At 38.0% G+C, this 64,300-nt stretch overlaps 1 protein-coding gene across 1 annotated transcript; it reads right to left on the bottom strand.

The window, feature by feature from the left end:
- Nucleotides 1-3,081: 3,081 nt before the first annotated feature.
- On the bottom strand, nucleotides 3,082-58,623 carry Clk (circadian locomoter output cycles kaput protein Clock). Its single transcript, XM_071590741.1, has 18 exons — nucleotides 58,362-58,623; nucleotides 58,062-58,106; nucleotides 57,815-57,963; nucleotides 57,521-57,612; nucleotides 51,741-52,077; nucleotides 45,893-45,988; nucleotides 30,307-30,394; nucleotides 28,158-28,289; nucleotides 24,245-24,351; nucleotides 23,427-23,574; nucleotides 21,681-21,728; nucleotides 21,406-21,602; nucleotides 18,042-18,163; nucleotides 14,914-15,153; nucleotides 11,139-11,345; nucleotides 9,577-10,005; nucleotides 6,940-7,107; nucleotides 3,082-5,552 (listed from the first exon to the last, which is right to left on the bottom strand). The coding sequence occupies exons 1-18, from the start codon at nucleotides 58,397-58,399 to the stop codon at nucleotides 5,148-5,150; spliced, it is 3,048 nt and encodes a 1,015-aa protein (XP_071446842.1). The 5' UTR covers nucleotides 58,400-58,623; the 3' UTR covers nucleotides 3,082-5,147.
- Nucleotides 58,624-64,300: the final 5,677 nt, after the last annotated feature.

The raw sequence follows: 64,300 nt of genomic DNA on the forward strand, positions 1-64,300 counted from the left end.
ATCATTGTTCCCCTCTCATTCACTAGCCCTGAGAATCCCACTATCTCCTTTAAAGACAAGAGTAAATACATAGTTTCACTCTATGCAACAAATGAGTGATTAACCATCTACGCTGCTTTATTTTTATTGGTATCATATGACAAATATGAATCCATATTAGTAATCCTATGCCAAAATATGACATTCGCCATTCATTTGCCTTTTCCTGGCTGCATGATTGGTGTAGTCTTAAGATGAAAATATGTTCTTCTATTCACTTGAAAAAAGTTCTTTGCTCTTATAAAACTATATTTCCACCTTAACAAAAATTGCTAAAACATTAAGAAAATTGTACTTTCCATTGCTCAAAAATTCAAATTAATCACAATGACTGCAGAAGGAGAGTTAAGTCCATATCCACTTATATCACCACCTTCCACATCTTTCAGTTATCTGTTATATATATATATATATATATATATATATATATATATATATATACACATTCAAACACGAAATCCCGCCAAACGGCGAATAAATACTCATATATACAGAAACATATATAAGGAAAAGGGATAGGAACACGTATAAAGGACGAACACAATAGAGGTGGGGAAGGCGGAATCGAACGGATCACAAGAGTAAAAATATTTCCTCAACCGGGACTCGAACACCGGATCTTTCCACTTGCCGGGCGGATGCTCTTAACCACTTGAGCTATTGAGGATATGTAATTTACCCTGAGATCCAAGATCCGGTGTTCGAGTCCCGGTTGAGGAAATATTTTTACTCTTGTGATCCGTTCGATTCCGCCTTCCCCACCTCTATTGTGTTCGTCCTTTATACGTGTTCCTATCCCTTTTCCTTATATATGTTTCTGTATATATGAGTATTTATTTGCCGTTTGGCGGGATTTCGTGTTTGAATGTGTATTTGGCCAATGCGGCTCATCTCTTTCTTCTGGCTATGCGTGCCACGAAACGCACTGTTCTTTTCCTGTATGATGTTGTATGAATTCTAACCACTGACCTTTCCTCTTGTGTATTGTCTATTTCTCCTTTGGTGGGTGAAACAGCCCCCTGACGCCATCTCTTGGCTAAAGAATCGGGGCGCTTGGCGACATATAAGACCCACGGATCTCAGGGTAAATTACATATCCTCGATAGCTCAAGTGGTTAAGAGCATCCGCCCGGCAAGTGGAAAGATCCGGTGTTCGAGTCCCGGTTGAGGAAATATTTTTACTCTTGTGATCCGTTCAATTCCGCCTTCCCCACCTCTATTGTGTTCGTCCTTTATACGTGTTCCTATCCCTTTTCCTTATATATGTTTCTGTATATATGAGTATATATATATATATATATATATATATATATATATATATATATATATATATATATATATACACACACATACATACACACACACACACACATTCAAACACGAAATCCCACCAAACATATATATTCTTTTATATCGATATAAAAGACAAACGCAGGAATGGTGGGTAAGGTGGAATCGAGCAGGTTACAAGTGTAAAAAATTTTCCTTAACCAGGACTTGAACCACAAATCTTTGACTTCCTGGATGCGCTAACCATTGAGCTAACGAGGAAACATAAATTACACTGAACTCTGAGAGATGTTTATGCAACCATTTGCCCTGATTCTTTAGCCATGAGCTGGCGTTAGGGAGCCATTTCATCTGCTCGTGTTTGTCTGTTATATATGTTCCCATCCCTTTTCCTTATATCTGTATCAATGTGAATTAATATGGGTTTGTAATGTGGTGGGCTCTTGTGTTTCAATGAGTGTGTGTGAGGGTGTGTAAATATGTATGACACTTGAGCAGCACAATAGAACACAGAGACATCCATAGAAAACACGTAAAAGGACACTCAAAATTAAGAAAGTTTAAGCTCTTGACCTTCTTCAGGCCAAAAGCTCAAACTATTTTAAATATGGGTGTCCTTTTATGTGTTTTCTATGTATATTTCTGCATTGTATTGTGCTGTCCCAGTGTTATGTTGCTCTTGTGAGTGCTTCTACATCAATGGGTGGCATAAACAAGAAAATAAAAAACAGAGTACACAAGAAAATCGACCATTGAGAATTAGAATTTTCAGAGAAGGCAATGTACCATGGTGGGATGACCTAGTGGAAGAAGGTTTTCAAAGCTACCTTCTTGCAGTAATTACAAGGACTGTACATTTCATCCACGGTCATATGATATTATGAGTCATTTAACATTAAACATAGCATTTGCATAGTTGCAGCAGATGCAAATATAGAAAAATTTTTGGAAAAAAAATAATTAACAAAAAACACCACTTAACATTTTGGTGGTCCCAGCCACCTTCATTCAAGTACGAGGAAGAACTGCATGGATATATACATGTTTGTGAGTGTGTGTAAAATACAGATAACATTAAATAGGGAAGCAAAAGAGTATAAATATTCAGAGGAGTGCCTCACTTTATTTCAGGGGTTTTGCATTTCAAACGATTATAATATTTCCAATTTGGTAACTATGAAGACATAATGGAGAATTAATAATAATCTGAGAATTTGTTAAGCTTGAATCAATTGGAAATACCTCATTCTATCTTCCCAATTATGTTTATCTCACCTGCGAGACCCGATTAATCAGAATGAATGGCAAATCCACTTGAAGACAATAAACATATGAGTTTCCTGCACATGATTTAAAACTTTAAAGGGGAAGGATTACGGTAGGAGGGCGTCAAGAGAGCTTTCATAAAGAGAGAGGAACCTTTTAATCTAAGTGACATAGATTTCAGAAGATTGGCTTTCATAAAGAGAGAGCAACCTTTTAATCTAAGAGTCATAGATTTAAGAAGATTGGCTTACCTCTGTTCTAAAAATTATTTATGCATTAATTGAAGTGAAATTTGAAGGAAAGAAATAAGTTTGATCAATTCCTGAAGTTTTGAGTGCCTCAGGATTTTGCATTCAATCTATAATGAATACCAAAATGCCATTACTTGCCTGATCATATTATCTCTCATGAGTAACTTATAAGTACACTAGAGTAGTAGTATTTATTAGGGAAGGTGACCAACAGCTGAGGTCACTTGCACCATTGAAAATGGATGGGAAAGGAGGAAGGGTGAAGAGAAACCTGGCATTGGCATTAGCCTACTCAATAACGAAAGGCACCAAGGGGTCCGCAACTTAACGTCCCATCCAATTGATGGCGTAGTCACTTAAAGGTCTCTCCACAAAGCAACTCAAATAGGAATCGGGATACCACTGAAAGAAATCTGTCGCCTCCTGGATTCGAACCCAGGCCCTCAGGGTAGGAAGTCAGTACGCTAGCCACCAGAACATCATGACCCCCATGGTAAATTAGAGCATGTATTGATGGTCTAAGATTGAAAATAATACACCTCTTCCATGTAATACAGTTTGTATTTTCATCAATTATGCAGGCTATTATTTTACTGGGCACCCTCAGCCCTTCACCCAAGGGTGATTTTTCGGGAATCAGATCTTCCTGGGAAGGCACAATTGGCAACTGTGGGAACTGGTCCCCCTTACTACCCTGATGTGTGAATCTCACTCGTGGCATACAGGGCTGGGTAATGGGTGACCTCTACCAACACCTATCAAACCAACCTTTCAGTTGATAACTGCAGTTTCATTTGCACAATTATCAATATTTACATTTTCATATGGTTCATCACTGTATTTAAAAATATAATTATTCAAATATCCTAAAATACTTTTTCAATTATAGAAAAAATATATTAAGGAATAAAAAATGCCAAATGGAATGATGCCAACCCGCATATTTATAGATGATGTCAAACGAATCGAATACCAACCAAGTTGGTAACAATGTGGAATCAATCGATCCATTAGTCAAATGAGAGACATGAACATTTCAAATGCACAACTCCCAGAATAGGAAGGAGAGGGCTTTCCGACTAAATTCTCTCCTTACCTCTTCTGCTGAAAAAGACGGCAACACCTCCAAACATTTATACTCGTGTCCCTCCAGACATTTATACTCATGTGAGTTTCCTTTTTTATGTGATCTATATTTTTCAGGAAACATAAAAAAGACACTTTTTAAAATATTCAATGTTCCAGGCCATACTCGTCTGTGTGTGAGGTTTAACTCTGAAGAAGGTAGGAAAGAGCTACACAGACATAGGCATGGATCAATCAAAATTAAAAAAAGGTAATGCTTCATTTCCTTATTTTTTAGTTGGTGAGTCACATTTTTGTGATAAAAACATTGCATATAACCACATTGGGGAACTTTGCTCAATACGCACAAACATATGCCTGTAAGTATTCCCTCAAAAAATGTGGCATTCCAGTAAATGAAACAGGAATCAAAAAAATAACTAACAACATGTTCCAACAAGGAATAAGGATGAACAAGTTGGCCATAAGTATCAGATACAAAGGTCAAAAAACAATAACAACCCTAAGATGACTAATATGGAAGAATGATCACATTTCATAACACACCATAACAATTCATTAATTGACTTGAATTCTTGTAAACAAGAAATGTATAAAAGGAATTATTTCACAATATCTCCTCATATAAGACATTCTAATACCACATTGTAATTCACCATCTAAAATACAATAAAAACTATAGAAGAATGTAGCACAGTATAAAAATAGGACATTATAATTGCCCTGATTTCCGCATTTGGACCGATATATCAGGAAAAAAGAGAAGAGATAATTCAGTGTCACAACCTGCATCTTCCCTTACATTGGAGCTTCAATTGCAGGAAATACAAATGGCACCAGGGCACTGAGATGCCCAAGACACTCGGAGAGAGACATCTGTTCTTAAATATGTAATTATTTCACTAAACTGTCATGGCATCCCCAACCATTTAAATTGCGTGGATAATATAAGATGAGGATGAGGTAAATAAAGACTTCAGTGGAGGCTCGCCAGACATCATCAGGTACAGGGTCAACCTTAAAAAACAGGTCAATTACATATCAATAGAAAAAAATGTTGCAAGAAAAACCAAACCAAAGAGGATTGAGATCAGATCCATTGGTCATGTAGAAACATAGAGAGTTCCCCTAATTCAATAAGCAACCTGGTGGCAAGTGTGTGTATGCATGTTAAGTACAAACAATTATATGAAACACTTTTTTTTCTGCTTCTAGTCATTGGGAGCGATGGGTGGATGAATTGGGTGATGACGATGCACACGCCAGGTTCGTTGAGGGGGTGGGTGCTGGTGAGGAAGGGGGTGGTATGGACGGTACATTCAGAAGTGGCTGGAGGTGGGACCGCGAGGAGGGCACACTGGACAGTGGCACACCTCGACCCATTGTGGCATCCGTGCCAGTCGATGAGGAAGGGGAAGATGGGGAGTAGAAGAGCAGTTGTGCCTGGCGCTGCGACAGCTGGAAAGGAATCAGCTCCTCCTCGTCACCCCCCACATGCCCCTGCCGGACACATCGACTTGTTAGCTGCTGTTCTGCCATCTGGTGGTGCACCATTCCCAGACCTCCAAAGGACCCAATGTGCTGGTGCTGAGTGACGAGGCTGTGCTGGTGGGTGGTCGCCTGTTCAACAAAAGGACGTGGTAAGTGAGGGTAGAGGTGGAATGCTGGCTCAGAATGAACACCAATTTGAAATTTCTCCAACTAAGATCGGGAAAACTTTGAGGAAATATGAAGAAGGGAGTCAGGCCACTTTTGAAATTGCTGTGTCAGAATTCAGAGAATATGCATGCGATATAAAGAGCAGCTAAGAATGGGAGAATGAGAGAATTAAGAAGTCATGGGAGATATGTTTAAGAGGATGGATGAGATAGGAAAATGGAAGAACTTAAACACAGAATTGGGGAATGCAATACCAACATTTTGCTCCATACGTATAAAAAAAATGATGCTGAGATTGTGTCAATTGCAAGTGAAATCAGTTAGGTGTTATCAAGAAAATTTTAAGAAGATTATAAATATATTAGGACTCAATGATAACATTTATATAACCATACAGAAAACATTTACAATAAATACAAGTATCATACAAAATTTCCTTAATGCGACCCCCTGTAGCATATTGCAAAAGGGAATTGCAGATAGAGAAGAGTTAGCAAAATTAGCAAATGCAAGTACATAATCTTTTATTACAGATATCAAATACTTCCACTACGTAAGGCCAGAAACTGCAGAGTAGAAGTAGAGTTGCTAGAGTGATGTTCCGCAACTTCATCTTATGGCACCGAGGAAATGCCCTCAAGATGAAAAAAACAAATAATAATTATATAAAGATATAGAAACCTTCAGTATTGGACTAGTGGGCTATTTAGAAAGATGTGAAGGAAAAGTACAGGAAATAGAAAAAAACACAGATGCTATGAGAAAATAAACAATACTACAGATACTTACAGCAGAAGATTCACATTTTCAGTTTATCATCAAAGCACTCATTCACACAATAATACAACTTGCTTTGTAACAGCTTACATACTTTCATTTTAAAACTGGAGAAATAAATGATTTAATTGATTTTAGAAATTTATTGCAAATTTGGGAAGCAGAATGGCGAGGACCTCACATGAAACAGGTTAGGTTTTGATGAGTCATGTTTTTACTGAAAGAACTATTTATCACGAACAGATGAATATTTTTTACAAAAACAGAGGAAGACACAAAGGACATCGAGGCTGGTTTTTGATGGAAGTACTTGAATTACAGTCACTTAGTTCAAGCATAAACACATTTCCCTTCCTCACCATGAAAGCACATTATCCTTTAGCTTATGTTAGGTTATGTCCTCATGCAACATAACAGTACCTTTATACCTTCTTAATTCATGGCTCACTTATAAATGTCTTGAAACATGTTATGGCATTGCAACAGAACTACTCTGTCACAGTTACAGCATATTAACTCCAAGATTTGGAAGCATGCATAAGGAATGATCAGGTGACTAAGCAAGACTCACTCGAGATGTGTCAAGTAAGATCCTGTGGGATGGAGGCAGGAATGGCAGCTGCATGGCATTGGGCGGGGAGTGGGGTGCTGCCGCAGCTGATGGAGATGTCCCGCCAGATGCGCCAACGGTTGTACTGCTTACAGCACCTGCTGCCATACCACCAGGGCTGTATGGCACCTAAGCAATTCATGGTCATTAGAAAGGGATCTTCAAAAGGAAATAAAACCCTTATGCTACAAATATGACAGAGTATGTTTTTGACAATGTGATAATTTTGGAACTGAAGGCCTGTTGGAAAAGTAACAATATGGTTTCCAGGCTGTCCTCGGTATCCAATTTTGCATATCTCCAAACAATCCTAGTCTATTTTGGGAGTTCTCTCTGGTTTTCATTAGATAATAGCCATTTAAAGAATAATATAAAAAATATTATTCTCAGGTATAAGGATATGAGTATGGCTAAGGTATTATCACTCATAAACCAGGATCAATCATGTAGATTGGATTGAATTTGTTACTATCTCCACGTTAAGTTAGCAATCACATTAAACAACACTTAGATTGAATGAGACATTAAAAAAACTAGGCCTCAGTGACAAACTAACAGCATTGCTGTATCACCAAAGTTAGTGCACTTCCCTTATTCCCACATGGCAACTCATTCTTAAAGCATTTCAGCATTAGCCCTTTCTTTATTTAAACTTAATGCACCCTGTACGTGCAATTAAGGATGGTTTGTTTTTCCATTTTTCTGAAGTACCTCGGTCCACTCATAATGTGGGAGCCAATCGACAACAAAATCACTATGGTGCAAAAAATTTGATGCTAACACAATAATATGAAGGGGTCACTTAAAACCATGTGCAATGAAATACTTTTCATTTAAGACCCCATGGTAGAGTGAGTCCTGGTGGTTGTGCTCATAATGCATGTGATGACAGGAAAATGCTTATTACTACACGTACAACTGCATAAGAATGCTTTTATGTCAACGATGTATTTTATTAAATGACATATACCAGATACATGAACTTGACATTTTCACTGATTTCAGGAGAGAAATCTACCCCCTGGTTTCTTCTGCATTACTATAAAGTGCTTCATTATCTTGCACTAAGATCATTTTCATTTCTTCTCGATGAGCATATTAAAGGGGATTTATATTTATGTGTTTTAATCCATTTGCCATCAAGTTTTTCTATTTTAAATAGTGTTTTTTTATGATAATCCCAGCCATATTTCAAAGCTAAATAAAATTCCTGCCAGCATTCTTAAGCGCAGAGTGTAGGAGCAGAAACACTGGCATGACTTCTTTGATGGAAAACAGCTGGCACACTTAAATGCCAAGATCTTCATTTTCAATTAGTTGAACAATTTTTTGGCATGCTGCTTTCTCACACAATAATAATAATAACTAAAGGAAGCAAATACAATCAAATGCACAACTCTCATGTTTTGTACTCAACTAGGCACCATGTGAAAATGTGTGATTATGGAAAAACAGAGCAAGAGATCTCATACATTCAGTGCTTCTTGAGGCAAGAAATAAACTAATTAAGACAACAAAAATGTGGACCAATCTCCTTGAATGAGTCATCACTCTCAAATCAAAACAGGCTTTTCTACCAATTCCTGCAACTTCTCGTCACTGGATAGTCAGCAGCTTGGCCAGCTGACTATGGCACGCAACTTTGCAGTCATCGAGCTACCTCTAAAACAATATTGTACAAGCTTCATATTTTGCACACAAGATTTCTTTGTCAATTGGTACCATCTTAAATGTAGACGGATATTTTTGAAGCCATTTCGGATAAAAAACCTAAATACATATGCTCTCTAAAACCCGCTTTTTTTGTAAGGAGTGCTGACATTTGTATTTTATATTGCTACAATCCTGTGTGATTTTGAATAATTTATAAAGCATAAAAATAAACCTTAAAAATATTTTCCTCAACTTTACAATTTTTGTGGCTTTGACACTTGGATTTCACTAATTTTTTTACCTATTTCCTTAGAAATATAAATACAAAGCTTTACTTCATTTGATATCTTTCCATTTAAGCCAAAGATTTGTGTTTTTCACCAGGATTTATTGTGTGTTATCATTGGGATTCTGTATACAAAAACTCAACATAAACTTTTATGGTTAATGCTCAATGAAAGGGATGTCCATTTATAACACAAAATAAACAAATATCAATCAATAAATGATAATTCAAAGAACTGTGGGAGATGCCACAACAGTAACTTAAAACGGAGTCGACCGCTAATATGCATTGAAATGCACAAATTTCTAAGTGTAAAAATCATTCACATTGACCGTGATCCAAGTTTGAATCTCGGTCAAGATGAACAATATTTACACTTTGAAACATTGAACAATAAATTTTCACATACTTTTAAATCTAGAGAGTAAAAATTCAAGCTTAATAAATTTCTCTGACATTTCTAGGAAAATATTTGGAGGGCAACACCCTGATTTTTGATAATGGAAAGATTCAACTTGAAATAATTTCAGCAACAATTGCCTTGATTCAATACATTTGAAAATTACATCATAAAATTCCCAGGACGTTAACGCACTTCAAATTATTACTTTCCCGGGGCCACTAATCAACATTTATTATCCCACACATGCGATCACAACCTGCACGGTGTGCATTTGGGAATCCTCGTGGGATGAGATCAAATGGTGTTGTGCTCCAGAGGCAGCGCCATTGCCACCACTGCTACTGTCCCCCATCACCATGCCTGCCTCCATTGGGTACAGGCCATAACGCGCCATCACAAGCTGCTCTGATACCCTCCTCAGCTCCTCCTGTTGCTGCACAATGAGGCGCTGGAGAGCGGCATGCTTGCGCTGGAGTCTATCCTGCATGGCACTCTGCGCACACGTCATCACGAGATGGTGTGAGGGTGGTGCCACTGAGGGTGCCTGCTGCTGCTGGTGGGATGTTGCCGCAGGCTGGACAAGGAACTGCTGTGGTGTGTGCTGCTGCATGTGGTGGGGGCCTGGTGCCTGGAGCACTGGTGCTGAAGAGTGCACTGCCTGGTGAGTGGGCTGATGGTGAAACACCTGTGCAGGGTAACAGAGTAATATGAACACAGAGCGACTACGCAAAGGAAAATTTTCATCTTTCTGAATATAGAAATAGACCATGTGAATTGCAACCTTCATTTCTAAAATCGTAATGTTGAGCACAAAGGACAAGAGGTTATGAGAAGGTTAAGACATGCCAAGTTGTGGAAGAGGCCACAAAATATAAAAAAACAAGTCTTGGTGCTTTTATAATGATAACATTGTTGACAACCGATTGCTGATGAGTACTAGATCAGCCAAGCTCACACCTTGCTCCCGATTTTCCATGACTTTACTTTTAATTTTCATTCTCCTACGACTTTCTTCTCCCAGATTTTTTTTCCGGGTCAATTTTAAAACTATAAATTATTAATAATATATTAGAACACAAGTTAGGAGAAATATATGATCACTAGCAACACTAGGTTGTTAGCAGGATGAGTGCTGGAGACAAACTGCATTAACAGGCAAGCAATGAATTCAGGACTTCCTCTCTCCTCATCACTTGTTAAGCAAAAATTTGCTCATTAAGCAAGTCGTTTTCAGGACCAATATTTTTGCTCATTATGCAAATTACTCACTCTGCAAATTTCTCGTTAAGCAAGGTTCCTCTGTACTTGTTTGACCAAATCCTGGACTTTGTTAAATTTCATAAACAAAGATTTCATTTTATGATTAATGAATTAGAATGGTTTAAACTATTTCCATATGTAACTTAGACTTATCTCCTCTTTTGTTATGATGAAAACATTTGAATTATGATGATGAGACAACAGATATAATTTTTTAGTGATGTACAATGAACAGTTTTTGTCTATATGACACTCGCATTCTGGCTTTGAAGCAAAAAACATTTGTTTTTGAATTTAAGTTTAAATTATAAATCTCTGATATACCAATGAGATGACATAAGCATTTGGATAAGAATAATATGTAGACATCTTAACAATTTATGCTTTACCATATCAATTCACTCTCTATTTGTCTGAATGCCACATGAAGTAAAGTAAGTCCTTAATTCTACAGAAGAGTTGAGGCCCTAGGGAACTTTCCAGGACAGAAGAAGGAAAGAGGCTGATACGATTGAGCAAAGACAAGGGATGAGAGGATTTGCATCTTTGGCCACTCACCTCGACAGTTGACACAGAAGAGGAAGGGTGGAAGGGGGTGCTGGCATGCGTGTGGTAGAGGGGTCCCAGAGGCAGGCCGGTGAGCACGGCTGGGATGGCTGTCAGGTACTGTGGTGGGGGTGGTGGTGGAGGCTGTGTTGATGATGCCACCTTCTCCCTCCCCCCTGATCCTGTGCCCACCACCAGTTGCTGGGGCATCACCGCCATCTGATTGACATGTGAGAGGGAGAACAGGTTAAATAGTGGTCTGCAATCATTTGCTCAATTTTTGCCTCACTTTCCCATGCACGTACACTCATTACTGTATACTAAAGAAAATAAAATGCACAGGAAAACCTGTTTTCAATCACCAAAAAGAACTCAAAATTACAATAGAAATATACAGGTGGTTCATTTAAATTAGTGTCAAACCTAGTGTATCCCCTCCCATCGACTACAACCTTGACGTGGTGGAAGGGCTTGTGCATTCCGATTACCCCTAGAGCTGTGCTGGCAGGAGCAATAATAATTACTCCTGGTAGGTTCACCCATACCAGATAGGGTGAAGGTTAGGAGCCAGACAAAAGGTAGTCTACACAGCGACTGTTCCTCAGGGAGGCGGCTGCAAAGGTGTCTGACCCCAGTGGAATGGCCATTGAGTGATGGTGTCACGTTAAAAACACTATTGAGGAAGGCAATGCGAAACCACATATATATATATATATATATTTTATATATATATATATTTTATATATATATATATATATATATATATATATATAATATATATTTTATATATATATATATATATATATATATATATATATATATATATATATATAATATATATATATATATTATATATATATATATATATATATATATATATATATATATATATATATATATATATATATATATAATATATATATATATATCTATTTTTGAAATATTTTTGTGTTTCTATATTGTGTGTTACTGTGTATTGTACTATTCGGCACTTCCGTGTTACGTCTACGAAAGCATATATACTGTTGCTATGAGCAATCACCCTGTCATCTTCTGTCAACGTGCTGTGTCTACGGTTCCAGTATTGTAAGCTGAAACTACCTTTCTCAGTGTCCTATCCTTCCCTTCACTACTGTTTCTCTATTTTTCCTCTTCCACATAATCACCATCCTAACACCCTTCCTTTATATTTTTGCACCCTTCCCATGATGAACAACTTTGATCTTACATCATCTTGGTTACGCCAGATTCGGAAATTTTCTCTCAAACTCGCCCAATACACCTGCCATTCTGAATTTCTTTCGGCATGCATTGCATTGGGTATCATTCCCAATGGCTTATGCATTAAGTTCCCTATATCAGGCCTACCTTCCGTCCTGCACCCCAGTCTACATGCACTGAAGTTTCAACAGTCCTTTCTTTTTTGCACGTTCATCCGAGATCAATACAATAGCCTCATTCACAAATATCACAATTCCACACATTCCCTCATCAACATTCTTTCTCTCACTTCCCCACATCTCCTCCCGAATGTAAACCGAATCCTTAAATCGGCTCTTTGCTCCATTGAGTTCCGACGCAGAAAAGCCTTAAATAAATTGTCCAATCTTTGCACTTCTTACTTCCGCCAAGGCCTTGCCTTACCTCTCCAACTTGTCAAACCTAGCCCTCCTCCCCCACCCCTTTACCTACAGAAACCGGATTTAGCGACTATTTTCCACCTACCCCCACCTTCCCTACCAACACCAGGAATTCCACCGAGCCGTTGCCACCAACAAAACCCTTCTCAATCCGTCCCTTCCCCGCCGGCCGACCAAACAATAGATACTGCCAAACACGTGCTGAACCTTTCTTGCACCACGCTGAATGAGCACCAAACCTCACTTCTGGGAAAAGGCCTCTCTTTTTCCCCCACCCCCAAGGTTAATCACGTTACCATCCTCACAGACGTCATCAATTTTGCCAGAAATCTTAGATGGCGACATTTCTGGGTGATGCAACCCGCCACTCAATCCCCCGCACACACACACCGTGCCCTCACCAAGTTCCGGCCGCCTTCCCACCTTGAGCCTCCACCGCTCCCTCCAAATCACCCAGTCGAAATCTTTATCAATCTTCTCCTGTCCAAAACATCTAGTCCTTCTTTCCTTAAATCTCTAAACCCAAAAACTAATCTCTCCCCGGCCGAATTAGCTGAGTTAAAAAAACTCACACGCAACCCCAACCTAGTCATCACTTCTGCCGACAAGGGTTCGACAGTTGTAATCCTAAACACTGCAGACTACCTTCAAGAATGCTACAGATTACTCTCCGACACTTCCTCCTATCAACATATTCCTGCTGACCCTAACCCTGCATTCCAAAAAGAAATAATCGCTTTCCTCCGAGACAACGGCCCTAAGGAGAATCTTTCCCCCAGGGACATCTCCCTCCTTTCCCCTTCCCCACCTCTATTGTGTTCGTCCTTTATGTGTGTTCCTATCCCTTTTCCTTATATCTGTTTCTGTATATATGAGTATTTATTCGCCGTTTGGCGGGATTTCGTGTTTGAATGTGTATGTGTGTGTGTGTATATATATATATATATATCTTGTATAACTGCAGTCAAGATATATATATATCTTGACTGCAGGCAAAGATGTCAAATCGAAAATCAAATTTAAGTAACCCACGGATATTTAAATTTGTGATACTTTTCGCCAGACCTCGGGTGTATATATATATATATATACACACGAGCAGTGTGTGTGTGTGTGTATATATATATATATATATATATATATATATATATATATATATATATATATATATATATATATAGTCTTTGTTTAAGTTAATGAATAATGCATAAAATTTAGAGGTTACACTACAACATAAATGTAAGGCATTTACAGGGATCTAAATGCATTTTCTTCCCCATCTTGTTTATATTTTTTATGGAAATTTAGATAAAATATGCTTTTTGATCAACACTAGTTTACTAAGTGTAAGTCTTGAAAAAGTTATATGAAGGTTGATGCTCTACCAGATGCTGCTTTTTGGCCAGGGATTGTAAGTACATGATTACAGGACCAAAGTGCTTTAATCTGTGTTCTTTTAAGATACTAATATGATTCTTTTCAACATCATTCCATACAGCATACCATCTCTTCCCTCCTGAATCAGCACCTCATATTTTCCATCAAATAACATTAAAAATGCCCCACAGGTATCTACTCTTATTTTAGCATCTGCTGCATTAAAATAGTATACATGAACTGAACCTGTTTCCAATATCAAAGCTGCTGATTTATTATCAGGGCCAAATACCTGTGCCACATATCCATTACAAATTAAGCCAATAATGTCACATAAAATTGAATTGTTCACACTAAATTATGCAAATCAACGATATGGTCACTTTTTAATGAACATCCCTGATATAAGCAGCTGGTTTTTTGAAATTATTTGAAGGGTTGTATCCTTGAATGTAAGTTACTTAGATAGTTCCCACAGTTGGTCACTTTTTTGAGACATCTTTTGAGTCTTCTTATGCATACCATATTCCTGATGGCTATAGTCATTCTGAAGTGTAATGATTAAAATATTGTAACTGTTTTCAATTTCTATTATATGAGTGTAAAACTGAATGTGTAAAAATTTCATTTCTACAAAGCATTCATCAACAGCAAAATTCAAAAAAGACTTTTGATCCTCCTCCAGACCTACATTAGTAGGCGTTTTGTGCATGAATGAGTATCCCATCTGCATTCATTAATTTTTATGATAGGGTCATTGGCAAACAAACCTGAGAATGGTGGTGCTCAGTGGAAGATATAGTGGGATTTTCAGCAGCAGAAAGTGCCACTGGGGGCTTTGGTGTGGCGATGCTTGTCACCAATGCCAGCATTTCACCGCTGTTAATGCCAGAACACATGACACTCTCCTCTGTGACCTCCTGGCGTCGTCTACTCTCGCCTCCCGTGCTCTCCACCCCAGAGCATTTGGAACCACCAGACTGGGAGATGTGCGGCAAGCGGGTATGCTTCTGCCAAAAAAGAATAGGAAAAAACCTTGAGTTACACAGGGACTGAATGTTTCCCAAACCAGCAGACAAAGTTGCAGCACATTAGATGGAACTGAACCATGACCATGCCGCCAATTTCTTTTCACAGAAAATGAATGGCAAAATGATGATCGACAATGTTTCTTTTCATTTTGAATGCTGCAACAATTCTTCATACCCATCGCCTTTTGGTAACAAATTATCCAGTGACCATTTTGCTAAAAAGGAAGTTATAAAACAGTCATATTTTATATCCTTACTAAATAAAATATCGACATCATTCATTTAAATATCCCCTGGATCAGGGTCAGCCTTTGGACACCAAGCCTTTCTTCTTTTTTCTGATCCAAGTTAAGGCTGTCCGAACACTTTGTCCATCAAGAGGCCTACTTATATTAGTGATATTCCTGGTACTGAAAATATTTTCCAGCAGCTAATCACCACTCCCAAAATCAATTGAAAACACCACGTCTTGTGAGGCCCAAAATTTCACCCAAATCCATTTACAAGTAAGAATGATCCCAATGACTGAGTGAAACGATGCCCACGGAACACAAATGGATCACAAAATGTGTACTTCACAGTAAATTATGAACAGTAGCCTAAGACTGTAAAAAAGATGAGCACTGGGCTATAAATAAAAGATGCAATTTTATGGATTTACATATTTATGCAGAAGCTGATCCCTTTATAATCACTCAAAATATTGAATGACCAATGGTGTGCCATGTGTAGGTCTCTCTATTACTGATTCATTTTTCTGTGCACTCTGTTTTCCTAGAAGTATCTGGTGCATCCTCTTCTTTGTCTTTTGCAGGCACTTTTGGTTCCCTTTTCAGTACCCACATTCGACACGCAAGCATTATTTTTGTCGTTTTCATTGCAGTGGACAAAAAGTAAATTCAATCTGTAGATACTATGCACGTACATGTCATCCTTCTGTAATTGATTTCCACCAGAGGATAACTCATCACTTGTTAGTGGAGAAAAAGTTGATACCTGTCCGGAAATTTACAATGATCTGCCCCAAAAATAAATAAAATACATATTTGGAAAAAAACAATTATTACAGATTAAATGACCATCAGAAGCACTCCTGATAGCATGTGGAAGTAACGTTTTCCCTCAACATGCATGCCTAGGTTTAAGGTCGTTTCATTCATTCAATGTATGTCAAGAAGCGGAAGTATTACATGTTCTAGTGCTATATCAATACGAGTTAAAAAGCATGCTGTTATTGAGTTTTTAACTGCTGAAAAAGTGACTCCCACTGAGATTCATCATTGTTTAAAGGCTGTTTATGGCGTTGATGCTGTTGATTGGTCTACCGTTTATTGATGGGTGGTAAAATTTCGTAGTTGCGAGCCTAAAATAGCCATAATTGTTGATGAAATATGCAGTGGACATCCGCTCACTGCCACATACAATAAGCATCGCAAACTAGTCCTAGATTTGATTCAAAATCACCGGTGAATCACTCAAAAGCGTATCGCAAACCGTATTGGAATATCCAAGGAAGAAGTTTGTCATGTTAAAGGCAGCCTAATGCCAATAATCTTGCAACATGACAATGCTCATCCACACACCTTGCGTGCAACTGGAGAGGCTCTGGGAAACCTGAAATTCGAACAAATTCCACATCCTCCTTAATCCCCCAATCTTGCGCCTAGCAATTTCTATTTTTTTCCTCAACTCAAAAGAAACCTCAAGGGTAATCATTACACCTCAGACGATGAGGTGAAGGCAGCTGTCAAGTCCCGGATTCGAGAAAAAATGAAAGAGTTTTTCAGTGACAGAATGAAAGACTTGTTACACGTTAGGAGAAATATGTTAGCCTTAATGGTGACTACATTGAAAAATAAATATATGATTAAGAAACTAAAGAATTGTACTATAATGTACTTTTTGCCTGATCTTGCTATTTGTTTTTGTTTGTGCTCTACAAGCATGTGTGCATTACTTTTCCGCCTACCCTTATATGAATTGAAGTTTATAGCATAAGGATTGAAAATTTCTTGTTCATATTAAGAAGTAATAATAAGGTATAAATTTCTGCATTAGCCCATACTGAAATATATGATTTCATTCATATTTTTTTCGATTTCATGGGTGGGATTTAAGTGAAAGTCCTCTGGGCTTAAGAGATTAATTGCTTTAAGTTCAACCATAAGCAAATTAACATTATTTTATTCAATATACCCCAGAGAAAGCTGATTATTTACACACAATATTGTTTAAACAGAATAATCCAAGCTGAGAATATCCATTACAACACCTATGGTAAAATAGTTATTACAAATGGAGATTCGAAGTCTTGATGTGGGCCCAGATGAGTCTGGAGTGAGGCAGCCAGAAGCGCATAGCAAAAAGAATGAAAAGCGGATCAAAGCAGTGTGGATGCTGAATAATAGATATAGGTTACATGCTAAGTGAAGAAACGGTTGGATGACAATGATGGGGAACATTAATTCCCCTAAAAAACAAAGATTACCAGAAATGAACACAGTATGGAATATCAAATACTGGTAAAATGAAAGGAGAAAACAGCAAAAGGAGAGGCATTTTGGCTGAAAGAAAATGGATTTCAGGTAAGTCAGATATATTGAAGGGATGAGAGCGGAATCAGGAAGGATTGGCTGAGTCATGTCTTCTAACCTTTGGCTCAATGATGAAATATAACACTTGGCTTTTTCACATAAAAAAGTTAAAAAAAACTTTATAAAGTGGGATAGCCAAGAGCCTTCTGTGATCATGGAGGATTTCCATCATGCTTTGCCAGAAACGGTGTTATTTCCTTTGGCTCAATGCCAAGCAATCGCAACCTGCTCATAAAAGATTGTTTATCCTTTGGGGAGTTTTGTCCCACTTACCACAGATGACGTCTGTGAAGTGACCTGAGAATAGACTGATATGGAGTCTGAGCCTGCACCTCGAACTTGCTCCCATGAATCCGGTGCATGCACCATCCTTGAACTTGCTCTACCCCTTCCAGCTGAAATGAGAAACAAAATATACAGGACATGGGAGAGGCATGTTATGAGAATAAATATCACAGTGAAGGAATGATATCATTTCATTTCAGTTCTATTAAAATAAAAAGTAAAAAGCTGATTCTTTTAAATGGGGTGCTCCCCATGGGATCTCAGTCAGAAAACATAATATGTACAGGAGAGCCACCATCATTCAAGTGAATAAATATTCAGAATATTTTCAGAACTGGCAATAAAGAAAGATGTTGGATGATTGGATCAGTGAAAGGTGAACTGTGTTTGATAATAATGCCATCATCATAAGTAAAATGCATGTCCAGATCCTCCCCAGCCCTTATCTCCATACTTTAAACTGTTGCTCTCACTCTTATCTTACCTCTCATCATCAATCATCATCATTCTTCTGTACACACACACATACACACACAATCTTTCACTCTCATATACCCATATGTGAAATCTCTTTAAGCCCATTATGTCTGTGGCACTGAAGTGGTTCTCTGCCAATAAAAGTTTTTTGCATCTGAGAAAAATGCATTCCACAACACTAACTCCAACTACATCTGAGAGAGTACAAAGCCACTTAGTTTGAGCCTGACTGCTACTATAATGGTAATCACACATATATTTGAAACTTAGCTTAAAATAAAAAGAAGTTTAGAAAACATACAAGCTCAAAGCAAATCTCCTGAGATAACTTGCAGTCAATTTGTTTTCCTTTTTCCTATTACCATCTGGCACAGAGCCATTGGGTGGACGAAGAAGAAGAAGAAGACGAAGACACACATTTTGCTAGTTAGAGCTTTAAGGATTACCTACAATTTACAGGGAACATTGTACAAAAATCTTAATCAGCTGTGCACTCCTTATGATTGATGGTTCACAATATTTATCCTTAAACATTTAGGGGAACATCTTTTCATGATCATTTACGATTTAAGTACTAAATTTCAATGTTTTTTCTGTGTTCCCAATATTATTGTTCAGTATGCCTGCATGCGGAGCCTACATTAAGTGAGAGGTAGAATAACAATAATAATAATTAGCCTGACTATGGTGCAATTTTTTCCAGAAAACATGCCATTAAAATTTGTATTTGCATTATACTAAAGCACATAATGGAAGTTCATATATTGTATGTCTCAAGATCTGTTAAAGGAGTCTGTTAAGTGACTTTGGACACACATTGAAATGAAACATGATATAGATACACAGGCAAAGCTCCTTTGAAAATAACTGAAAAATCAATCTGTGACAAATTGCAACAATCTTCCCATTGCAATATTTCCCAGCCCATATGACGCACTTTTTTTACTCCAAAATGTGCTCTAAAATAAGCCCTGCCCTGCATCTTATGGGCTGGGGGTATATGGGTATATTTTGAAATATAACCACAAGCTGATTTCCTGAGAAAATACTATTGAGAGTATTCTTTCCTGCATCAGGCATAAAAAATGGTGGTCTTAATTACAAATTTTGATAATATCATCGTTTTGAGTAAGTCGTAAGGAACAGAGTTTTAATATTTCACTGAATGTACTTTTAAATATATTTTCAATCAAACCATAAATTTATACATGCAGCGCACTTGGTTTCATGTCACATGTGGTGCTACTGAAAAACTTATGGACACTGGCCTAATGGCGATGTCACCCCGATGCTTATATATACATAAATACATACATTGTATTTCTCCCGATAAACTTACAACAAACATATTCTAGTCTATAAACACTCAACCTTAAGTAGTATCAGTGTGTCATGAAGGAATAGAAAATGGTTTGCTTTTAAAACAAATTTCCTTAACTCCAAAATAATAACAGAAATTAGGTGTTGCATTAAAAGATAAAAATGATAATAACCTCATGGGATCTTAACAGAGAAGAAATGTCATAAATCACTGATTTTAAACTAGAGGGGGTGAATTATGCTTCAGAACATGGAAACACGGCACCTGAAAGACATTTTGGTCGACCCTCCACCTGAGAAGATGAAATGAGAATAGAAGAAGCAAAGGGAATTAAGTAAATGCAGAAGAGTAAAAACATACCTTACATTCATGTGCACCTTAATGGCCAAATATAGAGGAACATATTAAGAACTGGATAATAAATCACAGGAAGAATGGGATTAATGTTCCAACCAAACTGATTTGAAATGAAGCAGGAAAATACACAATAGGTAAGTCTATTACCAATTTTTCTGGGATGTCAAGTGTTGTGTCCAATGGTGCAAGTAGAGTGAGTGTTTGTCCCATGATGGTGGCAACTGAGGCTAGGGACCTGTGGACCACTGACCAATGGCTGAGCCACCTACCCCATTATCACGCATCATGATACCATCATATGATGGTACAAGTGAAGTGAGTGGTGGCCCATGATTGTGACAACTGAGGTTAGTGAATACTGTTGACCATTGGTGAATGCCTGAGCCACCACCAACCCTATTATCGCACATCACTATAATGATTTACTGATGACTGGAACTCCCAGGGTTGGAGAAAGTAGTCCAGGACTCACAATCGGGAAGGGCCCCCCTGGTGGTAGTGCAATTTTAAGGCTTGTGTAATTGTCACATTTGCTTCTTTCCTCATTAAAGTCTGTGGTTAAAATCAGAGTCGCGTTGCACCCCTCCTTATTTTCTGATTTTTCCCATTATCCACCTAAATAAAGCCCCCAATTACCTGTGAGACAGTTGCTCAACTCGCTGGGTAACTTCAAATTGTCGTCCATATCCCATGTAAAGACACAGGGATACGATACATGGAGCAAGGGATTCATGGATTCATGGAGAGAAATGGTGTGCTCATGAGTACCAGAACTACAGTAGCATAAAAAACCATTTGAATATGGAAGAAAGGTGATAAAACCCCATCTGGTGACATCACACCGGGCATAATGAAAAGGCTGTTGATTTCTAAGTGTTCGTGGTTGAAAAAGTCAAGTCGAATCAACTCGAGTGTCAATTTTGTAGGTGATGATTGAGTTCACCTAGTACTAAGCAAGACAGCACGTGAAATTCACACATCATGGTAGGGGGCTGGTTCCTTTCCCAGTGCTAGTTATGGTTTGCCAGGAAGATCTGGTACCCAAAAAAAGCACACAGCTTGGAGTGGAGCTGAGGGTGCCCAGGGAGGCTTGCCCAGGAACCGAACCCAGGCCCTCTGGTCAGTAGTCCAAGACTATCCTTAAACTACCGCGACCCTTGTGTGTGCGTGTAATCTTTGCTCCTCTCACTCTCTTACCTCTTTGCTCTGATGAAGTCTTGTATGACCAAACAGATGGCACTGGGAGACTGGGGCTGTCCTCTGCATCCGTGTCCTCCTCGGCATCATCATCCCTGGCACCCCTCTGACCATCGCCGCTGTCTGCCTCCTCTTCATCGCCCCTCTGTACCCTCCCTCCATCAACCACCACTCCCTCCACCTTCATCACCCCCCCCCTGTGTGCAGCACCATCCACACCATCCCGCACCGCCCCCTCCACCACCCTCCTCCCCTTGCCTTTCCCACCCCCACACCTCCCCCCTCCTGAGCCTCTCTTCACCTGCTTCAGCACATCTGCATAACTGCCAAGGGGAGACATGAAATTAGCAGCGCCACACAGATGCATTGAAGGGGGCACCAGGCATGTCCTTTTGGGCAGACTGTGACCAGATATGATTGGATTTACAGACAACAGCATTAAATTACCCATGTTGACTATGCTAGTTCATGGAGAGGAAGAATATTGCCAAAACTGCAAGCTTGAACATACTTTTTGATAGCTTTCAACCAGGATGCGATAAAAGAAGATGAACACTAGACCATAATCCCTGACTTCTTTACATAAAATTGGAGATAGAGGGGTGAAATTTAATAATTGGGAGCAGCCAATGCACAGAGAAAAGAATGAGATCACAAGTAATTTTTTTTTAATTTTAAGTGCTGCCAAGAAATATTCAATCATGCATACAACACACCTCAGCATTAGTGAAATACACGAATGAATTAAGAGTGATGAAGAGCCTCTCAGGAAAAAACCTGATATTTGATCATCTTAGGTCAGAACACAATGATGTCAAGTTCTGTCAGCCTTGAATCCTGCTATAATGCCTGCTTCTGCCTCATTGGGGTCCCAGGGTAATGCAAAATGGATTCACAACATTCAAAGAGTGATAGATAGAAGATGGATTGAACAAACTGCCCTCTTGTAATTTCCTCTGAAGCAAAACTAGGGCATGTCAAAGAGAAGATAGGATCTAGTTATTTTCCTTGTGATTTCCTTGCTATCATCGGTCATGGATTTTGAAGTATGAATTCCAGTGAATGCTGTTAGACATGCACTAAAAAATCCACCCCCTAAGAACACTGTTTTCTGTAAATGACTCCAGTTTTAAGTAATTGCTTCAAGGATGGCAAACAGGTATTCCTTTTGCTACTGAAGAGAGGGGGACAATTGGTGCTGAATCTGATATCTACCAATCTATTCTCTAGCACAATGGAGATGATGCAATACACAGATTTCAAACTCGTGGTAAAAAAGTCTTTTTTTCTCAAAGAAATGTGCATCAATCATGCCTACATGTAGTAAGCTAAGGAAGGAGAGAGAATGAAAAATCTAAAATAATACAACTATCTCTAGCTGTAGCTATCAACAAAAGATAACCTGCACATATTTCATTGGTTATATCAACGAAAAATTAGAATGATAAAAGTCAGATTTTTTTTGTAACAAAAATGTAAGGATTCAATCTTCTGCATACAAAAATATGCAGAAACATAACTCTGCTGGGAGGAGAGGTTCACCTCACTAGGGAAGTTATCTCAGAAAAGTGAATAGGATGAAATTGTTCAAACAGGGAGGTTGAAAACGAGGTGTGTACTGCATATGGTGAGAAATAAGAAATATTACGGCATTTGACATATGGTACCTGGCTCATCACAACCATTAAACTATGGAACTCCTCTTAAGTCCAACTCATATCATATATTTGCAAAAGAGATAAAATGCTGGCAATTAATTAGTGTAATTCCAACTGCAAAACAATGTCAACAGAGGAAATGATTACTCAAATGAAAGCAAATAGAGACATGATTGCTTGAACCGGCTAACTCTAATCTGAGGAATTTTTCCTTGTGGAATAAGTAACTATAATGCAACTATCCTGACTTGGTTATTAACATTATCCTGGTTTTACAGCATAAAATAATGCTCATCTTTATGACACTAATGATGTTACCCATTTATCAAAGATAAATACAATATTACTCGCTAGGTGCCTCACCTTACAAGCCTATGTGTGCACACGATGAATTCAGGCTTGGAATTCCATTGATGATATGTTATGTAGAAGTGTGTCTGGAGCCATATCCATTGTTGCCCTTTGGTGAGGAAACGGTAATAACATGACGTCCCCTCACCCTTCTGCATTACTGGAGATCAGAAGAAGATATACAATACATGAGAAAAGGAGAGGAAGGCACAATTTTTCACCATATTCAAATTTAGTTATGTTGACTACAAACAACTCTGAGCATCACAGGTAACTAAGCAGTAGCTATGGCTATAATTATTATGCGTTAAGTCCTTATCATCCTGGTGCAATGAAATGATCCAGTACAAACTCTAGGGGATTCATCAGATTTCTGATTTACATTTGATTTGGGATTTGATAAACAAGGACAAAAAGCAGTTTCATACTTTGGTTAATTTTCAAACATTTAATAGATAGCTATTCTCGTTAAGTGGTCTATGTATGCTTCACAGCCTATTTTACATTCACATAGTCTTAATATTTTCACAACCCAGTCATCATTTCATTCACAAGGCATCAGGAGCAAAAACAATGTTTGCATAAAGTCAACAAGATAGAAAAAAACCATTACCAGTCAGATAATTTGGGGATAAAACTGCGATGCCAACTAAGTAAACAAAGTGAGGTTCAAAAATATAAGAGAAGTGGTATGGTACTGCCTTATCTGTATTCCCAAATTGTTTGAAATTCCAAAAATGAAAATTTTGAACTTGAATTTGTGAGAGTTAAAAAAAAATATTGCATATTTTTATCATCATTATTAATAGAGCTCTTCAGAGCATACTTACATTTCTCATGGCAGCTGACCACTTGGTCAAGATCATCAACATGATAATAGTCATACCCCGACGTTCCCAGAACTTCAAATGGTAGATAACCAATGATCGGAGGAGCCCTAAGGAACAGAAATAAACAAAAGAATGTTAAGCATCTAAATTTCCAAAAAATCTTTCAACACTTGAAGGACCAAACTCATCATCTTGATTCCTTAGGATTTAACCACAAGGCACACCAGCTCACTTCCAGTTTTTAATGCAATTACCATTTGTTAGTCAGTTTAGTTTGGCCAGAAAAATATTTTCCCAAGAAAGTTCACCTACCATTAATATGACAGCTTAAATTTTCTGTACTTAGACAGCCAATTACATTCTTTTGTGGTATTATTTCCTTATTATCAGGTGGTCTACCAGATGTTTAGGATAGGTTTTAGATGGACACAAACTGAATGACACTACTTTCTTAGCTTTGTCCAACTACACAAAACCTGATGCCCCAGACTATCATTAACTCTTCTTCAGTTTCACATACATTATGCCTTCCACACTCTATCAAAGTCTTCAACATTCAGCCACCAATAAAAATGTTCTTCATTCAACTTCCCTGCTCCTTTTGGATCTCTTCAAACAATCCCTCTCCTCTCGCTTCTCTCTTCATTTGTTTTCCTTTGTGTCTATTTCCCTTTATCCATCCTTCATCACATCCACATTCCAAATAGGCCTATGCCCAGCGTATTGCCTGAACAGTCAATTTTCTGTGCCACATGAAATCACACTCCATTTCAAAGTTACCACTTTCTTAATATCCTCACTCAAAGGTTTCTGTCATCAACTACTTCCTCCTTTGCCTATTGCAATACTTCTTTCTTCAATATCACATACTTTGACTGAATTGGTCAAAAACACTTTAAAGATAGGTAAACAATTCCATATACAGTAATCTATGCCCTCCAATTTTAATATTTAACTTGGGCTTCCACTTAATCAGGAACCTCTGAATAATCTGGAACCTTAATCAGGAAACTTGGTATTCTTTACACTGATTCTCATCCCCTAGGAAATCTATTCAAGTTCCAGTACTTCTCTTTAAAATATACACTCATTGAACGTTTTTACAGGTTATTCAAGACTTCCCCTTCAAAGTACTCCCCTTGGCAAGCTATACATTCTTCCCATCATTTCCTCAACCAGAAACAGCTGGGAAACGCCTCTTATTGAAGGTTCTTAATAAGCGATTTTTCTTTTTCTTCCCAATTCATGTGAAATCTCTGTACTTTCATTGGGTATTTGATCTTTATAAATATGAAAAAGACTGATTACTGGAGGAGTCTTATCCTCCTTGATAAAAGACTACTCCAGTATTACTGGAGTCTGTTATCTAAAAGACTCTTCTTACATTCCTGGAGTCTTTCATCCTTATGGATAAAAGACTCCAGTTATGCAAGAGGATAAGCATAAAATTAGAAACCTTAGAGAAGAAATAATTAAGTTCTGTACAAGGTAGAAGGGGAGAAGAGAGATATATATATATATAGAGAGAGAGAGACGAGAGGCTGTTCGGAGAAGCAAGCAAGTTTGAAAAAAGCAGCACAAGTGGATGCAGGAGATACTGAGAGCAGCTGAATATGGGATGCTGAGAGCTGAGCCAGGAGAAGGAAGGAGAGGAAGGAAGAATGAGTTATTGTCACATGAGGTCAGGGATCTCTTGATTCATGTCAGTTAAGGTTTACGAATACTCAAGTATGTAGTGCCAGGATTCATCAAAACTAAGTTAAACTAAGTTTAAGTATTAGCTCCCCTATTTTTGGCGATGAAATTAGGCGATGGGTGAAGGAAGAGATTAGAATGAGGTAGGAGATTATGGTTCAGGAATGAACGAGGGTCAAAAGACACTAGCCACAATATTCAAGATTAGAAATATTTACCAGACATATCGACCAATGTAAATTTCAATCATCACCATGGACACTAGCAACAATATTCAACCTCAAAACCAATGCAGATTATAATCATCACAATGGGTTTTCAATCTCAAGGCTCTATCAATCTAGTGGCTCTCCAAACTATATATGTTCAATCTATTCCAATCTCACAATCACTCCTCATTCTCTCCCAAGGCTCATTGCACTGATATTTCCCATTACCTGCTTCTCATAATAGTTCACCCTAGGCCTTCCTCTGCAATTCCTCCTCTCTCAATGTCTTCTTCAATTATGCTTCTAAGTGAACTATCCCCCCTCAGGACGTGTCCATTCAATGTTCCTCTTCTCCATGTCCGTGTTCTCCATCGGCTTCTCTCTGCACCCACTCCCTTCTAATTACTTCCTCAGCTGTTACTCTTATCTATCCATTTCATTCGTAGCATTCTTCTGTAGCACCACATTATCATCGCTTCCAATCATCTTTTCTCTTCTACTCCAATCATCTGTCTCACATTCATAGTAAAGGAGACTCCATGTATGACTCGGAACAAATTGCTTCCTTATATTAATGATAGTACCATTTGCTATTGCTTGTAGCTTCTTATGATGGAGAGCCTTTTTTGTCCTTCCTATTAAGATTACCCTCTTGCTTCTTCCGTCATTAGAGATTCTGATGTCTTAATAGTTTAACTTCCAATTTTTTACAGGGCATCTTTCCATAGTCTACTTGGAGAATTACTTCCCTACTCTGACTGCAGAGATCATTTCTTCAGTTTTAATTTTGCTAATTTTGAGGTTGCAACTTTTCATTCCCTTCTCCATATTGGCTAGCATCTTATTAGGGCTGTAGTCATGAAATCACAGCATACTTATCCTTTCTCCTAGAATTCATACACCAACTCTTCATTTTTTCCTTGACCTCAATAATGGCCTTCTCAACATACACATTTAATATTGATAGCAACAAGAAGCTAAAATAAAGTAGGTTTGCTGTAACTCTGCCTTTATCCTTTCTTTATTTTAGCTTTTTCACTCCTTCCATCCCACCTAATCACAACTACCTATTCTCTGGTATCCATTTTGACTTGAGTATCCATTGAATTCCCACCATTGCAATTCATTCTGATTTTCTTTAGGATAAATATGAGCTTATGTAATCCATTTCATGTTGTCAAAGGCTTTCACCATATTAAATGAATTTGATAAAGGTATGTTGATCTTCCTGTATCCTCTTCTCTAAGATGCCTGGGAGCAAGAATATCTTTCCTTTGTTCCTCCACTTATCCAAATCCAATCCCTCTCCATAAATCCAAATTATCCCTCAAATTTTTCTTAAGACTCATTGGTTTGGGAGAGATGCTAAATGATTTTAGTAGTCGACGCACCCAAATATACCCATCACTACCAGTGCTTCACTATATATTATTGTTACCAAAATGTTCCATGTAATTACTCATCAGACTGATTTTTCTGAGGTTGTTGCATTTTTCTGTCTCTTTCTTCTTTGGAACTGGGATGATTACATTCTTTTTAAAGTCTATTGGTAATTCTCCTCTCACATATTTATCACAGCATCAAAATCCTTGTTCCTGACTTTTTTAATTAGTTTTGAGGGCATAGCATTGATCCCTGGTGACTTTCTTGCTCCAAGTCCTTTAAGAGTGTAAAAAGGGTAGATCATTTAATACGAAATGAGGGTGAAAGATGTGGTTTTAATGGTGCCACCATCTATTGAAATTCTTCATTGACTAATTGTGATCCCGCTGCAATCCATGAACAGCAAAGATTCTGTACGACAATCTGGGAGTGTCCACAATTCAACAGGAGTGTTCCCAACCCTTGGGTAGGAGGTTGTTAACATTTCAAAAAGTCAAAATTGAAATTGGCAAACCCACAATGTGCCACAAACTCCAATGAAATTAATATTTTCCAGCTATTTGGATGAATATTTCTCAAATTAGATAAGAGCTAAACACTGAATATAGTATGACAGCTTGACATACCTGTGATCAAGGAAAAGGAACTTCCACTCTAGACTATGCCGTGAAGTAAACTCACTCTTGGAAAGGTCAACAACAGACACTTCACGAATAAGCTGCGGAGTTTGCAAGCGTCCTGTCCCCACAAACACTTGCCTGGAGTAAGAAAAGAGAAAAAGACACATTTACAAAATCAAAAGTTTTGAATGACAAGGAAAACATGCACGTAATAAAGAGTGCAAACTTTATAGCATGGACATGGAAAGATATGGTTGCATTTAGTTTTACAAAGGCAGTCCTTACTCAAATTGGTCTTTTATTCCCAAGCAAACTGGGTCAATGGAAATGCAATTTAGTTGGAAACTGTGAGCTGTGCCTACGTGCATGATCCTGGACAACATTGGGCCTGAGTTTGGGCCTGATAGAATTTCAGACAACTGAAACATAAAGTCACATTCTAAAAGATTCACTCATTATTTGGAAGAGGGTGAAACTTTAAATCACCCACCTCCTCACTTCTCATAGACACCTAGCTGGATCACCTGGTTGCCCTATTTTGAGAAACTCTTAGAAAAATTGTTTCCATCGCAGTCCAGAGAGTTTTTTAAAGGCAGACAATCCCTTCACGTTAAATTCAAAAGACTGATGAGAAAAGAAAAAAGAGTGGATTTTATTGCTAAATGCCCACATGAATTGCAAAGCTACTAACCATATTAAATAATATCCTCCTGGAAAAAGGAATTACTTTAAAATATAATAACACCTTGTCATTGCCTTGTTTATAATGATGCACTTTTTCAAAGAAAGATAACCTTCATTGAAGTCCTTATTTGACCATCAATACAATAATAACACTTTGGCCCACAGCCCAAAGAGGTGGGACACTGCTGCCTCCCAAAAGGCAAAATACTCAGGAAACAGTGAGATGTTCAGACTGGGAATAGTGAAGGGCCAAATGTTTCCTTCTTGAGATAGAATTTGAAACATCAGGTCTGCAGACAAAATTATAGTCAAACAATCAGGCTGAGGTATTACAGAGTAAATTCAAGGGGCCAAACAGCATTATTTGGTGCCATAGGATTTAAATAATAGCAATAAATTTGACTGCAAGTCTTATAAGGCTAACCTTCACACACTCAGTTAGGAGCTGCCTCATCTCACAACTGAAAGCACCATTGTTCTGTTCATAAACACTCGCCTATTTCTTTTTCTATCCAATCTTGTTTTCGACTAATTGACAGATGGACCAACAGTCTGAAGTTTGATCATCCACAAGCCTAACTGATGATTTCATGAATTCTCCACTGACTTTTATTCCTATTTCAATTTCTTCCCGTGCCTCTTTAATCATTTCCTCCACATACACGTAGAACAGTAAATGTGATTATGGAAACCCCTGCCTTACTCCTATTCCTTACCTTGCCCATCTGGACTCTCCATCTGTGACTCATACCTGAGAAGTCTGAGACATGTACAGGTTATGGATAATATTCCTCCAATCTACTCCAAATCTGCAAAACATTCATTACTTTTCCCAAATCACTCCATCAAACACCAAGATGTTCACCGAAAACTTGCCTCTCCAGATGTAGGGGCCAGCTAACACACAGCCAAGAGATCCATATCCCATAGTTGCCAGGACTCATACAAGGAGGGACCCAAAAGTAATGGAAATTGGGCCGCGGTGGGGAGCAAGAGTGGGGGAAGCCTTGTTCGGCCGGTCGTACATCAGGCTCACGTGCATCAGTTTGCAGAGTGCCGTCGCTGTGAGTGGATTGATCCATCCATGAGAGCTGTTTCAGTGAAACAACTTTTTTCATTTTGGTGAAAAATGTGATGGCAGATTATCAAGAGCAATGCGCTGCAGTGAAATTTTGTTTCCTGTTGGGGAAATCGGCCGTGGAAACTACTGTCATGCTCAAGACTGCTTATGGGGAAGCTGCGAAGCATCGAAATGCATAAGCGCTTACACCACATCAAGGCTGTAATCTATTGGGAGGTATATACACATGTTTACATGCAAACGCGTGTGTGTGTGTATACATGTGTGTAATTGTGTGAGCATATTTGTGTATGCTTGTGTTCATGTTAGTGTACAAGATTGAGTGAGTGGTTATGCATGCTTGCGCATGTTCACAAATGACATAGGAGAGCAGAGGGGCATTTGACTTACTTTCCATCACCTCCATCAGACTGGAACTGAGAGAACTTCCCACTCAAAGATCCATCATCTTCTAAGTCTCCAGCGTCTATATCAGATCCTAAAGAAAAGAAAAGTTTATGAAAGTTGGATGTATTATGAGACATAGCTATCACAAATTTAAACTTGGCTCTGATATTCTGATAAAATTTAATCATGGAAATTATAATACAATACAATGGTGGTCTCAAAAGTTCTTGGCCTCGTCCACAGATGCATCACTACTTGCACGCTTTTTCTCCCTCATGTTGGCAAATCTGTAAGTAGATGCCATGTGAAATTGCAAACCATTCCATCCAGCAGTTCACTGCATGCAGTTGTTTGAATCAGTTGCAGTGCGAATGTTGTTGGAAATGGAATAAATCAATTATTGCGCAGTGATTAATACCTTCATAAAAGAAAGTGTAATACAGACTGAAATTCATTCGAGGATTGTAAATGTTTTGGGGGACTCTTCTTCAATTTCCACCTTCAAGAAATTGGTGGCCAAGTTTAAACATGGCTGTGGAAGCCTCCAAGATGATCCACGAGGAGGAAGTCCGAAAAATGCAATCACATTGGAAATCATTGAAAAAGTAAATGATATGGTTTTTGAAGAATGGCAAACGAAGGTGCATGGAATTGCTAATACTGCAGGGATATTAAAAGAATGTGTTGGTTGCATTTTGCAAGAGGGATTTCACCTGGCAAGGCCTTGTGCAAGATTGGTGCTGCACTTGCTCACTGTGGATCAAAAACGCATTTGGACGACACTTTCCAAGCAGTGCTTGGTTCACTTAACAAAAACCAAGAGTGATTTCCTGCATTGGTATGTGTCAAAGGATGAAACATGGATTCACCATCGAAACAACAATTAATGCAGTGGATAGAGAGCGGTTCTCTGACTGCAGCTCTGAAGAAAGTGAAGACAGGATGCCATCAAAGGGTAAGGTCATGGCATTGGTTTTCTTGTGATGTAGAAGGAATTTTGCTGATCGAATTTCTTGAAAAAGGTTAAACAATATCTGGGGAGTACTATTTTAAACTAAAAAAACATTTTTATTCCAGACAATGCACCTGCCCACCTACCCAAATGTCTTGGCAATGGGTCAATTGAGGCATTTGCACAATGAAGTGCTGGAACATCTACTCAATTCCCTGGATTTGGCTCCCTCAAACCTCTTCTACTACTTCCAAAAACTCAACAGTTTCCTCACAGGCCAATGTTTTTCATCCAATCAGGAAGCGATTGCCACTGCAGAAGAGTACTTGGCAGCACTTCCAGAAGAACACTATACAGATCAAATAATGGCACTGAAACACCACTGGATGAAATGCATTCATATTAAATTATACTAAAAACACAGTAATCAGCCCAAAGGTCGGTTTGGTAGGTGATGGTAGAGTTCACCCAGTACTAAGCCCGACAGTGTACGAAATTCACACATCAGGGTGGGGGGGCCAGTTGCTTTCCCTGTGCCCGCTATGGTTTCCCAGGAAGATCTGGTACCCGAAAATCACATAGCTTGGGTGGAGGTGCAGGTGCCTAGAGTGCCTTGCCCAGGAATCAAACCCTGGCCCCTCCGGTCAGCAGTCCAACGCTCTACCCACTGGACTATCGCGACCCACTAAATTATACTATGTTGATAAATAAATTTTTTGAAAACAAAAATTGTCATTTTCATCATCAGGCCGAGAACTTTCCAGATCACCCTCATTGCAATACTGATGAGTGGTTCATGCATTAGAGCCTAAGGAAGTATATATGTAAATATTCAGTATATATGCACTACCTTAGGTATAATACATGGTTACCTATCATTTTCCCGAATGTATTTTCCCGAATAGCATTTTTCCCGAAGTCCCCTTCCCGAATGACAAATTCCCGAATACTACTTTCCTGAATAATAGTTTTCCCGAGTGAGTTAAAAAGAATAATGATTTTCCAAAAAAACAAAAAATGAGAGCCCTCTCAGTTACTAGGGTGACTGTTAATTTATTTACTTACCAGTTTTCTAAGACTGTAACCTTCGTGGCAAAAATTTAGTGATGGAAAAAAAATTTATCGGTAAAACTAAGTGCATTATAGATGGATATCTTTATTTAAAATCGAAGGATGATACCAGGCTCGGAAAGTCATATTGGGATTATAATAGGTTACGACTGCGAGAATGCAAAGCGCGTGCTATCACATCAATTGTGGGAGAAGATGAAGAGCCAGTCGTATTTAAAGGTCCAGATAAAAGCGAGCACACCCATCCGCCTCACAGAGAAGAATTCGCTGCAGAAATCCTGAAGCGAAAAATAAAGCACTGCTGAATGCTGTAATTCACACGGCTGCACATACAGGATAGACAATTTTAATCCACCACAGAAATTAATGATGGACTTCGAGTTGGCAGTTATAAATGCTGGTGCCGAAGTATTCCCTGATTGCACTAAAAGCTGTTTTTTTTATCTCAGCCAATCTTTATACAGACATGTTCAAGCTGAAGGATTACAAGCCGTGTACAATGATCCTGAGGATTGCACTGTGAAAAATTACGTTCATATGATCTTATCTTTGACCTACGTACCAGTGGATGATGTGACTTAAGTTTATAGGCTGCTGAAGCGGTCAGGTCCACAGAACCTCCAACCAGTTTTAAAGTATTTTGAGAAAATGCATATAACGTATCGCTGAAAGCAAAGAGAGATAAGAAGAAGTGGGTTGATTTCAAAAATAAAATTCGAACCATTGTATTGGAAAATGAAAATTATAGATGCAACAAATTGGAATACTTGCAAAATATAACACACAATATTGTATTGTGATTAAAATAGTGTAATAAAATTTTGATTTAAATAAGATTTTGTAATACTCATTCGGGAAAAAAATTGTTCGGGAAATTGCATTTCGGAAAATGTCATTCAGGAAGGGGACAATTTGGGAAAATGCTATTGGGAAAAATCCGTTCGGAAAAACGACAGCATACCATAATACATACTTGAATATAGATGCAGACAAAAGGGCTAGAAACATACATAGGGTGAACATGAGGTTAAGCAGGGAAGGTTTCCTTGACCATGACTTGAACCACAGATCTTCAACTTTCTGGGTCGATGCTTTAAACATTAAGTCATCAACGAAGAATAATTACCGGTGAAATCCACAAGGGGTTTATGCAACCAAGCACCCCAATTCTTTGGCAAAGTGATGGCACTTGGGAGCTATTTCACGTACTTCTAGAGGAATAGACAAAGAGACATAAGGAAAGAGTAGCAGGGATAGCAGTCACAAATTGTCATAAAGAGTAGGTAGTTTGTGTTTAAAGACAAAGACAGCCAGAAGAAGGAAATGAGCCATACAGGGCAAATGCACATCCAAACACTGTAACTCACCAAACAGAGATGCATTTTGGTACATATATGGAAGCAAGGAAAAGGAACAAAACCACACACATTAGGACACACACAAAGTTAGTTGGGAAGGTGCAAGGTTGTGGATTCCAATTAGAAATAGTTTCCATGACCAGAAATTTGCTGAGCTAATATGTAGTATTGCATCAATAGCAGCTGTTGCAAAATGAACCATGTTCAGGACACCTATTGTAATAATGGAGATGACTTGCGAAGCTGTGCTGAAAGTTTGCCTTTGCCTAAACAAATAATCAGCAAAAAATATTTCCAGGGAGTCTGTTCTTTCCTATAGCCCAGTTAGAAGGAAGTTTACAATGTTGTAAGAAGGGGGACAACTTCAAATTAAGGACCCAGTAGAGTAAAGAGTAACACTACCACTGCAACCATTGTGCGAGAGAATAACTTAAAGAGCACCATCAGAAGTAATAGCCTCAGCTGGGAAAGTAATGGTCATATCATTTTCCAATATTCAGGAGATGGTGTATCAGCATTTTGCACCTGCACAGAGACCTCTGAATGGGTCATACTGAAGGGGTGAAACGAAAATTCTCCTATGTCATATCAATTACAAAGGGCCACATTTAAAACCAAAAGGCCAGATGATACACCAAAACGATACAAGCTGAAAATTGTAAATGTTGCTGCTAAATATCTTGCACATTTGAGATTGAACAATGTGAAGAAATACCAGCGCGGAAAGCATTTTTCATTATCAGGAACACACAGGTGCAGGTGCAAAGCACATTTTTCAAACTGAAATGACTTTTGCTGATGTAATACTCAAGTAAAATCAATAGAACTTGTACTGCATGTACACTACACATTCAGCTGACCAGAAAACTTCAAATTCAATTCTTTCACAATAAATTATGAGAATGAAAAATTTGATTTTTCCATTGAATAGGTCTCATGCTCATGCATTTTTTGTGGTCAACCATTTTAATTTTTCGACATCATCTTGTTTTAGGCTTATCCATTCATTTGGTTCAACTCTCCTCCAGTTTTTTATTATTTGACAAATAATTCAATTGCTTCAGCTCTTCAAAATAGGCATTTCTTTCCACAATCTACTCTTCTTTTAAATAGAATATCCTTCATGGCCACCATTTCTTCATTTTATAGAACAGCTCGTAGTTTGAGGGGGACACATCTAGAGAATAGAGGAATATGAGGAACGAGGTGAAATCACAACTCCATAAATGTAGCAGCAACAAGTGCAGAGGAGGTGCAGGGTTGGTGATAATGCAGCCCAATAATAAAGCCCAATGTAAGTTAACTCATTGATTTTACTTTTCATTTTAACAATTTTTTTTAAAATTCTCTTATGACTTTTTTCTCAAAAATTTTCAGTCGGGGTCAATTTTAAAACAATGCATCAAATATTATTAAACCTTGCACAAAAAACCAGTAATAAACACAAGTTTGGAAAAATGTGTGATCACTGGTAATGGTAAGATACTAGCGAATTGAATGCTAAGGTCAAACTGCAGTAGCAAGCCCACAATGGATCTGAGAATTCCCTTTTCTTCACGTCACTTGTCATTCGAAAAGCTGCTTGCTAAGGGAGTCCTTTTCGGGACTAATATTTTTGATCTTTATGCCAATTACTCACTGTGCAAGGGGCTTGTTAAGCGAGGTTCCCCTGTAAATCCAGACTCTGTCCAGATTAAACGTTCATCTGGACAGGCAAAAGTTTACTGTCCTTGTAGTTAACAAATGATTGGGAATGGGTAACAATGCACTGGAACATGGTGACTATTTACAACAAATTGATACATTTTAGCATTTACATGTAAAAGATTAACTATTTAAAAGGGTAAATTTGAAAAGATTCAGGGTAGATGTATTTTTATGCCAATCATCAAAATTTTCTTCTCAAGCTGAAGTAGGAATCTGAAAGTTTATTACAACCCATTTTTAGACATGAATGTTTATCCTACATTTAGGAAGATTAATTCACAAAGTAGAAGACAATTAATAAGTGTATCAACCCTACAAGTTATATTTATTTCCTTAAGTGAACAGATGATGTTTTTAGTTAATTATACTCTGAAATTCATGAGCATATATCTGTGATAGTGTATGCATTCATTAAATATTGCACAAAATGGTACTAAATTCCTCAACCTACTGTTGCCCAAGGTAAAAATAACACAACCACATTATTGTTCTTGAAGAATCTGCTCCTCAGTACGGTGGCTGCGAGTGGGAGTCTGGCTTCAGTGGGGTAGCCATTTCAGCAAGCACTTGAGGAAGGCACCCAGAGATCACCTAAATTACTTACTATCCCTTAACTAAGTAATGGGCAGATTTAATTAGAATGAGTCCTAGTGCTTAAAAAGCTCAGCCTACTGGGCTGTGTTTCATGCACAGGAGTGGAGACAGCAAAGTCTATGCGGTTCTCATGACATGGCATCCATACAAAGTGGGACCAATGCCAGCAGCATTAACGAAAAGACAAGAGGATAGAACCAGTTAGAAAAGGGACTTTTGAAGGGAATGTTGATGTGGGAGTTTTGGAAATTATTTTAGCGCAGGCGGTACTAGGAAATACTAATAAAGCACATATAAAGCGTTTGAATGAACAGCAGATTTATTCTGAGTGCTGTGGATAAAAGACCAAGGTCAACACGGTAAGATATATGCCACGGGCGCAACGTGCACAAGAGGGATGAACGCTCGGCTGGGGTTGAGAAGTGACTGGTCCCTCGTGGGTCAAAATGCCTCCTCGTGGGTCGTGCCTAGGGTGACACCTCGCGGCACACCCCTGAATCGCACAAACAAATGAACTGCTACATCAACAAATGAACCGCCACATCACCCCCCTTGGCAGATGCGGAGCATACTCTTGCAAAGAGAAAGAAATTGTAACTGGCACTTCACATCCTAGAAACTGTACCTCATTCACACCGAAAACACACTTTGAGGGATTAATAACCACGCCGTGATCCCTCAAGCGGCCAAATTGTCCGCAGATGCTGCTCATGCTCCATAGGATTACGTGATGCAACAAGGATATCATCTATATATGCATACGCGTAAGGCAATCCCTTTAACACCTCATCTATAAACCTCTGAAAGGTCTGCGCAGCGTTTCGAAGGCCAAATGTCATAAATGGAAACTCAAAAAGGCCGAAAGGCGTCATTATGGCAGTTTTGGGAATATCTGCAGGGTTGACAGGTATTTGGTGGAACGCCCGAACTAAATCAATTTTTGAAAATATGGTACAGCCACATAACCCCTGCGCAAAATCCTCGATATGCGGTACCGGGTAACGATCGGGCATGGTTCTGGAATTCAGTGAGCGGTAGTCGCCACACGGGCACCAGTTGGCGCTCTTCTTCGGCACCAGGTGTAAGGCAGACGACCAAGAGCTAGAGGACCTCCGCGCAGTACCTGTCTGAAGCATCAGCTCAAATTCCTTCTTGGCAATGGCAAGCTTGTCTGGTGCAAGACGGCGGGGCCTAGATGAAACCGGAGGGCCAGGGATGGTCTCTATAAAATGAACCGTGGAGTGCTTGACTTGCCGGGGAGCTTCCGATGGATTTGTTATCTCCGGGAATTCTGCAATAAGGCGGGAATATGGGGAAGCACCACTGACAACTTTCCCTTGACTTTTGCTGGGAGAGGCAACGGTGCCCTTAACCGATAGCGTCGTCACATTGTCCACCAAACGTTTACGTGCAATGTCCACAAGGAGACCGAACTGGCGGAGAAAATCGGCCCCTATTATTGGCTGCGGCACATCGGCGACAACAAACTTCCACAAAAATTCTCGCCGGAGGCCAAGGGAAAGGGAGAGAGTGACATCCGTATGTGGCGATGGGAGTGTCATTGGCAGCGAAAAGCTGAAGATCCGACTTCCCTCGACGCTCACGGAGCCGCGTGACTGGGTAGAGACAGATATCGGCACCAGTATCTACAAGGAATTTGACGCCGGACGCGGCGTCAACGACAAAAAGACGGTTGGATAGGTTTGAGCAGTAACCTGCCGCCCTCAGGCACTGCCCACTTCGTTTCCCGCATCGTATGAACAGGGAAGGGTACACTTAGTGGCGTTACTCCCCCAACGGCGGTGGTACCAGCAGATGCCTTGGTCTCGCTGGGAATTAATGGAGGACTGGTGACGGGGTGGGGTTCGGCCGCGGCTGCGGGAACGGGGATGCGAGTGTCGGCCGCGCTCGTTGGCAAGCGCTGCCACTTGTTGAGAGAGGTTTTCTATCTTCTCCATCAGTGCACTAATAACTGGGTTGGGGGCCACTGCGGCAGCGTACGGCGAATGAGTCACCTCCGCTACCTTGTCTGCCAGGGCGGCGAGATCTGTCAAGCTCGTAGACGCCTGGGTGACTAAAATGGTGTGGACAGGACGCGGCAGGCGGCTCAACCAAATTGTCCGTAAAAGGTCGTCCGGAACGGCTCCGCCAGCCAAAGAGCGAAGATGTCGCAGAAACTGCGACGTTCTGTGGTCACCCATGTCCTCATTCCCGAGGAGTTGCTTGATCCTTTGCTCCTCGGCGAAACCCGCCGTACCAATTCTTCTCGCAACCGCTTGTACTTGTCCGTTAAGGGAGGGTTGACGATTATGTCCTCGACCTATTGTGCTTAACGGGTGTCGAGATTCGCCACAACCACCCAAAACTTGTCAGTGTTCTCGGTTATGCCCGCGAGGCAAAAATTTCCCTCGAGTTGGGCGAACCAGAGCTGTGGCTTCTCCGGATAAAATGGCGGCACCCGCATGGCCACGTGGTTGACGGCGTGTGTATTTTCGGCCATATTCCAGTGAGGATGCTTGATTAGCTAGCACTTCGAAATTTAGATAAACGGCGAGCACTGAAAATTTCCGTTTCCACGCAATAAATATAAAAACTTTTCGCACGCAACACTTGAGTCACCTTAGCGATCATGTCGGGGTCACCAATTTGTGGGAGTGCCGGAAATTATTTTAGCGCAGGCGGTGCTAGGAAATACTAATAAAGCACATATAAAGCGTTTGAATGAAAAACAGATTTATTCTGAGTGCTGTGGATAAAAGACCACGGTCAACATGGTAAGATATATGCCACGGGCGCAACGTGCACAAGAGGGATGAACGCTCGGCTGGGGTCGAGAAGTGACTGGTCCCTCGTGGGTCAAAATGCTTCCTTGTGGGTCGTGCCTAGGGTGACACCTCGCGGCACACCCCTGAATCGCACAAACAAATGAACTGCTACATCAACAAATGAACCGCCACAGTTGACAATAGGGACATTAGAAAATACAAAGCAAGAGATGGTTAGAGGAAATAAGGATATTTTAGCACTCTTTGAGGTGGATGTAATTATTATTATTATTGGTAGTCTAAACTATAGCATGATCATCTGCAAACCTGATTGACTTATGGATTCCCCACTGACTACCATTCCTATCTACAGTTCTTCCCATGCCTCCTTAATGATTTCCCCCACATTGAACAGCAAGGGTGATAATGGACAACCCTGCCTTACTCCTCTTCCTAACACTGCCCATCCAGACTCTCCATACACCACTTGCATCTGAGCAGTCTGAGACATGTGCAGGTTATGGATAAGTGTCTATTCCTCCACTCTACTCAAATTTTCTGCATTGCATTAATTAATTCTACCCAATTTACTCTATCAAACACCTCCAAATATATGAAACAAACAAATACGTCCTGACTGATTTCTATCTTCCTCTCCATTACTGCTAAACCTCTACCCTTCCTGAAACCAAATTGATCCTCCCTTGAGAAATCATTTGCCCTGCCCTCCATCCTCTGACTGATGACCCTGAGAACGATGAGCAAAATCAAACTTACTGTACTACAGTCTTTACATTTGGCTACCTTTCCTTCTTTTGGAATGTGTGTAAAAATATGGCTCACCGGTGGAGGATGAGCTGCATAGTATTGTAAAAAATCACAACTCTGGCATAGGAGACTAAAAACGCCACCCTCTGATGCATTGCCCTCATTTGAATTAATATTTTGCACAACTATATTCACTGAATCTTGTAAGATGCCAAGTGAATTTGGTCAAGTGTTTTCTCCTAAACAAGGAGATTGACACCTTGACAGAAAAATCAATCATGAAAATGCAAATATTTCCTTAGAAATTAAACAGTAGCTCCAAAGAGTTTTGCATGAATATTAGGAGGTAACTCCATGAAATAGCAAGCCATCTGTGAAGTTTGATAAAACATGAGAGCTAAATTTGACCTCACAACATTCTCTAAAGTTGGAGTTGATTTTCGAGTGGAGATGGATACTTTTAATGCCAAGTTGCATTTAACATTCATGGCCTACTCTCTCTATTTATCCCTGTGGATATGATTAAATTGTAAGAGTGAAGCATTAAGCAATCATATACCTTAGGGATGGCTCTGTTGCCTCCCTTGAAGTCCTAATACACCATGCCTTTCGGTTATCACACAAGTTAATGGAAATGGGTTCAAAAAAATATAAAAGAGGACAAGGAAAATAATAATAAAGAAAAAATAAACTAATAGACAGCACAGGTTCAGACACTCATACACACTCTCAGGGTTTATGAGAATTTTTCTCCTGAGGCAGGGGCCCGTGGACTGCACTAAATTACAATTTAAAAAGAAAATGCATACTACAGTAATGCAGATTCTCTCCCACTTTTGAGTTTGTGACCTCAGTGACCCTCATGAGTCAAGTGTGCACCCACATACTCAAGGAATACACTCAAGTCACATGGGAAAGAATCAGGGTCCAAAAGAAAGCCTGACACTTAAGTATCAAACAGAGCTCTTCATTTGTGGAATCCCTCATTAGACTGTCATAAGGTGTTCCCAAGGTCAATCACCTCCTAGTTGATATAAAGAAAGACATGCTTGTGGTAAGACTCAAATCCACAAAACATTATTCACCTATAGAGGCTAGGATTGCATTTTAATTGCGCATAATTGAAAAACAACAAATGCACAAACATGCACTTAATAAAGGTTAACTAGGAAATAACATTTCCTTATCGGACTAGAAAGCACAGCATATGAATGGGCATATGTGGACATACCTTTCAGCACTGCAAAAGCTCTGATAAATCAGAAGGGCAAGTGCACATCCACTTTTTTGGCTTAAAGAATCAATGCAAGGAACATCCACACTCATCCCTTCCGTGACAGCAGAAAATGCAGCATCGGGTTGGTACAACCCAAGGGGGATTTTGTTTCTTTTCAACTGCAAATACATCATGAATGTAGATGCAAAGAATACCTTTCCAAAGATAAAGGTGTCTTTATTTTTATATTTTTTCATCATTTAAATTTGTATTGGACCCACTGATAACCATTCCTTGAAAGTCTAAACCCTGCCCTTTACTGAAAAATACTGGTTGGGTCCCTGTTACTCTTTTTGGAAATGTAGCATAATGGGGAACATTTACAATACTGCCTGTGATGCACTCGCATTATGTAGAGATAAATTCATGACATTGTTCCAAGATATAAAGCCACACACTGTAGAAATTTCTTGTTAGGAGTAATGCATAGAGTGAAATTCCAATGTAAACAGGAATGGGCCTTATGAGGGGTATTTAAAAGACATAAGAGGATATAACACCAGCGACATTATTGGAAAAATATTGCCTCTCTAGACAACATTTCATTAACCTGATCCTTTTATGAATACAGCAATATGCCACATTTGAGTTAACAATGTGATGCTGCAGTGGAATGCAACAGACAGCTTGGGCACAATGACTTTCTAATGGTGACACGAAGTTCCATTTGTAATTAATATTACTAATAAATAAATAAATTTATGTTTTTTCAAGGGAAACATCACATCAAGAAAGTACTGAGTAAGGGCAGGAACATTAAGCTAGGTCTAATATGGATATACTTTTCTGCAAATGTTGGAGATGAAAAAAAATTGATATATTTAGCAAAAATTCTTTTTTCGCACACAGATGGCATTACATGTTTCACTCAGAATTTAGATTTCAATTTATTCACTCCAATGAGGCCCATTAATTGAACTGTCGTTTTCTTTCTCAAGCTATTTTATCTTTTACAAACTTATATTACAAGGGTGGTCCCATAAGTACCCGGCCTGACCTAGAGATGGCAGTAGGTGTTTGAAAAATATCATCGTATTAGAAAGTACGCAATCTATAAAGCATGTTTCAAGTTTGAAGCCGCTAAGTTTTTTAGTATTTGTTTGGCAGCCATCAATAGTGAACGTTTTCAGTAAATTTGTGAAAATGTAGAAAACTGGTCATCCTTATGTTATACAATACTTTTTTTGAAAGGTCCCAACCAATATAAAAGTTGAACTGGATTCTACTCTGGGTGAGTCTGCTTCTTCCTTTACAATGATAAAATATTGGGTAGCAGAGTTTAAATGAGGCCATATGAGCTGTCAAGGTGAACATCGCATTAGTCAACCAAATGAGGTGACCACCTCAGAAATGGTGAAGAAAATCCACAAAGTGATACTGGATGACAGTCAACTGAAAGTGCACCAGCTAGCAGACATATTAGGCATTTCAAAAAGTGCAGTGCATCCCATATTTACTGAAAATTTGGACATAAGAAAGCTGTATGCAAGATGGCCGCCATGTTACCTCACACTTGAGCAAAACCAGTGTCATGAAGATGCTTCAATTGAGTGTTTAGCGAAGTTTCACAGCCACAAAGCAGAATTTTTACGCCGTTCCATAACCATGGATGAAACATGAGTCCATTACTTCACACCCGAGACAAAGAACAATCAAAACAAAGGATTCAAAAGGGAGAATCGACTCCAAAGAAGGCAAAGATCATTTCATCTGCAGGCAAGGTCATGGCGTCAGTTTTTTAGGGTCACGTGGGATAATCTTCATTTACAATCTTGAAAAAGGAAAAACTATCAACAGCGAGTATTATAACAACTTATTGCAATGTTTGAGCGAAGAAATCAAGCAAAAGCGGCCACATTTGGCTAAGAAGAAAGTATTGTTTTATCAAGACAATGCACCCGCTCACAAATCAATTGTTGCAAAAGCCAAAATTCATAAATTACAGTTTGAGTTGCTACCACATGCACCCTATTCACCAGATTTAGCCCCCTCCGATTATTTTCTTTTCGCAAACTTGAAAAAATGGCTCGGTGGTCAAATATTTTCCAACCGTGAAGAAGTGATGTCGGCAGTTAATGGCTATTCTGAGGGGGAAGACTTCTTATTATAAAAAAGGTATTGAAATTATTGAACATCACTTGGAAAAGAGTATAGAGCTGAAAGTAGATTATGATGAAAAATAAATACACTTCTTTCCAAAATGTTTGTGTTTTCTTTGTTGGGTCGGGTAATTCTAGGACCACCCTCGTATGATGTATTCCAACTGCGGAGCAAAAATGTGTCATACATTGTAAACAGCTTCTGGAAAATTTGATAGCCTCAGATTATTTCTGCAAAAGTGCATCATTTTTTCCGTAAATTGTTTCAGTGAAATTGAATGGTCACAAATTATTTCTGTAGGAGTCATCTTTTAAAATACATCAGTGCATTGCTTTTTCGAATTCTGTATTCATTATGCCTGAATAAATCCAATCGGATTTGTCATAATCATCTGTAGAATCATGCACCCATAGATGACCCAGTGCCCACAACCATGAAAAAAGGTCTTAAGTATTAATTAAAGCCATCTATTAATAAAAACTGATTAAAACCGCTGCATGGTTAAATTAGCTCAGCAAATCCAGCATAGCCGCTAATATCAAAACATATGAATACACAAACTGACAGTTTTTCCATTGGTAATGAAAATGCTCTTATGGCATATACTCAGAACCACTTTTGAAATGAAAATTATAATTTGAAGTTGAATTCAGTTCATGTACAGCCATGCCTCACCGAGAACAAAGCATTCTTAGGTCATGACACCATTCAAATTTATGCTAAGTGAGAGAAAATTTATTCAATGGGAAGATAGAGATGAGTTATACATAAACCAATAAGTTATTAGTGGAAGTAATATAAATGAAACTTATTTAAAAATATTTGTAAGATACATTCTCTATTATGTTAAACGTAATGCCAATGAGTAACTTTGTTTTGTGATTGAAAACTTGCACAATCCTAACATTCCCTCTCTTGAGTATTTTCTATTTTCTATTTGGATGGCACCAGAGTTTATTTCCACAACGAGCATCCTGCATCAGGAGACGGGAACATTTATTAAAGGCAACCGTTGTTGATGTTGTATCGATACGTCCAATGAAAGAGCTAAAAGAAGGTGGATTACAATAATATTTGGAAATCTCTTTGTTCTTCACTTAGACATACTTCATAGTAATAATATGCATACAATGTTTGAATCAACAACAATTTTTTACAAAATTAAGACAAATTCCACCAAAATAATGCACATGATTTTCAACATTGTCATTGTACAAGGAATCCACCACTATGTATTTTCATGGAGGATTTTGTGAATGAGGGGCATGAATCAATGAGGCTATGCAAAGGATTGTCCAGCAGTAAAGCAGATAAACCACGTAAATTAAAACTAGAATTTGGGAGTGTTTTCTTGGAGCACCCGAGCTTGTTCAACACCACATCCACCAAATGCAAATAACTGATTGTGCACATTTTAAGCTACAGTCCCCATCCTTTTCACTTATTAGGAAGCTATCGAAGTTGAAAATAAAATAATGTTGGACATGGGAGCTACATGTAAAGATCAAGAGCCTGCTTGCACTCTTAACTCTTAGGCAGGGGTCAAAAAGAAGGATTGCTCAGATTGTTCAGACTTTGCTTGGATGTTCAAAAATTGAACTTGCTGACTTTACCCAATCAAAACAAACTACCTCAGATTGATGGAATAATGTGCAAATTTGTACATGTCATGTTCTTTTCAACTACGGACTTCACATCATTGGACTGACTATTTCTATCACACCCAAATGTTCAGTAGCATGCCACTATTAATTCAAATACTGTCAGTAACTTGTTTTCTCATGTTCCTTTCAGACTAAAGATCAGTGGAGCTCTTCTCTGATTGATTTCTCCTGGCCTTGCATCCCAAACTATCATAAATTAATTCTCCACTTATTTTTTCAATGGTGATGTACTGTGGTGACTTCCTCTGCACTTTTGAGGAATATTTGCTAGCCTATGGTGGTTGTTTCAACCGTAGAAGGAACTAAAATGAGTAATTATTTTGTAAATCAAGTTTTTGTAGAGAAGAAGTGGCTTTGCTTAGGCATTTCTCACTCCTAATTGAATGTAACCCAAACCTCAGGTTTCCACTATTCAACATTTTAAGCACCTAAGAATTTGAAAGCAACTTAAAGAAGCTTCTAAGGTGTATGTAACTGCTATAGTAAATTTTTAAGGGAGCTTAGGGTCTCTCTCCTATCCCTCTTAAAGAAGAATTCCAATTGGGTTAAGGGCCAGGAAAAAAAACTTTTGGTCAAGAGGATAAAGCATGTTTTTGTAAATACTGATATGTTGATCTACCCAAATTTGTCTAGTAGAATGTTCTTGCAAACAGAAATTAGTGGATATATGTGTCTTCAAAACTGTTTTATTCCAAAAGAGATGACTGCACAAAAGCACACACACATGCATACACACACACACACATACACTGAAGCACATGATATTTTTCACAATTGGTGCATTTCTGATAACTGAATTAAAACTAGGAATTATGAGAATAACTATTGATAGTGACAACAGCTACTGGAATGAAATAAAATGGTGACTAACACTTTACATATTAAAAATTTTTTGTATTATTTAAAATTACCCAGTTTGATGATACTCCCCCATTCTCTTAGTACCACAAATACTCATTAAACCAAAATAGACCAAGAAAAGCACAGCATTTAAAAAATTACACTTAAGAGAATGATGAAAAAATTTCAGAAGAGGATGATGTGAACTAATTTATCCACTGTTCTTTGAATAAACATTTCAAAATGAAGGATTAAATTATTTATCTGTGGACTACACAAATCTATAGACACTACATTAGTAATTTAACAAGTACCAAGAATAAGGATTCAACAAGTATTCTTAAGTGTACTTTGACCCAAGAGGAAATCTCACGTTCTTTCAACTTTCATGTACGTAACAGCATAAAGAATGAAAGTGAAAAGAATATTATTGACAAAAAGTGAACCTTGACCTAATATATGATTGAATCACTCTAAATGATTCCTATACTCACTGAAATATCCTACAAGGCGAACAAGCTCGTATGTCACTTCACCACTAATGTCACTGTCACCGCGCTGAATATGGCAAGTGAAGGATACCTGATTTTCTGAAAAAAAAATTACAATAAAAGTTTCATGCAAAAAACAAAAATGGAATTGCATTTCCTATTTAACACCAGGTAAAAGTATTCAAATGAATAATTAACATTACAAAATCAGGGGAGATTTGTGCAAAAAGAAACACGCATGGTTTCTGGAAACTATTAAAATCACATCCTCAGAATATGCAATCATCTCCCGGTAAAATGACTGAACTTGTAAACCCATGAGGCACATGTGCACCCCTCTCTCTTGGGCATGAATCCATCATCAACTTTTGATGGTAGGGATGAAGTCTACACTTAAGGAGAGAGAGAGAGAAATTGATGCGAAAAGCTATTAAATAGATTTCCATTCTGAAAAATTGTTGGCCATCTCTGAACATGGTTGAACCTCAACAATGTGTGAAAAAACTTAGAAGTGCTATAATTCTGTTGATCTCAACTGAAAAAATCCATCACAAAAGGAAGAAGGGAACTAATGGCATCAACATCAATATATGTCACTCCTAGAACCTAACATTGATGCACCTCACCAATGAGTTCTTCCTCCAACAAGCCACATTCTTCATATTCTCATATCTCTTTTTGTTACATCTTTGCTTTTCTAATTGCTCCAAGAATATAATCTCATATCCTTTGTGTCTTCCCCTGAGGTCATTCCTGTTTATTTATGACACAAACAACCCCTTTGGCATGACCCATCATGGTCGTCCACTCCTGAGGTCATCATTCATTCCTTTATTTCCAGAACATTCATTCCTTATCTCCCCTTCACCACCAAGCCCAATTTAATCTTCATAACATCCTGGTGCCACACAGTACCTACCACATTTCCCGTTCTTCCCATCTCTTATCTACATGTTCTGCTGCTGTCACTGTCCAGGACACATTCACAAAGAAAAGTACATTTGCTATTTATTCCTAAATAAATCAACCTCTTCTATTTCTTCCTGCTTTTGATTTTGTCATTTAAAATGGGTGACATTTGAATACAAAGAAAAATTCCAGTTTTTGTACCTTCATCAACACCTTTATCTTAGTTAACAGGCAACTTCACTGCATCCCATCCCTATCATTACAGTTATGTTAACAGCAAAAAGCATCTGATTATTAACTGGGACGTACAATCCTAAAAAACATTAATTAATTTAAAAAAATTTCTTTCAATACAGACTTTGATGACAAACGTAATGGAGGGTTCAGATTTAATTACAGTCACCTACCCTTGATACTGACTGATGACAAATGAGTATGATAGGTATGGGATAAGAATCACTGATAAAAAAAAGAAGGTAAAGAGGCTCACAAGAAGTAGCATGGTCAAAATTTGAAATAGGAGGTATTTACATGCAGCAGATACAAAAGTTCATCCATCTAGGAGGTATTTTAGATGTAGATAGGGAACCTAGTAAAGATGTTCAAAGAAGAATAGTGTTAGGTAAAGAATTTTTCACAAAGAGAAGGGATGTGTGACTTAAAGAGGAGGAAGTTGATGAGAGGGACCTTAAGTACAGATGGAAGGAAAATACTACAGAGTACTTTGCTGCAAAGCAGAGAAGTGTAAGGCTTGGAAACTTGGCTGTTGAGGCAGGAGGATGTGTGTAGTTTCAAGGCCTTTGGGATGTGGAGAAGGTGGAAATATGAAATTGATAGAAAAAAAAACAATGAAGTTCTTGTCACGGCAGAATGGGATATAAGATGGCTGTGGACAGAAATTTGAAGAAAGAAGGACAAGTGGATGCAGGAAATATGATCAGATAATGATAGTGTTTATCACGGCATGCAAATTAACTATGGTTTCATCAAGTTTGTCAGCCTATGTCAGCCATTCGAATAAATCTAACATATTCAAAGATTAGTGCTGTGCAAACAATCTGTCATTATATCTTGGTAAGACACATAGAATCGGTTTCTCTCTTAGTAGCAGGAGAGTGGGTTACAAAGATTCAGTAAGGCTTTCATATTGATTTGAAACTGAAATTTAAGAACCATTCTGACAAACTAGCGAGCAAAATTTATAAAAGATTCTTTCTGATCAGGGCACTAAGATCCAGTCTTGATGAGCAGTTTTTCAAAAGCATCTATTTCACTCACGCCCACAGTCATATTAGCCAAGATACTCTATTGTGGGCTACATCTGTATACAACATTAGGATATTTAGACTACAGAAGAAATCTGTCAGAACCTTGTGTGGTGCCTCCAAAATAATTCACACCAGACCTCTTCTCAATAGCCTCTTGATTATGCCTCTTCCATCCATATACTTCCTGTATGTATTCCAATCCCTCGGATATACAGAAAAAAGTATATAATCCCATTCAAATTACTCTACGGTACATAATCATGACAATATGAATAAAAATAACATTAAGTTAGAGTATTGAAAATTCACTAAAACAATGGTTTTGAAAGGTTTTCCAGTGAATGCTATAACTTTTTACCTTTACATACGAGGGATTTCCCCATTGAAAAATTCTATAAAAGGTTTACTAACAAAAATCTGTGATTAATGACTTTTTGATATTAAATTGAAAACAGATTTCTGTGTCTTGACAATGCAAAATATGTAATGTCTTGAGCCAAAAATAGTATTAGTATTATTATTATCATTACAATTCCACTAACTTTTAATTAATAAACTATGTAGTGCAAAAATATTGTTTAAAATGTGAGTGCTATTACACAGGAGGGAAGGAGATGGGGAGGAGTGGAGTAAACTCTCCAACATAGCATCCACGAGCGATTTCCACATGATATTTTTCAAGAAATCATTATGTGCTTTATCAGCATCAGGCTTTTGGCTGGACCTCAGGAGATTGAGTCCCTGATATATAATCATTCACTGGCTCTTGAAGTATTTCATGTATTGAGGAACTTTGTTAAAATATATCATCACTGGATTTTTTCACTTATTTTATAGATGGTGATGTTATCCAAAACATGAAAGATTAAATCAATTTGCATGGGAGGCAAAAATATAAAAAAACTGAGAGCTTGAATCAAATATCCCCAAAAGCAGAATCATAGCATGGAAAGCAGTGACACTAGCAGACAGACAATTTGCAATTGTTCACTACATGAGAATCACAGAAAATATTATCATTAGTAAAATATCCTGAAGCCTCCTGTAACTTATCCAAATGTTTTCAGTCATTACAGATTTTTAGCTATTATGGGAACTATTATATGAATGAAAGCAGCTTATTTTTTATAATGGAGAACCAGCCCAAATCCATAAAAATCAACCTCTGACTAATGGAGCACGTTCACATTTTGAAAATCCTTACCAACCAGGAAAAAGCATAACAACTGAACAGAGAATGTGTGAATATCAAGGCAGTGGAAAACAAAGTTTCCATTCAGGCAGTTGATTCCTAAAAAGGCAATTAAATGTTGAACAAAAATTTACATACTACCTAAATCATATACAGGAAAAATTTAGAATTTTGATATTTACGGTGACCAAGAAAATGTCACAATGACTGCTGTAAATATCTTCTGGCTACCTTAGCTGGAAATGGCCATACATTGTTCACCAACTGGTATTGCACCAGCCCTTCCCTCTAGCAACAGAGGAAGAGAAAACTGGACAAAATGACAGGACACAAAAGAATAGAAAATAGACGATGCTAAGCAATTTGGGCAACTACCAAATTTCAATGTGGGGTGCAAATGTTTTGTCACAATAATAACCTTCTAGCTATAACATGGAAAGGCAATTTGACCTTTATATGAACAGCACAAGGCAACAATTAGAAATGATAACTTTTACGGATAGAAGTGAAAGATTAAAAATTGAACCAGCACCCGCAATAAATAACAGTATTAATAAATTTGGAGTTGATCCATTTGAGAATATTGTGTGGTACTTTCGACCAGTTCAGTGCGAAACTATGGCAGAAATTATGTTTTCATTTGATATTCCTGTTGGTTCCAGGAAATTGTGGGAGATGCATGACAGTAGTCATCCACTAAATCATCCACGCAACCATTCATCTTGCCCGGACTGGAATCTGGATCCCTCAATGTTTGCCTGAGTGCTTTAGCCAGTTTATTTACAGAGGCACTCTCTTACACTCCAAGATTTTGGAGTCTTTAAAGGAACAAGATGTTGTGACAAAATACTGTAAATGAAATGCCAAAGGCATTCGTAGTCATGCGCAATGCATCATAGTTCACAAGGTAAAAGCCAGCTTTAAACACTAGAAATGTTTTACCCTTTGACAAATTCCAAGAAATTGCAGGATATACCATGACGGTAATTTTTAATGGAGTCATCCACTAAATGTGCATTACAATGCAACAATTTCAGAGTCTAAAAATCATTCGCCTCGACTGGGATTCGAATCCAGATCCCTCTTTGTCTGGCCGAGTGCTTTGGCCAATTAAGCTACCAAGGCTTCCTCTTGATTTTGGGGGCTTTAGAGGAACAAGATGTTGTGACTTAAGACAAGTGATCCGGGTTCGAATCCTGGTCAAGGCAGATTATTTTTACTCACTGAAATTGTTGCATTCCTGTATGTTTTCAATGCATTTGTTTAACACATTCAAGCTATGGAAAGGGAAACTACTATAGTACAACTTCATATGGAGACAGACACTTGCAATGGCCATGTGGTGTATGAGGAAGAGGCACAACAACCGAGCACTAGAGGAAAATAATTAGCTAAGCTTACAGGTAATAGGTGCATCACTGAAAAGAGTCATCCACCTCCTGGAAAGATTTTGGGGAGCAGAAGAAATGTCATTTGTTCAGAGAGTGAAGGAGAGGAAAGACTTCCTATCCATGCAGGGAATGCAAATCCTACCGAGCTTACAGATATGCTCCAAAATGTTCCATTTGCAAAAAAAAACAGTATTTTCTTAAACAAAACAAAGCAAATTTATATATTAAAATTTGATTTTGTTTCTGAATGTTTGTGATTTCCAATTTTGTCAAAAGAAATTTTAGCTTCAACAAAGCCACAATAACTTTTTCATTCTAAGGAATGAAGACTAATATACTATCTGAATATAAAAGAAAGAACCTATCTAACCACACAGATCATATTATATGCCATGCGGCAAATTCGCATACAATACATTTCTGAAATATGTGACAAATGGCTTGCCCCAACTGAAATGCATGCATTTAAATACACAACAGTAAATGCATTAATTCTGTGTGTAAAGTCAAAAAGTGAAATGCTGAGTCTATACATTGGTAAATTAATATTAATGCCATCAAGAGAAAGATTAATGCATACAGACTCAAAAATTATCCAATTACGTAAAATTTTGACTTCTCATTTCTTGAAAAAAATATATATACATTCATTTTCCCAATTCTAATCGACATAAGAGGAAAAAATTTCAACTTTTCAAAATTTCAAAAGAGGCAAAATGTCAACTGCTTTTAGAAGATCCATTATACCAAGTAGTTTAAACATTACTCAATTTTTGATATTCAATAATCAGAATTCTGCATAGGCTTCTATAATTCTGCATTATAGGAGTAACCAAAATTAAGGAACACAATCGAGAGGATTCGAATGAATCATCCCTATGATGACAACACAGTTTACCTCAGATCTATTTTCTGCCTTCATACAGCCACTCACCATAATTATCGAAACTCAAGAAGGGTAACTAACAAGTAGTCATTACATCGAGGTTTTCACTAAAAATATTTTTCCCAATGAAATTATGCATGCATAACATTGTGGCTTTTAAAATTTAACAAAAGAGATCAGAAAAAGGCAGTTATGCCATATTCACCTTTATCCTCAGCACTTGAGAAGGATTCATTCTGGTTTCCTTCTTCATTGCCCTCATATGAGGACAATTTTAAAGCAGGTGGACGAAGAAATTGGCAGTAATGGCTGACATCACCCTCTTCCCTCTGCGCTAGATTAGGAAAAGGAGCAGCAAAGTGGGAGTTCTGGAGGAGACGACGGAGGTTTGGTCGGTCATGATCTGACACTAAGTCTAAAAGAGAGCTATGCTGCTGGAGTAGATCCGATGGTAGGTGTCCCAACAGTGATGTCACACCTTCTGATACGTACAGAATCCTTCCTGAGTTTCCTGAAAATACAACTATAAAGCCATCCAAGGCCTGAAACAAGACAAAGTTATTAGCAGACATGGGAAAAAACATAGTGACTACATATATACACAGACACCCACATAAATACACACACACACACATACATAAAAATATAGAACAAACGAAATGGAGTGTGCTCAGCTTTTGTGTACCTGTATCCCTTTTCCGTAAATCCATAAAAATGTGCATACACACATAGTGCACTTGCGAGTCATTGTAAATGAATAAACATAAAAAAGGATACTTTCACATAATCCAAAATTGTTGGAGGCACAACCACTTTCTTCACTCCGCAGAAGAAACTGAGGAGAAGGATGAAACGAGAGGAGAGTTGTGGATTTAAGGGGAGGGGGAGACAGTTAGTGAGGGGTGAGGTAGAGATAGAAAGGTTTGAGAGAGGAGGAGAGAAAGAAAAATTGTGGAGGGTGAGGTACTTAATGCCTGATATTAATTCCAGGGAAATCAAAGGTATCTAGGAGTCATATGTATGCTTGCTCTAGTGTCTTTAGTTTAAGTGGAGCATTGGAGGGTGAGAGGGATGCTATAATGGAGATGCTGTAGCATTTGTTAAAGGGACTCAAAAAGTGCAAGGAAAGCTTTGGGATTGGGAGCAATATACACAGGGAAGAATGTTTGAAGGGGGTGTGGTATATTGATCAATGTAGGATGCAGGGCATGGTAAAACAGCACAGTAAGGTCCATCCATTTTTCATTCCCCTTTCTTCTCCCTTCTTCATCCCACCCCTTCCAAACCTATTAAAGCTATGGTATTGGCAATGTAGAGGTCACCTCACCACCATAAACAGTTCATTTTCTATGACAACTAAATTTGACCTAATGTCACCATTGTACTAATGGCCCTGGCTTAATCAAGACCAGCTGGAAAAACCTTCTATTCCCATGGTATCAGCATCCAGTCAGTTTTAGGGTATAATATACAATCTTATGGGATAAAGAAGGGAGATCTAAGCTGGAAGTTGACTGGTTGATTGCAAATATCACTCCCAATATGAGTACTACGAAGTACTATGAATACTCTCTTCAAAATGAGCGTTTGCGTTTCTACTCTTCAGTGTCTAATGAATCCCAAGAAGATTGATTCAACCAATCAGATCAAGACTCTCTAATTACAAATAGTGCCGTGCTTCGAACATTTGGGGACGATATAAACTTTGTTGGCAGGTGTGAGGTTGGCACAACAATTGAGAAGAACTATATTTCCAATGCCAGTAGAGTGGCTTAACAGCCACTGGCTGGAGTAGAACAACAGAGCATCTCTTCAGGAAGACCACCAAAGAGCCAACCTAGACACATTATTTGTGATATTTTTTGCAAGGTTTAATAATATTTTGTGAATAGTTTTGAAGATGTCCCCAAAGAAGAATCTGGAAGAAGACAGCCATAAGTGAATAAAAATAACCGTGGAAAATAAAAGTAAAATCATTGAAAATTGGGAACAAGGGGTGAGTGTGACTGATCAAGCACACATTAACAATCAGTCCACCGTAAAAATTTGCATTTTCTTCAAGAACAAAGACAACATTAAGGAGATAGATGCTTCAAAGAGAGTGACAAGGATATCTACGCAACAGTTACAAACTCTAAATGATGTTGATAGATTGCGTCTCATATGCTTAAACAAAAAGCAATTGCAATGCAATACTACTAACCAGAATATCATTTTTGAGAAGGCGAAAGCGTCGTCGCCAACCTAGATAAGAAGATGCCAAAATCATTACTGCATGAATAAATATTTAATGGGACCCACGCATTGTTTGAGAAGTTTTAGAGAAGGACTGGAATCCATGGAGTTTTGAGAAATGGGGAAGCAGCAAGCTCTAACTCAAAGGCGGAAAGGATGTCTCGATGGCTTGACTGGCTAAAGCACTCTCCAGACATAGAGGGATACAGGTTTGAATCCCGGTCTAGATGAATGACAGTGCACTCTGAAATTGTTGCATTGTAATGTACATTTAGCGAATGACTCCATTTAAAGTTACTGCAGCAGTACCTCACGCATTTACTTGGAATATGTACTTAGATTTTGAGGGTTACCTGCCACAACAGATTTTGCATTGTGACGAGGTAAGTCTCTACAGGAATAAGATGCTGAAGCACACCTATGTATGTACATACAACAACAAAGAAGAATGCATTGCCTGGTCACAAGCCAATGAAAGGCCATCCTGCGCTGCTATTTTGTGCCAACGCAAGCGACAATTCAAAAATTAAACCCCTGCTTGTTTACCTTTCAGAAACTCCATAGGCCTTCAAGAAGTGTAAACTTAAGAGCAGGCTAAATGTGATAAGGAGGTGATGGGTAACTGTTGCATCATACCATACGTACAAAGAATCCCTAATAAGGCAAAGGCTATGCATGCCAGAAATTTATGTAATGATTATGCTGAGTCTCATCACAAAATTTTGAAGCATCAGCAAAAACAAATATCCCTATACTGCTTTCTAGTGAAAAGTATTTAGTATTAGTAGTTTTAGTAGAAGGCGACTAACAGCTGAGGTCATTTGTGTCATTAAGGAAAGGGTGAAGGGTGGAGAGAAACCCGCCATTGGCATTAGCCTACTCGTAACAAAAGGTGCCATGGGTTCCACAGTTTAAAGTCCCATTCGACGGATGGCGTACTCACTCAAAGTGCCATTCACAAAGTACCTCAAGTAGGGATCAGTATAACACTGAAAAATATCCACTGCACCCGGGCTTAGAATCAAGGCCCTTTGGATGGGAATGTAGTATGTTAGGCAATGCACCATCCCAGTCCCCCCAAAAAAATCATTAAATTCATTGTAGAATCCCAGGAATTCATCACCACAGCTGCTGAATCATTTCCACAGTTATTTTCACTAGAGTTGTCTCCCTCCTCCTAAACAATGTCACTTCCACTTCTATTCAGCGCATTGCTAATTTCACATTTTAAAAAATGCATTATCATTGTCTCACTTTTAACTTTCCGCCAGAACTTTTTCTATCACAAGCACTAGAAATCAATGGCCATTTCACAGTAGTAGTAGCTTTATGGCAGGTGACTGACAGCTGAGGGATTTGGACCTCACTATTTGCACCATTAGGGATGGATGGGAATGGAGAGAAACCTGGCATAAGCATTTGCCTACTCTTAAAAAAAAGGCACCAAGCAGACCACGGCTTAACATTCCATTCAACGGCATACTTAATTAAAGCCCTCTCCCAAAGGCACCTTAAATAGGAATAAGGAAACCACTTTGAAAAATTCTGCCAGCTCCAGGAGTCGAACCTAGGCCCTCTGTGTGGGAAGCCAGTGCGCTAGCCGCTCATCTCAATCCTGCTGTTTCATTTTCCCATTGGTATAATGTCATGACTTAGGGCCTAATAAACTTTCTTTCATATTCAAGTGGCAGTTTCAGTAGAAGCTTTGATATAGGACCTGCTAGGTATGGACGGGCATGACGGACTATTGTGCCCCTCCAGATTGCTCCGGTGCAAATGAGGGATGGAGAGTCCAAAGGGCAGTGTTAGGAATAGGTGTAAGGCAAGGTTGCCCATTATCACCGTTGTTGTTTAACGTATAGGTGGATGAAATGATTAAAGAGGCATGGGAAGAACTGGTAGGAATAAAAGTCGGAATGGGAAATCGTAAAATCAGTTGATGACCAAGCTCTAGTGTGTCAAACAGCCAAGGGGTTGCAAGCATTGCTGAGTGAATTGGAACTTCAGTGCAACATATACGGGATGAGAATCAATATTAATAAAACAAAGGTTATGCGATTTTCTAAAAGGAAAAGGATAAGCTAAACATTAAAATAGGAGGGCAAAAACTAGAGCAGGTAGAACAGTTTACATATCTCGGTAGTGTTTTGGACCAACACGGTCAAAGTAGTAGGGACGTAAGGAGAAGAATTGCGCTAGGCAAAGAGGCTTTCACAAGGAGGAGGGAGTTGATGACAGGGACAGTTGAGCAAGGATATTAAGAAAAGACTCGTACAAACTTTGATATGGAGCTGTACGGCACAGAATCGTGGTCACTGAAGCAGGAGGATAGGCGTAGATTGGAGGCTTTTGAAATGTGGGTGTGGAGAAGAATGGAAGAGGTGAAATGGACTGAGAAGAAAACAATAGGTCTTTTTTTTTTAGGAGTCAGAAGATATTTATTTGGTAGTTTCATCCAGCCTAAACCTTCCTTGACCAGTAGATTATTAAAAAAAATATATATATATATATATATATATATATATATATGTATATATGTATATATTTTTTTAATTATATAAATATATATTATTAAAAAATATATATTATATACATATACTATATATATATTATATATATATGTATATATATATATATATATATATATATATATATATATATATATATATATATATATATATATATATATATATATATTTAATTATATAAATATATATTATTAAAATATATATATATATATATACATACACACACACTTTAAAAAATGTTTTTGTCTTTCTCTTTGTTTTTTGTTAATAAACCCATTCCAATAATAATTGGCCTTACAGCAGTAATAGCCAGATGAAACAATGTGTTTCATAAACAACACAATTTCACCAATTTATTTCAATGAAAAGAAGACAGTCAAAGAAACTTTCACCCGATGTAGAAATAGTGGATGATTATCAGGGTTTTATTTGAAGGAGATTTATGGAATATCCTTCTCATTTAGACACTATAAATAAACTGAATTCTGTATTCTTGTTTATTGAAATTTCATCTCTGATACTTACCACATAATCAGTAGTCCCCCTCCTCTAAACTTGCCCCAGCCCCTTCACATTCTTAAGCAATGCATGGATTATTTTTGTACATTTGGAATATTGAATGTGTTTGACATGAAAGTAATACTGTAAATTAGGGTTTCCATTAAGGATTTTCAATATGAACACAAAAAAGTCAAAAATACACAATGAATAAGTAATAAAAATTCAAATTAAACATCAACAACCAAATTTACTACATTGGGGCACAGTCAATTTTAGTTAATCAATAGAAAAATCGCAAAAGATTAAGTTACCTCTTATTGTATTTAAATTGTGCACACAACACTCACTCCCTTTATCCAAAGGCTTGGGTACCTTCATTATTCTGTGAAGGGGCATAAAAAACATGCAGTTTCATTGGAAACTTAAGGCAGGTTACTTCAAAAAGGGAAAAGGCAAACAGAAATGCTTAACATTAAAGCCATTAAGAAAGAACATTCGAGCCTTGGTCAATCCTTAACTATTTTGACACAGATGGAACCTTTATATCGGATCTACTTATAAATTATTATATTTATAATTAGCAAATGTTACAAAATTCATATGCACAGCAAAAAGTTAAAATGTTGACAGTTAACCCACTGCAATATATGACATTCCTTACCTTCACAAAATGACCAGTCAATACCACTTAAGTTTTTAGGGGTCTAACATATAAACCTACCTCTAATATAAGATGAGTGAATTCTTCATTTGAGAGAAAGGACGGTTTCCAATCTTCTTGAATTTCATGTGCTCTGGACCGAACGGCTATTTCTAAATAAAAAACAATTCATTAATGAAAAGCTTTTCTCTTCGCTTGACATATCTCTTTGCTATCCCAGAGTTAAAATTGGTACATAGTAACTAAAATATTTCAAATCTGTGCAACTTGTCAGAGGTATTTTACTTTTAATTATTTTTCTGCCACTGGACAAAAACCGTCCCACTAAGGGCTATAAAGCAGAATGTAACTTACCATTATGGTTTTTTAAGAAAGAAATGGTCGACTTCAACACTGTGGACTTATCCATCTTCCTACTAGTCGTGGATACCATGGAACTTAACTCATTTATTAGCATATTAAACTGGTCCCTTCTTTTCTTTTCACTCAAATTTCTTGATTTTCTAAAACCAAGGACAATCAAAAAACAATTAATTTAATGGCCATACATTTGGCTTTAAAAATGTACCGTTAAAAACTAAACTAAGTTGCAAATACACACCGCTTTGTGTCATCTTTGTCGTCAATATCATCGTCCATGATGTCACTGCAAAATAAAAAGGTTACAAAACTCAGTGATAATATGGCATTCTTAATAAAGCGCTAAACTTTAATTGCTTAAGATCTATAGTAGTAAGACTACCTATTGTCAGTCGTACATGACATTGGGTGTAAATAAAGAAATTGAAAATGACACAATGTGTAAGGCAGTAGAACGAAAGAATGATTACATATAGGGTAATTCACTTGAAGTTGTCTTAGAAAATATAAACTAATCTTTAGAAAATTTTAAGCAACATACCTTCGCGTTAAACTACGTTTAAGGTATCCTGATGACATGTCTTTGCATTATATCTTTACAGCAGAACAGGCCCTACGAAATGTCTCAAAATCAACATTTCCAGCGAAGAGTTCCTAAACCCTCTAAGATGATCGTAGTATACACACGAGTCATATCAAGCTTCTTTCATGACGTATTTCTTAACTTTTCCCAATCTCATCGGCCAAAAAATTTGATGAATACTTTCTGCTGGCACATATTGAAAGAAAGAAGAAACATAAGACGCAAGTGGATACAAGCGCCACCGTAAAGCCGGAAGTCTGCGGCACCTTTCATTGCGTATGGGTATAATTATTGATGTTATTGACTGGAGGAATGTCATGTTGCACTAATACAATTATCTTATAGCCCGACTCACGAGAAACCATATTCCGGAGTATTAGAATTTCTCTATTAACAAATAGGTTTGAAATAATGCACCCATTCAGGAAACGTAAATTGCTAATACATTGTACATTTATATGTCATGGAATTCTGAATTTAGGAGGAATATTACTTTTTCGGGATCTTTTATAGATGTATATGACTATATTGGCCGAAATTAAGTATATACGCGGTTATGCAAACGTTAAGGTATGGCCATACCGTTCGGGCGTAGCCGCAAATTAGTTTTTAAAATCTGTAGAGATCGCCGGACTGTAAATGTGATGAACTTGAATTATATACTTACCCTTTAGTGGACATGAATAGGGAAGGGGGCAAAGGGCTATATTCCTGGAAGGTTAAAGTCTTGAGCTATTGCAATCCACAGCGAAATGCTTGTTTTATATAGGTCCCTGTGGGGTAATTCTTCCGCGGCGCCGCAGCCCTTAACGATCAAATCATCGCAAGGGGACCCAATACTCGATTAACGGTAACCAATTACTTTAACGAGAGTTGAAATATTTGTCAATTTTTCATATCATATGAGGTCTACTCTCGGTCTCCTCAGGGCAGGTTACTCCATGTGCCCCGATGTGTTAGCATTAGAAAGTGTGCCAGTGAAAATAAAGTTCCAAAGTCATAAAATCGTCATAAATAATCAATGTACACGTACAGTAACCACCTCATGTCGGTAATTTTCTTTTATAAATAACATGCAAGTTTACAGGTTCTTTCTTTATCTCCAGTCAGCGAACACAGATAAGACGCTGCAACATATGGAACCACCTGAACATACCCTTTGGGGTCTATATATAACTCTTAATCTAATAGGAGTAAACTTTAACTCCTCTCAGGATATTTAAGCCACAGACTTAATTGAGAAGACTGTAGTATTTGGGTGATGTTTTATTACAGTCTTCCTCAGTAACAAAAGTAATTTTATTGGAATTAATACAGCATTGAAATGAAGTAATGAGGTTTACTAATCCTTGCAGGAAATGTACCAAGGACAAGTAAAATTTAGATACCTAAGACTAAAATTGTTGTACTGGCAACCGTCTCAGAAATACCGAAATAAAAAGTGTGAACTCAATTAATTTTATAGGTGCTACCGTAACTCAGGACTTCTGGATAAAACATTTAAGGAGAATATGTGAGCAAGTTAACAAAATGTAAAGATTTGTTAAAAGTGTATTGGGGAAACGTCATGATAATGGATGCCCATGTCTTACCGCATTCCCCAACACTGCCCATCCAGATTCTCCATAATGGATGCCCATGTCTTACCCATTCCCTAACACTGCCCATCCAGATTCTCCATCTACCACTCGCACCTGAGCACTGTGACATGCACATGTTGCAGATAAGACCTATCACAACAATCTATTCCTTTTTTCTTTAATATATTCATTAATTCCACTCAATTCACTCTATCTAATGTCTTTTCAACATCTACGAAAGAGACATATATCCTGATTGTATTCTATACTCCTTCCTATTGGTGACCTTATTACTGCTATGGCATTGGGCATGCCTCTCCCCTTTCTGGACCCAAATGATTAACCCCTAAGTACTCATTTTCCCCACTCTTCATCCTTTCATTGATGATCCTATGGACTTGCTGCATGAGAAATTAACTGTAGTCCTCCACATGACTGCCATGTGTTCCTTCACCTACCATCATGTTCCAATAACCTACCAATTTGAAATGCTTCCCTCCTGTAACTGATTGTATTCCCTATCAACTTATCTGCCCATCTACTTATGAATTTCATGAAAAGTTAAGCCTGGACAATATAATTCCACATAGGATATAACTTTTAAGGATGAAAGAATACATCTTGGAAGTTGGCGAAAACATCACCATAAGCTTCATGTCACTCTCTTGGCATGCATAACTGAATTCACAATGTGTGTTATATTGTAAAGATTCCAGCATGTCTTGTGTCTGGCATAATCTGTCTTGAAAATTTTTCTGCTAGTCAAGCAATTGCATAGTAGTACTTTATCCAGAAGTGATCTTTTATCTGAACTTTTCTATAGAACCTGTGCATTCACATGGATTAGCACTGTTACATATCAATAGTTCTGTCAATTCACGGAATGTGTCTGGTGTTAATTTAAAAATGCTTGAGTTAGCCATAAATCTTGCTGCATGGCCATGAAATGCAATTTATCAAAAATCTAACACAGAAGTTTTAGATAGACTTCACAAAAGAAATATATATTCTCTGAGAAATCTCAATCAAAGATAATTTTCTATTATCTTCATATGGTTCAAGAATGAGAAAATAACCATCTCATGATGAAATATTGTGTATAAAAATAAAATGTACTCAATTGCATCAGGGTGAACAGACTAATTGAAACAGTGACTTTATTAAATTGAAAACTCCTCTTTGTCATCTTTTCTGAGCTATAGGAATACTTGCGTCAGGTTTGGTCATCTGTGCAAGTGTGGTGTCTGAAATCGATATGGAGGATCTGACATCTCAATGTCCACGATTTTCAAAGAATACACAATATTGTTGTGATGTACATAAAGAAGTGTCGAAGAGACCAGTGCTCTTAAGAAAGAATTCAAAGTTGACGTATGTATAATACAAGCATATATGCATGCAGACATGTGCACACACACACATACCATCTTATTCTTTGATTTTGTTGGTCATTTTTCATTCTCAGTCTCACAGTTGAATGGTGAACCGTATTTTAAGAGCAATGAGCAGAATTGCTGGAAGATGAGGTGAAATTTGCGATTTTATTTCCCCTGTCCAAATTTATTGCAGAAGAAAAAACGGCCTGACAACAGTTGAGGTGTGGGCAAGGAACTTGGAATTGGAAATTTCTAAGGGTGCTATTAATCTTAATTAACCTTAATTATGAAAATTAAGGGTGCTATCAAATTTTATTTGGAAATAGCATAGAAGCAGAAATGTTCTTTTTGAAGGTCAGAACAAAAAATTTTCCGGTGAGTGCTCTTGAATTGTTTGAGAAAATAGAGCATGCACGGAACAAAGGGTAGTAAGGCATATAAATCAAAATAATCTGCTTGTCTTCTATTGATAAAATATAATCCTACTTAATAAGTGCCAAATTGTGTGAGGACATAAACTAATGACATTAACATTAGATTTTAAGAATTTCAGTAATTTAGCCAAGGGAAATTCACTGTGAAATGTGTCACTTGAGTAAAGGGCACTGGACAAAACTCTCAAAATATCTTAAGTATCCACTTCATGTGAGAATTTTATCCTTAGTATCAGAATCAGCTTGCTATCCTTAAACCCATTTTGAATCCTCAAATCATATTCTGCATGTGCAAGTATATTCACATTACTTGGTGGAGGATAGTCAATGTAGCTATGGTTCTATCATTTCCCTTAAGCCCTGGTGAATCATGGTCATCAAACCTGGAAGCATTGTGGGTGAAGATGAATGCCAAAGCCAAGTTACTATGAGGAAATATATCCTACTTGATTTGAATACTTGCCACGATTCAATCCCAAATCAGAATAAAGTTGAAATGTAATCAACTGGAAGGTTGATTTAATAGATGAGAGTAGAGCTCACCTAGTAATAGGTCCAACTGCATGTGGAAATCTACGAATTAGGGAAGAGGAGCCAGTTCTTTATTCTTTGTGCCACCTTTGGTTTCCCATTGTAGGGATATTTGAATCATTCTGTAGACAAGGCTCCAGATGTAAATGATTTGTCATTAACACATATGGCATTGAATTCAATTTGGGTGTGATTGTGTGTGAATATGGAATTTTCTGTAGGTTGCCAGAGATAGCCTGACCTTTGTTCAATATGAGAGGATAAGTATTTTGAATATACGAGTATATTTCCAATTATGGAGTTTTAGGTGGTGATTATGGTCTACCGGAACAGGGCTGCCAAAGACTGCACATCATCAGGTTTTTTCAATAATACGCATTTTTCCTTTGCAGTGCCTTTGCATGAGTCAGTAATGTGACTCATCGATGGTACAATGCGACATGCACAGATTTCATTCAAGAATTTCCACTTTCCACCTTCCTTCTCCTATAATGTTTGTGACATTTTCTCTTTCCACATTAAGATAGGTATGCTAATAATTTTTTGTCAAATTGGCACATTATTTTAGACTAACTTCATGCATAAACATGCCAATTTGGATGTCATTATGATTACACCACAAAATTTTCACTAACCCCAATCCATAATTTCCCTAACAAAAGAGTTCATACACATTTCACTAATTATTGAGTCACAACTAAGGATACAATAAACTTAAAATGAGATTATGATAACCATTCACCACAGAGTTATTAAACTGTGAAGATGTAAAAGATGGCACCCACTAAACATCAGCTCTGTGGAAAAAATGATCTAGTCTTCCCTTAAATCAATGAGACTTGATTCGAAAATCATATGTGTGCAAAATGTTGTACCAATTGACACTTTAATTTTTGTAAAAAAATCTTAAATTTTCTATTTATTTCAATCAACCGTTAATGGAAAGGTAATGTTTTAAGTAAAACACAATATGAAAGCCCTATTAGCATATTATGTTTTATTATGATGAGGAAACCTCTGAGAAAATGAAATATAGACCAGACAAGTGAAAGGGGGGATCGGGATGGTGCAATAGCAGATGTGCTGGCTTCCCACAAAGAGGGCCCGGGTTTGAATCCCTGAGGCAGCAGATATTTTTCAGAGGTATCCCGATCCCTATTTGGGGTGCTTTGTTCAGAGCACTTTGAATGAGCACGCCATCCATCAGATGGGATGCCAAGCTGCAGATCACTTGGTGCCTTTTGTTAAGAGTAGGCAAGTGCTGATGCCAGGTTTCTCTCCACCCTTCATCCTTTCCTGACCACCTCTGATGGCACAAATAACCGCAGCTGTTGGCTGCCTCCCTAAAACTACCGCAAATACAAGTGAAATGGTAGAAGATTTTGCACTTATCGTGAAATATTTTACAGCTTGGACAATGCCCTTGCATATAAGAAAACGAACATGCACAGGTTAAGGTAGGTGTAGAATGACATCATAAGCCTGCTAAAAGGGATAGAAAGTGTATGAATGTACTCCTTTCAAAAAAATTACAATTTAAAATAGGGTGTACAAATTACATTATCCAAGGTGGTGAGTTTCAGATTTGGCAACAATTATTTCAAGTTGATACGTATTGTAATGTTAAGATATAATAGATTGGCCTGATCATGAAATCTAAGATGGAAGTGCCCCAGGACCAGAAATACCTCTCTGCTGACATCCCCATTCCAGGACAGAATGAAATGTCAATGCCAGACTATAGCCAGAACACCAGTAGGTATGGAGGGCTGGTTTCAGAGATCCCACTCACACCCGAGCCCCACAGAGACCTAGCTCCCACTTGTCAAGGAACAGCAGCATGAATTGGACACCTTCATCCACATGAGTGGCCAGGATATCCACACAGCAGCAAGCATCAACTACATGGGTATGTAGGTAGACCATTCATTATCCTACCTTGACAGACCATCCAAGGTTGTTTCAAGTTGAAGCAT

Source organism: Hetaerina americana, unplaced genomic scaffold (assembly GCF_022747635.1).
Source record: "Hetaerina americana unplaced genomic scaffold, ioHetAmer1.1.p SCAF_4, whole genome shotgun sequence".
Classification (NCBI taxonomy): domain Eukaryota; kingdom Metazoa; phylum Arthropoda; class Insecta; order Odonata; family Calopterygidae; genus Hetaerina; species Hetaerina americana.

Excerpts from the sequence above, each read along its gene's own strand:
- Clk (XM_071590741.1), bottom strand. The coding sequence starts at position 58,399 with ATGTCATCAGGATACCTTAAACGTAGTTTAACGCGAAG. Across the intron at positions 57,613-57,814 it reads TTTCTTAAAAAACCATAATG|AAATAGCCGTTCGGTCCAGA; the intron begins GTAAGTTACATT and ends TTTTTTATTTAG. Across the intron at positions 21,729-23,426 it reads TGCACACATAGGCTTGTAAG|TTATGCAGATGTGCTGAAGC; the intron begins GTGAGGCACCTA and ends TCCCCTTGGCAG.